This window comes from Bos indicus, chromosome 14 (assembly GCF_029378745.1).
Source record: "Bos indicus isolate NIAB-ARS_2022 breed Sahiwal x Tharparkar chromosome 14, NIAB-ARS_B.indTharparkar_mat_pri_1.0, whole genome shotgun sequence".
Taxonomy (NCBI): domain Eukaryota; kingdom Metazoa; phylum Chordata; class Mammalia; order Artiodactyla; family Bovidae; genus Bos; species Bos indicus.
Genome location: NC_091773.1, coordinates 5,463,248 through 5,535,336, shown reverse-complemented (window position 1 = coordinate 5,535,336; position 72,089 = coordinate 5,463,248).

The following is a 72,089-nucleotide window of genomic DNA, read 5'->3' as shown; positions in this document are numbered from 1 at the left end:
CAATATGTGAACCGTGAACTTCCTGATGTTCAAGCTGGTTTTAGAAAAGGCAGAGGAACCAGAGATCAAATTGCCAACATCCGCTGGATCATGGAAAAAGCAAGAGAGTTCCAGAAAAACATCTATTTCTGCTTTATTGACTATGCCAAAGCCTTTGACTGTGTGGATCACAATAAACTGTGGAAAATTCTGAAAGAGGTGGGAATACCAGACCACCTGACCTGCCTTTGAGAAACCTGTATGCAGGTCAGGAAGCAACACTTAGAACTGGACATGGAACAACAGACTGGTTCCAAATAGGAAAAGGAGTATGTCAAGGCTGTATATTGTCACCCTGCTTATTTAACTTCTATGCAGAGTACATCATGAGAAACGCTGGACTGGAAGAAACACAAGCTGGAATCAAGATTGCCGGGAGAAATATCAATAACCTCAGATATGCAGAAGACACCACCCTTATGGCAGAAAGTGAAGAGGAACTCAAAAGCCTCTTGATGAAAGTGAAAATGGAGAGTGAAAAAGTTGGCTTAAAGCTCAACATTCAGAAAATGAAGATCATGGCATCCGGTCCCATTACTTCATGGGAAATAGATGGGGAAACAGTGGAAATAATGTCAGACTTTATTTTTCTGGGCTCCAAAATCACTGCAGATGGTGACTGCAGCTATGAAATTAAAAGACGCTTACTCCTTGGAAGGAAAGTTATGACGAACCTAGATAGCATATTGAAAAGCAGAGACATTACTTTGCCAACAAAGGTCCGTCTAGTCAAGGCTATGGTTTTTCCTGTGGTCATGTATGGATGTGAGAGTTGGACTGTGAAGAAGGCTGAGCACCGGAGATTTGATGCTCTTGAACTGTGGTGTTGGAGAAGACTCTTGAGAGTCCCTTGGACTGCAAGGAGATCCAACCAGTCCATTCTGAAGGAGATCAGCCCTGGGATTTCTTTGGAAGGAATGATACTAAAGCTGAAACTCCAGTACTTTGGCCACCTCATGCGAAGAGTTGACTCATTGGAAAAGACTCTGATGCTGGGAGGGATTGGGAGCAGAAGGAGAAGGGGACGACAGAGGATGAGATGGCTGGATGGCATCACTGACTCGATGGACGTGAGTCTGGGTGAACTCCTGGAGTTGGTGATGGACAGGGAGGCCTAGCGTTTTGCGATTCATGGGGTCGCAAAGAGTCGGACACGACTGAGCCACTGAACTGAACTGAACTATGTAGAATGCCCCTAATTTTATTTTCTGTGGGTTTTTCATGGTTTCTCTGGGATTATAGGTTTGAGGGAAGAATATACCAGAAAGATGGGTGCTCTTCTCATCACTTCAAGACATGTACTTTTAATTGAATTTGGAAAACCTTAAGTTATAAAATGACATGATATAAAGAGATTCTGTATGGGAGGATCAAATAAGACTAACATAAGTCTGTCTCCACTTCAAGACCCCTGGGAGTAGATAAACTCACAGACCAGAACAAAATCTCATTGTCCAGAGAATTACCAATTACCAATTACCAAACCATTCTGAAAATTGAAGAATTCTCTGGAGAGAATCTCTGCAATGGAAAAATGAGTGCTCCTAACGCTTTCTCTTCTGAAACACAGATTGAACTTCTTGCTAAAACGATGTATATTCCATTTTTGTTAACAGGAAAGTACCAACTTGTAAGAGGAATTGCTTTTAAAAATTTTTGTTTGGTTAATATTTTTCTCTTTCCTTTTCCTTCGTCAATCTGTAACTATGGGTTAATACAGTATCTGTCAAATAATATATGCCAGGTAACTGCAGCAAATGAATGGAAAGTAGAAAAAAAAATTTTTTTAATTATTGAGCAAATGAATGAATTAAATCAGTGATTTTTATGTGCTTTTATGTTAGTATGACTGTTTTCAGCTTTTAAGTTAGTATGACTATTTTCAGACAAAATTTGGTTAATGGGCTAGCAGAGAATTATATATTATTTTGATTATTTTGAAAAATCTCCCATCATGTAATTATTGTGTGAAAATTATTTGATTTTTTGTCTGTTTGCTTATATTTTTAGATTCTTAAACTCAGACTTTATTCATTTTATAGCTGAAAGTTTGTATCCTTTTACCAACTGCTTGCTATTTCCCTACCCCTTATCATCTGGCAAACTTTTTCCTACTCCATTTCTATAACTTTTATTTTTTAAAGAGTCCAGAGACAAGTCACTGCACAGAACAATGCAATGAAAATTATTTGATATGAGACTGTATAACTTTGTGCATATTAAGATGAACAATCCTTATGTAGATAAGATACTATTGATAATATGACTACAGTTATGTCAATTATGTTAAAAAGATGTGCTATCTGGACAAAGATATGCAAATTAATCACAGGATAGAGCAGTGTCCTTGTTCTATATAGTACCTAGAGACTCTACCCTTTGGCTGGTCTGTCCTCGTACAAATCCATTATTTACACACTCTCATTGGATTTGCATTTTCTTTTCATTGTGATCCTAAGGAAAGGCTATGGGGTGAGAATTTCATTTTTGCTATATGTTAGCTGAGTGACTTTAGATAAGCCACATAAAGTGAAAAAGAAAAGGGAGATGATAATGTGTAAAGTTTGCTCTTCTCCTGAGGATTAATAACATACTTCCCATTCACAAATCCTAATCTCTATGGTTTAAATTTTGTTTTCATCATATAACAAAAGTAAATAAATCGACTTAAGTTTAAAGACTTACAGAGTTATAACCGTCACTCCTGACTTCTAAGGAAGACTCCAGCTATATTCTTTATTTTAAGTTACACAATCAATGTATGTTAAAATGAGTTATATATGACAACACCTTAGTTCCTGGCATGTATTGGGTACTTAGCCATGCTGACATTTGTCTTCCCTATGACTTTCCTTTCTCACCTCTCCACTCCAGTCTCCTCTCTTCCCTTAGTAGCCTTCTTTCTCTCTTTCTTTGCATTAACTGTGTATTTTGAATCATAGTGAATTTTAAAATGACCAGAAATGAATTCTACTCCCAAGGAGCTGATCATCTAATATAACCTTTTAGAATACACACTTATCAATTGACATTACTGAGAAGTGACTTAAGAGACACTTGGATCCAAGTGACTTCCCTGGTGGTCCGGTGGCTTAGGTTCTGCACTCCCAATACAGGGGATCCAGGTTCGATCCCTGATCAGGGAACTAGATCCCACACGTCACAACTCAACTAAAAAGATCCTGCATACTTCAAGTAAAAGATCCCACATACCATGACTAAAGATCCCACATACCATGACATACCACATACCACATACTTCAACTAAAAGATCCCACATACCATGACATACCAGCACAGCTAAATACATAAATCTTTAAAAAAAAGAGAGACATATGGATAGAAGACTGTGGTTATTTGGAGAAACTGGAATGCTACTTTCAGCCACAGAAATGAAAAGAGTTTCAGTGGAGAAGAAGAATTATAAAGGCCAGATGCGTTGAATGTTGACCAAAACCATTCTCTTCTCTGGTTTTAAAAGTGTGAAGCCAATGGTTCTGAGCAGCTCTGGAGCCCCAAAGCTAGAGAGTGTAAAAGACATCCATCCTCTTGGCTGAAGGAGTCTTTAGAGCATAGGTCTTGCTGAAAATACCTGCCAGGTCCATGATATCTTATGATGCTGTGGTTGAGCAGCAGAATAAAGCTTGTAGCATGGACTGGCTGATGTAAGAGTAGAATGGTTGGAGCTAAGAAATATCCAACAAACAAAACAGGTAACAAAGTAATTAGCACCGTGGCAGTAAGGCCAGCAGGGACACTGATGGTCACTCCAATTATACCACACAAACTTCAATCACCTTAAAGAAATGGTGGAAAGAGAGCTCTTGAAAACCTGCCGAGGTAATGGTGGTGCATTACTATGCTTCTTTGCAGTCCTCCCCTTCCGGCCTCTGAAATAGGAAGAGAATTGAGGCTATGTGCAGGCTAAAGCAATATTTTAAGTCAAATTGCTCTCAGAATTTTGAGGTAGAATCTGGAAAGATTAAATAGGACAACAAAAGCTAAATTGACAGTGGCTTTGAGATCTCAGAGCCCGAGTTGTATTTTGACTGGGTGTGACCTATGCCTCCAGCCACACTAAGCCGAGTAGCAAGCAACATGGGATAACACACGGCAGGGAGTCTTAATCTCCCAGTCACTCCTGTGACTGCCAGAAAGCCTCCCCTACTTAGAGAGGACTCTGGTACCAGTGGGCCCAACAGTTTAGAGCTTTCTGATCATTTTTTAATGTTTTACTTAATTTGAGACTTCTAAGAATCATTGACACAAAAAGAGACAATATTCTGATTTTTTTAATTTTTTTTGGTCCTGCCTAGAAAACTACCTTCCTTACCTCTGTAGTTTCTTCTGACTTCATGTCATTTAATTATTTTTCCTTTGGGATTCAACTTATACACATCCTCCCTGACCTCTCCAGATGAAATGAGATGGCTTGTCATGTGCTTTTATAACTTAACTGAACTCCCCACCCCTTCCCTGAGTTCTAATTTAAATGCATCTATAGCTTGCAATTTGTAATTATATTTTATTAAAAAAATATAGTTCTTACTAGAACATAAACCACACATAAGCAGGAGCTACATTTGTCTTTTCCTGTTGAACTTTAGCGTCTATCACATGATCTGCCATATAGTACGTACCCTAAAATACCAGTTTAGAATAAATACATGAATCATAAATCAATTAAATTTACAGGAAAGTAAAATTGGTATTCAGAGAGCAAACCACTTGTTCAAAGTCACAGTTGGAAAATATGACAAGGGTATGTTTGAACCCATAGCTTCTTACTCAGAGTCCAGTATGGTACCTGACATCCATTTTATTTTTCAATATAAAGTAACAGAGACAACTTGTGAAGAAAATATAATCACATAAATTAAGATTTCAGAGAAGTGAATGGAGTTTTTAAGTCATGTAGCTCTGAGAATACCCTCAATCCTTAAAATCCCAAGTTTAATTTCCTCTAATTCTTGAACCAAGCTTCACAAAAGCAATTATCACATAATTTGTTGATTTCTTTCCCAAGTGAATGTTTGCCAAACACTCCCCATCAAAGATTTCATATGCATTAAATATTTATGCCCAAGCTGTTACATAGAAGACTTGAGTATATACTTTGCTTTTAGAATTAATTTATTTCTAATTTTTTAATGCAATGTAATTAGCTGAATTGCTCTTAGAATATAATCACTTGTTATATATTTGAATAAGTTAATCATGGCTTTGTGGAAATGTGACTGGTTTATAATTATCTAGGAGCCTTAAATGTTCTTTTTGGCTAAAAGAGTATGATCAAAGCTAGTGGCCACTTAAATGGAATCACATTAAGCGTGACTTTATGCAAGGAGTCATTTCCTGAAAATGTGTCTTGTTTCTGTATTTAAGTCAATCTAAAACAAAAGTGAGAGGTTTTGAAAGAAATCCCTTAGACCACATCACATCTGTAGGCTAGGCAGTATGACTAATACATTAGCTTGAAGAATGGAAGACAAAGTGCATTATGTGAACTTGGTCAAGGTTATTGTGATCATGCATAGACTAAACAGTCTCGAAAGAACTTCCTTCGTTACTCTATACATTTTATGATTTTTATTTTCAGTAGAGTGTATACCACAGTTACATTAGTGATGGCCCCTTCATATTTGCAAGAAGATTTATAGACTCCAAATCAGATTCCCATGATGCTGTCTTTCTAGATTTTCACAACACGGCTAGGAGGTATGATATTATCATCCCTAATTTACAGTTTAGCGAAGGAATTGAGATCCGGAGATCAAGGCCTGATGCTTAACTGTTCCAATCATTCCTGGACAGGCTAGCCACCCAATAAACTCTCCTTTCATTTCTGAGCTCTTTGAAGAACAGAATTTATCTACAGTACACCAGATGACTGGTCATACCTTTTCACTTTCAGATTCCATCTATAGAGTATCCTTCAACACTTTCAAATTCAGACAGAAATTTTGGCCGTATCTGCCATCAGTGGCCCTGCCTTCCTGATTCTCAAAAGGTGCAGTAGGGAGAAGGGGCTGCCTGCCAACCAAGAACTGTGCTGGGTGTACTTTTTCCCTGGCGTCAGTCTTACTGCCATTGGCATTGAATCCCTTGATCAATCTGAGAACAAGTAAAGGAGCCCAGTGGGGAGAAATTCTGAGAGAAACACATTTCCTGGCATATTCATAGGGAAGCCAATACTACAGTAAGGTAATGAGATTTTTGATCTGATCCCAAATCTGGCCCTGATATGTTATGTCTTGGCAAATAACTTATCTATTCAATCATCAAATATTTATGACTCATAACAATAACAAGAATATTATGAATAATGATAATGTCTGTGTGAGTGCTAAGTCACTTCAGTCATGTCTGACTCTTTGCAACCCTATGGACTATAGCCCACTAGGCTCCTCCGTCCAGGGATTTCCCTGGAAAAACCACTGGAGTGGTTTGCTATGCCCTCCTCTAGGGGATCTTCCTGACCCAGGGATCAAACCTGTGTCTCTTATGTCTCCTGCACTGCCAGGTGAGTTCTTTACTGCTAACACCACCTAGGAAGCCACAAATAATGATAATATCCAATATTTATTTATTATGTGCTACATGCTGAACAATATGCTAAGCAATTTTGTATCCACTATTGCATTTAATTTTCCCTGTCACTAAGATTTTATAGATAGAGGGACTAAAAACAAGATTAAGTGTATGTAGCTGAGTGCTTTAGATGTCCTAGATCAGTCCTTCTAATCCTAGCTGTACATTAAGCTCATTCTGGAAATTTGAAAAAGAATGCTCCACTTAAAAAAAAAAAAGTGATTTAAATAGTTAGTCCTCTCATTGTACCCAATGGAATTTTATTTTTTGAAAATATTTGTTTATTTATTTGACTATTCCGAGTCTTAGTTGTGGGATCCTCATACAGAATCTTTAGTTGTGGCATACTAACGCTTAGTTGCCACACGTGGGTTCTAGTTCCTTGACCAGGGATCGAACCTGGGTCCCCTGCATTGGGACTGCGGAGTCTTAGCCACTGGACCCCCAGGGACGTCTCTAGAATTTTAAATGTTTACTATGTTTTGTAACTAGGTAGAGAACTAATACGCCTCTATGCTGGTTAAGCAAAAAGGAAGAGGAACTGACTTCAGAGTACTTTAACGTTATAGAAGCAAGTATGATATAACTTGCCAATAGAATATTATAAATCCAGCAATAGCGATGTGCAAATACTTCTCTGCGAGACAGCGTGATAATGTCATTTGAACAATTTATTTAATCTTGGTCTATTTTATTTTCACTTGTAAATGATGATACAAATAGCTTCCTCCCAGGGTTATTGACAGATTAAGCTGGAGACCTTATTTAAAGATGTACATAGGAAGTGACTAAAAGTGGATTATCTTTCCACGTTTACAAAGTGCTCTGGAGACCTCAGTTCTCAGTTTGTGAAACAGCAATATCTTAAGGACCCAGCAAGAATATATGTGACAAATCTTTTGTAAAATGCACCAAACAAATGAAAAAATATTTTTATGATTCTAAATATCTAGGCTGGCAGATATATAGGATTCTTCTGCATGAATCAAGTCTTCCAAACACCTCAGCAGCCTAGTGAGTGACGTGCTTTGAGGTGTATCATGGTGCTTTTGTCTGCCCAGGTGATGCTGGTGGTAAAGACCATGCAGGCCAGTGCGGGAGACATAAGAGACGCTGTTTCGATCCCTGGGTTGGGAAGATACCCCGGAAAAGGGCATGGCAACCCACTCCAGTATTCTTGCCTGGAGACTCCTATGGACAGAGGGGCCTGGTGGGCTATAGTCCATGGGATCGCAAAGAGTCGGACACCACTGAAGCCACTTAGCACACATAGTGTTTTTAAAAATGTCGTCTTTAAACTCTCCACAGCCGTGTCTGTGCATTTGGCTTCTTGTCCTGAATTCTCCATCATAGTTAAAATAAGGGACAGCAAGACTGGACCTGCTGATCATTTTTGGAGATGGAATAAATCAGGGCCTGAGATATCCTCACTCCTACTTGTTTCAGCTGTAATTTTTCCTTTTCCATCCCAGCATCCTGGTAACCGAAGACTATAGGTATGCTGACTTTCTTTTTTAACTCTGCAAAATACCAGATCTCTATTCTGGAGAATTTGGCTGACTAGAGGCAATGACCCACTTAGATTTCATTTCATCATTCTTTTTGAACTCCCCATGACTCTTAGGAGGAAGAAAAAAAAAAATCTACTATCCACTCACACACACACAAAAAAGACAGCACTGTTCTTTAAAATGACTTTTATAAGTTTGCAGATGAAATATAAATTACATGAAAAGGTAGAAAGAGCCATGCCTGGGTGTTCTGGTGTCCTGGCTTTTATTCCTATGTTTTGCTAAGTCCCTGGTCCTCATGAGGGCTGGATTTGGAGGAAGAAGGATGGTGAGTCATGGGGACTCCTGTGCAGGAGTACAGCAAATCCAGAAGGAGCTCTTCAGAGAGCAGTGTCTAGCCAAGTTAGAGCTAAAGGCTCCGTGTGTGGACCCCAGGAATACAGTCTCCTTACATGTTCTATGCACTCAACATGTCTTAATTACAGTGTGAATGCCAGCCTGCTTCGAAGAAGAGAACCAGAGCCTGAGGCTTCCACGGTTCCATTACTTTTGTCATTTTTGAGCCTTGCTCATTTCCATGGATGTGGAAAATGAATTATAATCAATATAATAATATGTATAATGTCTGCCATTTATTGATTAGGTGTTATGTACTTTTCAGGATGGGCTTCCCTGATTAAGATCGTAAAGAATCTGCCTGCAATGCAGGAGACCCAGGTTTGATCCCTGGATCAGGAAGATCCCCTGGAGAAGGGAATGACAACCCACTCCAGTATTCTTGCCCAGAGAATTCCATGGACAGAGGAGCCTGGCAGGCTACAGTCCATGGGGTCACAAAGAGTCGGACATGACTGAAGCAACCAAGCATGCACTCATGTACTTTTCAGGATAGTGTGCATTTGGTATAACTGTATAAGGTATTCATTAGGTTCCCATGTGTTATCTCATGTCCCTGCCAACATTAGTCTGTTGCTGTATACATTTTATTATCCCCCTTTGTCAATAGGGGGATACACAATGCTGTTATACAAACTATCAAAGGTCACCCCTCTCTAGGACAGAGGATTCAAATTCAGATTTATCTAATTCCAGAATGTGTGTAATCTCTATGATCAGAAGCAGTTAGTGAAAAATGCACAAAGTGTTGACTTTTTCCCCCCAGTTTCTTGTGACTGAAGCAGACTCTTTTGGTGTCTAGCTCCCATCCCTTTAACCTTCAGCTGGTAAAAGGAACTTGCTGTGAACACTTTTGTCTTTCTGCCTGAGTTTTTTATTTTGTTTTGTTTTGTGTTTTAATCCTGACTGGGGAGCATGGTGGATTTAGGCGCAAGGCAAGCTCTAATTGCCAGAGGACTAATGCCTTTAAGATACACAGCCTTTGTCCAAGCGCACGTGAGGAATAATTAATAGATACACCAGCAGGCTGATCCCTGAACTGAGATGAACCAAGGGTTGCTTTGCAGGGTCTCCTGCATTTCTCAGAGGGAACTTGCCTCAGTTGCCCTTAGGGACTCCCGGATAATTTTGCAGATTTTATTGACCATCTTTCTTTCCTTATCTCAGTTTCCCACTCATCTACTCCTCATTCTTGAGGTAAGCTCTCAAATAAACCACTGCTCATCAAATTACTATCTCTAAGTTAGGCTCTGGTTGAACCCAAACTGAGATAGGATCTCAGGTCTTTTAAAATGTACATATATTTGCATATATTTCACTTCTTGCAGGTGAATTAAGTTCCCAGGTGTTTCCCTACTTTCTTCTCAGTTCTTTCTAACGTGAGCATTTCTGTCCTTGAAGCAGTCCCCATCACTTACGTTGTACCTGTAAAATCCCAATCCAGTAATTAGTGTCTATTACTAGTACCAGGACATGTGGGGAGATATTGTCTGAGGCAGTATTTGCTTATTTATCTACTCTGTAGACTTAAAACCCTGCCCTTTTCTTAAATGGCCTTGGGGCGCATGTACAATAAAGGATTTGTTAATTAAAATGCAGCTGGAGCATGAATAAAGCATCAGAGTAAGACTGCAGACAACACAGCCACTTGACTGCCCCGCTGCTTTGTCAGGTCAGGCCTTTGCTGTTATTTGCTCCCCTCTCTTTCTTTAATAAGCAGTGATCTCTAATGGTTTGTGCTGAGCGTCATGCACACCTGACCCCTTCTGTGAGAGCTGTACCAGCTTGGGAGGGGCCCAACCAGAAGCAAAGCACACGGTTCAGAGCATCTGAGTGGAATTGAGGCAAAGTGAAAGGAAGGTGCCCAAGGACCATCGACTGGAGGGATTTTAGGATACATTTCCTCTCACGTTGCTGTATTACTTCTTTCTTCAACTTTTCTTTCCTCTCCTGACCATAAAAAGCAGTGCCTTTATGTTCTAGAGATGGCAGACATGACATCTTCTACTCTCTGCAGCTCTAGAATAAGGATGTTTACTCAATGCATTTGGCCAAATATGTCTGATTCTTTCATGCAGCTCAGAGAGATGTTTTTATACTTTGTCCACTCTGAGTTTTCTCTCCCAGGTACCTGTTGAAGTTGGTCTAGGACCCTGTTACAATGGGGGTAACCAAATCCAAAAATGACAGTTATTCAAATACTATTTTCCCAAATACTCTTGTGAGCTTGCCTGCTTCCACATTGTGAGACATGGCATTTACCTTCATGGAATAATAATGTTCCCAACTCCAGAAGTGTGACTATTACCATTTATGAAATAATTCCTCTTTGCCAAGCATTTCCTAAGTGACTGTGGTTTCATGCACTTTTCACTGACTCTTCATCAGAGATCAGTAATCTTGGTTTTGGCATTAGTCCCACCTTACAGGTGAGTGGACCCATCTTCCCAAGTTTCTTCTGCACCTAAATGGGCAAAAACGTCTTGCGTTCTTAGAAATGTTTTGCAGTTGTGCCACTCAGTAGTGTAGCTCACTGGACATGTTAAATACCATCCAGAAATGAAATCAAATGTAGAATCAGATCTAAATTCATCTAGTTAGCCACATTTGCTCTGCAGTAGCCGGGTGTGGTCAGTAGCTATTGTATTAGACAGCACAGCTTTTCCATCACGAGAAGTCTTATTGAATAGTGTGGCTTTCTAACTGTTGACATTTGAATGATTTATGTCTTCTATCAAGCATATTTTATTGTGTTACTTTTTTATAGTTGTGAACATCATATACATGTAATTTAGATTGCTTTTCACTTATTATAAAATAATCTTTTATCACAATATTAAATTTTACCCTATCTGTGTGATTTAATACAAATATGTCTTAATACACAGCAGCTATTCAGATTATAACTTTTTTATTATAAATTAGACGAAAAGAGCCTTTCTGAAAATAATGTATTTTTATTTTATTTATTTATTTTTTTAAATTTTTAATTATTATTATTAATTTTTTTTTTTTATTTTTTTACTTTACAATATTGTATTGGTTTTGCCATACATCAACCTGAATCCACCATGGGTGTACACATGATATATTACAGGTTCCTTGAAAGAAAAGCTATGACAGACATATACAGTGTATTAAAAAGCAGAGACATCACTTTGCTGACAAAGGGCCGTCTAGTCAAAGCTACGGTTTTTCCAGCAGTCATGTATGGATGTGACAGTTGGACTATAAAGTAGACTGAGAGATGAAGAACTGATGCTTTCAAATTGTGGTGCTGGAGAAGACTCTTGACACTCCCTTGGACAGCAAGGAGATTAAAGCAGTCAATCCTAAAGGAAATCAACCCTGAATATTCACTGGAAGGACTGATGCTGAAGTTGAAGTTCCAGTACTTGATGTGAAGAGCCGACTCACTGGAAAGTCCCTGATGGAGAAGAAGGGGGTGACAGAATGAGATGGTTGAATGGTATCATTGACTCAATGGACATGAGTTTGAGCAAACTCTGGGAGATGCTGAAGGACAGGGAAGCCTGGTATGCTGCCGTCCATGAGGTTTCAAAGAGTCAGACATGACTGAGCGACTGAAAGCAGCCACATTAGGGGTTATTTGAAAAGGTGGCTCAACAAGATGCCTGTCAGCAATGGATTTTCATTTCTGATCAAATATGTCTTGGATCATTCTTCTCTCTTCAGCCTAAGAGAAAGCTGGCTGTGGAAAGAATGGGGGAACAAGTGTGTTTACCTGGCTCTTTCTGTGGCATCACCTCCCTCTAGCAGACTGTCCACAATGCTCTTCTTTGCCTTTTCCGATTCATAGGATGCAGGGTCTGTATGTCCTTGTATCCCATTGAAAAAAGTGTTTGTAAAATATTTGGGGTGCATGATTTCATAGGACTCCTAATGCTATCTCACTCTGCATACTCAGGTTAAGTGCTTTACCTTTTGGGATCTCAGTCTCTAACATAATTCTCCAAATAGAGTAGGAGCTCAGTATTATAACTTAAAAAATTTTTTAAATGCAACTTGATTTTTCTTCAGCTTTGCTCTATACATTTAAAGCTGGCTCAGATGGTAAAGTGTCTGCCTACTATGCGGGAGACCCGAGTTCAGTCCCTGGGTCAGGAAGATCTCTTGGAGAAGGAAATGGCAACCCACTCCAGTATTCTTGTCTGGACGGAGGAGCCTGGTAGGCTACAGTTGCAAAGAGTCGGACACAACTGAGCAACTTCACTTTCACTTTAAAGCTGTCTTACATCGTCTCCCACCTGGAAACACCCGATGACCTAGAGCCAGCTCCTGGGAGCAGGATCCCTGATGGCCAAGCCCTGATGCAGGCTGTATCCTGGGCCATTTTGGTCCCCTCTATGTTCTCCAATTATGACATGATAATGCACATTGTAAACTCCTGTCTTCTGTAGTGTTTGCTTCTCAGAGCCCCTTGGGCCCGGTTGGTCTTGACTGGGCTCCCATATACAGTCTAAGTAAAACCTGCACCCAGCTATTCTAGGGGACAGTCTGAGCTGCCGTTCCCAACTGTCCCCATCTAAGCCATGAGCTGTACCCCATCAGGTTGACTCCACATGCATTCAAAGAGAATTTCTCGATGCATTCCCCACCATTCCTGTCTACTTATTGAGATTTTTATAAGCCATTAATTTTATTTTCATGGAAAATATAGCAGTAGGATTCCATCTACAGACAAGAAGTTTGTTCTGCACGGAAATTTTTTTTTAGAAAAAAGGAATATTACACTATAAATCTGTCACATAAAAGTGATTTCCTATTTCTGTCTTAACTTGGATGCATCTGAACAAGAAATATTATCTATCTTCTGTGTACAGTGCTCTCCAACTGTTCTGTTTGTATGTTTAATGAATATATTTAATGACAAAGCTAGGGAAGAGATGACAAATGGGGGCACAGAAAGCTGGATAAAGATGCTGATAGATACAGTGACCAAGAAACCCACATGAAAATGCAGGACAGAGCTTAGCTTCATGACCGTCCGTTACTAGTGAGATGAACCATTGGCTTCAGCACGCTGGAGCTAGTGATTCCACATAGACAAGGATGGCACCCCAGCCCAGTGGAGGGGAGGATGGGCCTGACGCCACCCTCACTCACAAGGAGCATGAGGTCTGGTGAGGGCAAAAGACGTGTGAGCACACTATGCCTGCATATTGAGTCACATGAAACCATTCATCAAAGCATGGATAAAGTAGGAAGAACATATTTGAAGAACTGAAAACAACTCAGTTATTAAATCATAGGCAGCAAGTGTAGAAGATAGATAGATAGATGAATAGATGGATGGATGGATGAGTAGATGGATGGGTAGATAGATATAGAGACATACTTCATATTGAAAATAGAATTTGCTCTAACCTTTTTTAAAGTTTTTATTTCTTATATATATATATATATATTAATTGTTCAGACCATCATCAGCATAATACTACTGTCTTCAGGCATTAATTGCCTCCTATATTTTTGCTTCTCTTCTTAAACTCCCCCTCTCTTCCTCCCTCAAATTTTTCACTTCTCCTTTTTCATTTTTCCTCTAAGTCTCCATTCTTCCCTTCACTTACAAAGATTATAGATTGAAAGTAAGTAAATTAAGGTCCTTGGCCTAATCTTGATTTAGTGAGAGATGCAGATCATCCATAAAATACACCCAGTGCAGTAAAATCTGCAGCAACAAAGTGTTAAAAATTATGCCCAGAGCACCTGTTCCTTGTTGTCATGTTTTTTTTTATTTTTTTTATTGTTCAAGATTGAGAGTACTTTATGCATTTTAGATATATGGTTTGAAAACTATAGTTCACATGCTGTAAGTACTGGGTTTACACTGACACCATCCATAATGCACTCAGTAGGCCCCTCAGACTTCCCTACTATAAATTATTTTACAGTGGGATACATGGACCTTCATTTTTTGACAACCAGCCTTTATTTATTTATTTATTGTTTGGCCAAGCCATGCAGCATACGGGATCCTAGTCCCCGAACCAGGGATCCCAACGCAGGGGGCACAGGTTTGATCCTGCCTTGGGGGTACAGAGTCTTAGCCACCGCACAACCAAGGGAGTCCCCACGTGCCAGTCGAGCCCCTTCCCTTTTCCTAAGGAGAACTCATGCTCTTCTCTCTTGACCACGTCTTTGTTGTTATTGTTTATTCCATCTGAAATTATATTTATCTTCATTCTATGCCCCTGGCACTTACTCATGTATCTAAATTTAGCTTCTTCCTCTGGGAGAGATTTCTCATTGGGCACCACTCCAACCCTCCCAATGATGTAATGCATTCTTCCTATAAACTCCTTAGATAATTTAAGCTACGTGTGCTTTAAAATGTACTTTTAATGCCTCCTAAAATATATGTTCCTCCAGGCAGAAGTCATTTCTTATTCAATTTCCTTTGCCATGTATTTTTACATAGTGAACCCTAAATAAATATAAGTTGAATCAAATAGAATTAAACTTAATTTATCTTGCAATTTACTCAGTGAGAGAACTTATCCAGGGTGAGTTGGTAATTCAGCAGTTAGATTAAATCAGGGAAACACTATTTATTCCAAGGTGGCCAGTAGTCTTTCAACTAGCATCCTCTTTCAGTTTATTAGTAAAATTGCTTTTTATGCACTGTCCTAACAAAAGCTGTACATCTTAGCCACATGCCCTCCAACTTTCTAAATGGGAGTGAAATTCTGCTATTGTGACTAAAATTGAAGGGATGTAAAACCTTCTAGCTACCCACATCTCAGTCTTTGAAGGAATTTGGAATGACAATTTCACTGTTAAGACCAGCCAGGCTAAGCACTGTTTCTGTCCATAACAACAGTCTAAGTTAGCAGGAGAGTCATGTTTTTCCTTTTTCCTTTTTTTCCATGATAATTCTAAAGGGCACAGAGGTGTCCTGTGGGAAACCATAGTGTAAAAAAAAAAGACGTGTGAGAGACTGCTGTACAAAGGATGGACAGAGAGGATCAGCAGAGATTCACCAAGGAGACCTGGGTTTGACTCTCAGCTCTGTGCTTGTAGGAGGTTAACCTTGGGCAAACACATGAGGTCTCGTGTCTCTTTCAAAGCCCATTCACTCAGCCAGTGGACTGTAGCCCTCCCTGGTCATGAGTGTACTAGTTAGTGTGGGCCATGTGGCGGTAACAAATAAACCCAAATTCAGCTGCTTGAAGAACAAGAAGTTGACTTATTTCTCATTTAACAGTCCAGGGAAGGACTCAGTCCCTCATGGGATCATTCACAAATCAGCCAACAGCCATTCTGTTGCTTTCTCTGAGGGATTTCCCACATCACTCTGTGCATCAACATGACAGTCAGCTGGAACCTGGAAATTCCCCCAGGAATTTCCTAGAGGATCTCCATGAAAGTGTTTTCATGGGCCAGGCCTGCACAGGGCACAGTTTCCCTTCACAGATCACTGGGGACAGCTTAGTCACATAGCTACCCATAATTGTGCATGGAGCTGAACATGCAAATATAGCTGTGTGCCCAAGAAAAAAGGAGATAAAAACAGATTTTAGTAGATAGCTAGTAGACTCTGCCACAAGAGTCACTGGTTTCTCTCCCTCCCCCATCTGCCTACTGGTTGGAAACAGGAAGACCCTAGAATGACCGAGTCACAGGATGGAAGGACCAGGACTCTGAGCCACAAGGGAGAGAAAAGTGACCTTCTGACCAGAAAAATATCAGCCTAGAATTGTGTACAAAAGTAATAAACTTCTTTATTTAATTGTTATTTCTTTACTTTTGGCTGTGCTGAGTCTTCATCCCTGTGTGGGCTTTCTCTCGTCGCAGTGCGGGGCTTCTCACTGTGGTGGCTCTGTTGTTGTGGAGCAAGGGCTCTAGGGTTCGTGGACTCAGCAGTTGTGGTTTCTGGACTCTGGAGCACAGGCTCAATAGTTGTGGTGCGCGGGCTTAGTTGCTCCAAGGCATGTGAGATCTTCCCAGGCCAGGGGTAGAACTGGTGTCTCCTGAATTGGCAGGTAGATTTTTAACCACTGAGCCACCTGAGAAGCCCAGGAATAAACTTGAAGATGTATGCCATAACATTGCGTAGTTACTTTCACTGGGCAGTATTACTGAGATTGATATGGTGTTTAATCGCAGTTGTAATATAATAAAAATAATACATCAGTGGTTTGTGTTTATTTTATGCATTATTGTTTGCATGTCAGGCATCCTGACAAGACAATGCTATGCTTAAAATTTACCTACAGCTCTTAAAGATAGTTATCATTTCTGTTCCCGTTGTCCCATATTCTGTTCCCCTTCCCTCCCTAACTCTACCCTTAACCTAAGAGGAGCATTTTGTTCTGAAAATTCCCACCCACTGCTGTTTTCATCCCCTCAAGAATAAAATATAATCTTGTTTTTTTTTCCTTTTATTTACTTTTTGACTTGGAAAATATTTTTACTCCAGATACCACACTAACTTTAGAGACATAATTATAAGCAAAGAAACAAATCTGACTTGTCTTCTCACCCATCTTACATTTCATTGACAGAGAAGGAGATTAACAAAAAAAGTTACATACATTATTCTAGATGCAAGGCCCACAGCAAACACTGTCATGGCTCACACATCTTTATTCTCATAAGGTCATAAATCATGCCTGCAGTTCAGGAAATCAGTCCTTTTCAAAGCTCGTGCTAAAAAAAAAACTTGAAATGATCCAGATTAGGTATGTTAATTGACACTAATTTTAGGAAAACCATCACAACTAATGACTTTCTGCAGATTAATAAGTAATAAAATTGAGGTGTTGGGTTTTAAAATGTGCTTGGCCGATATGTTTTGTCAAGGATAGCGGGGAAGTACTTATTTATTTTGGTTTCATTATTCATTCTAGTAGGAGTTTCCAACCATGGAGTGAATTCTAAATAATAGCAGCAATGATGAGTCATTCTCTGCGTGACGAATCAGGGACTTGTTGTAGCAGACTTTCTCCAGGACTGTGAACCTGGAGGAAAAGTCAACAGTGTAAGCTGAGCAGAATGGAAGAGGTCCTTCCTAATTTATTCCCACATGCTGCAATCCTCTCTCATCTAAGTTTACACCTCTGGTTTAAATGTTCACAGTTTCTTAGGGTGCTTCTTCGTTTTAGGCAATTTTGTTGATAGTTTAACCCTGGAAATATTCTCGGCTGTATAGAGTGACTCTCAAGCTTGTGTGTGTACTGTCATGACCAACAGGCAAAATTGCCAACCCAGAGTTATCTCTCTGCCCACTCTGCTCATCACTAGTCTTTCTCTGATGCGGGGCCAGTTTCCTCTTTCATGCCCACAGCTCAGTGCTATCAGGAAATTCAAATTCAGAGACACACATCACATGGAGGCATTCATTGTTCTACAGTGAAGAAGCAGAGCAATTCCACATAAAGAACCTGGGACGTTCAGTATGGTGAGTATGGCCTCGTTTCTTTGTTCCACGTATCTAATCCCGGCTCATCTTTCAGGGTCCTTTCACTGCCTCCTCTCCAACTACTGACCCTTATCAGAATCAATCTCATCTTTTCCTAAAGCCTCAAGGTTACTGATACACATATCTAATGGTCACAAACCTTAGTCTGCATTTTATTTCTACTTTTTTTCTAATAGAAAGCAAACTAGGTCTGATGTACAAACTTAAAAGAGCACAGGTATGCTAATTTTCATGGACATTTCTGTCTCGCTTGTGTATTTTCCAACACATGGTTTTATCCTGCTTTTTAATTGTCTTGCACTGCGGTGGGTATAAAGAAATCTTTCACTAAACTTTTGATTTTTATTTTTCAACCACAATGGAGTTAATACACCATTATGTACTTCTCAGCCATTTGATCTTATTCACTTGTGAATATCATTGCTCTATTCTATAAGCTTCTTTTTCTCTTTCTTAGGCCATCTTGCCAAAGCTAACAGTTTCAAAGCATATCTTTTTTTCAGGTGATTCCTAAATTTATATTGCTATCCCAAGCTGCTTTCTGAGTTATGATCCAACTCCATGCTTGGCCATTTTGCATATATGGTCTCAATACCTCCAAGACAACTGATGGGCCCTACCTGGTGGTTCCTTCTCTGGGCCCTACCTGGTGGTTCCCATCTCTACACGTCATCACTGTGTGACCCGGGGCTTCTCTGCACCATCTCTTCCTTCCTTCTTGTGGTCATTGCACACCAGGATCTGCCGCTTGTATCTGTCATCTCTCAGGTTCCTCTCATTATACATTCCTCAACTTCTTTTGCCCTGGATAAAGATAGCCATGATTCAAAAGGGATAAAGATAAAGATTTCTCCTCAAAAGTTGCAACGTGGCTACCCTTATCAATTCTTGACTGACTTCAAAATATTCTCCACATAGAAGGCACATAAAACTGAGTGTTTCTCCACTGATGGAAGAAAAACGAAACACTCAAACAACAGTTGCTCGCATTGTTTGGGGAACACAAACCAAGTGTCTTAACATCTCTGCAAGAGCCTGCATGTCTGATTCTGCTTACAGCTCTGACTGGATCTTCTACCCCTGCTCTAACTGCTTTTGTTGCCCCCACCCCTATTATAAGGTTAACTCTTTCTTCATCCAACTACTGGTTCAAAATATTACTTTCTGGAGAAGATTTCTTTACATCCTCAATCCTTGTTACACACTCTCAGAATAATATAGAGGATCCTTGCAGATTGCAGTGATGCCTCTATTTGGGCAATGATTTGATTAACATTTGTTTTCCATTCTTTTTCAAGAGACCATATGCCACAGATATTTGTCTCTGAATGTATGGTGTTAGATGCCCATGGGACACTCAATGTGTATAAGGTGTATTGATTAATACATTTTGGTTTTGGAAGTGTGTGTGTGTGCGTGTGCATGTGTGTGTCTGTGTGTGAATTTTAAAGCATAATGCATGGAATTATTAATTTTGGATATAAGTAGTAAGATTATGAGTATTTTTAGTTATATATATATATATTTATATATATTCCCCTATGTTGTGTAGTAAAAATATTAAAGCAAAACAAATTACTTCTAAAGAACCAGTATTTAGAAGATATTTTTCTGAACCTTATTTCCTGCATTTTCATTTTCTTTCAAAATATAAATTCCTTGGCTTTCTTCTGCTGTTACTTCTGTAATACATAGAAGACTATAAATCTGCTTTCTAATGACTCTCGAGGGAGCAGCATTGAGAAGCATTGGATAGTAAGCTAATTAACTAGTTACATGTTACTTGCACTGACTAATTGCTTAAAATCAATTAGCCAATTGGAAAAAAAAATCAATGATTTCTCTGAAAGAGTCATAAGGGGATAGTAGCATGTTCTTTTTTTTCCCTGCATAAATTATTAGCTTTTTTTTTTAAGAGAGAGTTATTTATTAAAAAATAAAATGATTTGGGGACAAAATAAATAGAAATTTAATGCTTTCAATACAAAATAATATTAATAATACTTATGTAAGCATGATTCAAAAGAGATAAAGTTTTTCTTTTATTGTATTTTACCCTCTTAAAAGTTGTTCAAAGACAAAAATTAGACTTTATTTTCTTTATATTTCTCAGTTATCTGATTAGCTTTGGATCATGTGATTAACACTAGGTACAACAAGAAATCATCACTGTCTTTAGTTCCTCAGTCATGTCTGACTCTTTGAGACCCCACGGACCACAGCCCACCAGGCTTCTCTGTCCAGGAGATTTCCCAGGGAAGAATACTGAAGTGAATTCCACTTCCTTTTCCAGGGGGGCTTCCTGTCCCAGGGATCAAACCCACATCTCCTGCATTGGCAGGTGGATTCTTACCACTGAGCCACCAGGGAAGCCCACAGCAGGGAATATCACAGGTCTTTTAACAACCTTTTTTTTTGGCATTTGTCATTTTATTATCTAGAACATTTTCCCCTAGAAATCTGAACTATCCATTATACACTGTTCTGGAGACATCCCACTGCTGTAGTAAAACAACTGGTGTTTACTAAACATGTCATACCTGAAGGACATGATTATGTATCCATTTGATCATTTCATGTAAGTGGTACTACATTTGCCGTACAGTTGAGAAAACTGGATCCAAGACAGTTTAACCATTCTAACCAAGTTTACACAGATAATAAATGGTAAAAAACAGCATTCAACAATTACATTCTACACTTATGGCAAAATTATTGAGAATGTATTAGCTCATGTAACATGGAAGAAAAGACGTGACGCTGGGGAAGATTGAGGGCAAGAGGAGAAAAGTGGTGACAGAGGATGAGATGGTTGGATGGCATCACTGACTCAGTGGACAGGAATTTGAGCAAACTCCAGGAGATGGTGAAGGACCGGGAAGCCTGGAGTGCTGCAGTCCATAGGGTTGCAAAAAATCAGACAGAACTTAGTGACTGAGCAACAAAAACAATGTGGAAGGGCAGGAAAGGAGCAGATACCAAATCTAGGACCTTTAGCTCCCAAAACATACCTCAATTCTGCAACTTCCTCTCAGCAAAAAGTTTTCAGCACACACTGTGTGAAGCAGGGCTAGATGTGCAAGAAGTTGAAGATAGACATGTCCTTAGAAGGGTGTCAGAATCCAGTTGTAAGGACACTGGGTCAGGAGTGTCTCCTGTATAATGAAATTAAAGCATACTAGACTTTCATGCATTGGAGAAGGAAATGGCAATCCACTCCTGTGTTCTTGCCTGGAGAACCCCAGGAACGGGGAAGCCTGGTGGGCTACCGTCTATGGGGTCACACAGAGTCGGACACGACTGAAGCGACTTAGCAGCAGCAGACATAAATAAAACGTTCTGTGAGACCAGGAATGTGATGGTGACTAATATAGCCCAGGAAGATGGGAAAGATTTAATAAAGGCAGAGGATGGTGTAGAGTCATGAAGAAAAGGAAGATTTTGGTATGAGAGGAGTAATTCCTAATTAATAAGAAAAAACATGCAACACAAAAAACTGTTGAAACTTTCTTTTTATAAATTGGAAGAAAAAAATATGTGTGTGCTCCGTTGCTCAGTCATATTCGACTCCCTATGACCCCATGGACTGTAGCCCGTTGGTTCCTATGTCCATGGAATTTTCCAGGCAAGGATACTGGAGTGGGTTGCTATTTCCTTCTCCAGAGAATCTTTCCAACCCAGGGATTGAACTTTCATCTCTTGTGTCTCCTGCAATGGCAGGCAGATTCTTTACCACTAGCCCCACCTGGGAAGCCCTGGTGGTGCTTTTATTTAAAAAAAATTAATAAACAAAAGCCTTAATCAATAGAGTTGAGAGACCAGGACAGGGAGCTCTCATGCTCTGTGAAGATAAAGCCCAATAGAAAGAAGAGAGATTCCTCTTCTTTCCTGCAAGTATCAGCCAGTGAAAAACTATGGACTCTGTTCACTGTAGCCACCCCAACTTCATTTTCCTATCTATAAAAGTGTTCTTCTCTCATTTTGAGGGGACTTGCATGCAGCTCACCATATTTGCAGAGCCTGAACTCCAGTTCTCCGCTGAGCACAAACTCATCTTTGCTGGAGAAATATCTGGGATCTCTCATATTTAAGGAGAAGCTAGGCTATAATTGTGAATATTGGATCTGTGTTTTAAAAATAAGCTTGATATTCAACAGGAAAGCAACATGACAAATTCTGCAAATGGCCACAGAAAGCTTCATGTAATTGGATTCTACTTGTAATGGCAAGTAGAATCTTAGTACTGGGATTAGGTGAGAAATCATTGAATCTGATGGCTGGAAAATCTGAGAATCCTGAGTCTGTGCATTACAAGCTGTATGACCTTGGGGAAGTCACTTCAAATCTTTAAGCCCTGTTTCCTTAATCAATAAAATGTGTCATGATAGTCAGATGTGTTGAAAAACTCCCTGGAGGTTTTGGGGTACAAAAGAATGACTCAACAATTGAGTGTCTATCCTTCTTGATTTTAACACATGATCTTGATTCTCCTAGATTTAATGCTTCCTGAGAAGGAATGTTTTGTTTCTGTATACTTTTTTACTTCAAATTGTTTATGAGCACCCAGAGGTTTGAGGTGGTATTTTGTTTATCATTGTGCTTCTAATAACAGAGTAACTGACCCAGAGTAAGAACTCATTATGAGACTGTTCATTCAGCGATGAATTAGAGATGACTTACTCAAAATGAGCAATACGAAATTTAGTCTTATCATTTGGGAATTTTTTTCTAGGTTAGAGACTGCTTGGGCTGCTTAATAATCTCATTATGTGTGGAGAGAAACATTACAAGAGGATTTAGCCATTTAAGTTTCCCCAGGGCAACCAAAGATATAGCAGCTTCTTACAAAATGCACTTCTGCTTGGATGTGAAAGAAGATCAATTTGGGGTGGACTCGTGATAATGGACTAGAAAAATTAGCCCCCATCTCTTTCTTCAGATGATGCCTTAATAGAGACAACCACAGTAATAATAATACCTAACATTTCAGAAGTGTATTAGGAGAAAACATTGTGAGTTTCCTGTATATTTTTTTACTCTGATGTATGCCATGTTCCCCTGAAGTCTGTAAAACCATTACAAGTTTAATTCTTATCCCAACAACAGAAAAATAGGTGCCACATAGACAAAAATATCAATAAGCAGGTTTGCATCCCAAATTGGCTTTCTTTAAACATTACTAAGAAAAATAAGGCTGAGAATGCAAGCTTTATAGAAAGGAAAACTATTACTTTCTGATATTTCTAACCATTCCTTTTATGTATCAAGTATCAGGGATATTAGATTCTTATACTACACAACAAAGTGTAACGAACATAATGTTTTAAATAATGCCCATTTTTATTTCACAGTTTTTCTGTGTCGGGCGTCTTGGCAAAGCTTAATTGGGGCCTGTGTTCAGGGTCTATTGGGCCACTAGGAAAGTTTTACAAAAATCGATTTCATTGGAGATTTGACAGAGCAAGACTGGAAGAATCTTCTTTCAAGTCCACGAGATGCATTTTCTTTCAGCTGTTGCTCAGGCTGCTCATGGGTTGTTGGCTGGAGGCTGTCTTAACATCCTTGCGGTAGCAGTCTCCTGCCGTGTGTTCCTCTCCATAGGAAGTTCACAGCATGCTAAGTTACCTCATCAAACCCATTTTTCTTCAGCCCATTTTTAAGATACCCAAATGCCTTGGACCCAACAAAAGCGGAAGTTATTAAGAAAAGGTGGCAAGAATACACAGAAGAACTATACAAAAAAGATCTTTACGACCCAGATAACCACGATGGTGTGATCACTCACCTAGAGCCAGACATCGTGGAGTGCAAAGTCAAGTGGGCCTTAGGAAGCATTACTACAAAAAAGGCAAGTGGAAGTGATGGAATTCCAGCTGAGCTATTCTAAATCCTAAAAGATGATGCTGTTAAAATGCTGCATTCAATATGCTAGCAAATTTGGAAAACTCAGCAGTGGCCACAGAACTGGAAAAGGTCAGTTTTCATTCCTATTCCAAAGAAAGTCAGTGCCAAAGAATGTTCTAATTACCACACAATTGCACTCATTTCAGGAGAAGGAAATGGCAACCCACTCCAGTGTTCTTGCCTGGAGAATCCCAGGGATGGGGGAGCCTGGTGGGCTGCCGTCTATGGGATCACACAGAGTCGGACATGACTGAAGCGACTTAGCAGCAGCAGCAGCAGGAAGTAAAGTAAAGTAATGCTTTACTCACGCTCTAGTAAGTAATGGTCAAAATTCTCCAAGCCAGGCTTCAATAGTATGTTAACCTAGAACTTCCAGTTGTTCAAGCTGGATTTAGAAAAGGCAGAGAAACCAGATATCAAATTGCCAACATCAGTTGGATCATCAAAAAAGCAGGAGAATTCCAGAAAAAACATCTATTTCTGCTTTATTGACTACACCAAAGCCCTTGACTGTGTGGATAACAACAAACTGGAAAATTCTGAAAAAGATGGGAATACCAGACCACCTGACCTGCCTCCTGAGAAATATGTATGCAGGTCAAGAAGCAACAGTTAGAACTGAACATGGAACAACAAACTGGTTCCAAATGGGAAAGGAGTACATCAAGGCTGTATATTGTCACCTTGCTTATTTAACTTATATGCAGAGTACATCCTGAAAAATGTTAGGCTGAATGAAGTACAAGCTGGAATCAAGATTGCCGGGAGAAATATCAATAATCTCAGATATGCAGATGACACCATCCTTATGGCAGAAAGTGAAGAAGAACTAAAGAGCCTCTTGATGAAAGTGAAAGAAGAGAGTGAAAAAGCTGGCTTAAAACTCAACATTCAAAAAACTAAGATCATGGCATCTGGTCCCATCACTTCATGGCAAATAGATGGGAAAACAATGGAAACAGTGACAGACTTCATTTTCTTGGGCTCCCAAATCACTGCAGATGGTGACTGCAGCCATGAAATTAAAAGATGCTTGCTCTTTGGAAGAAAAGCTATGACCAACATAGACAATGTATTACAAAGCAGAGACATTACTTTGCTGACAAAAGTCTGTATAGTCAAAGCTATGGTTTTTCCAGTAGTCATATTTGGATGTGAGAGTTGGACTATAAAAAAAGCTGAGCACCAAAGAACTGATGCTTTTGAACTGTAGTGTTGGAGAAGATGCTTGAGAGTCCCTTGGACTGCAAGGAGATCCAACCAGTCCATCCTAAAGGAAATCAGTCCTGAGTATTCTTTGGAAGTTCTGATGCTGAAGCTCCAATATTTTGACCACCTGATGTGAAAAACTGACCCACTGGAAAAGACCCTGACACTGGGCAAGATTGAAGGTGAGAGGTGAAGAGGGTGACAGAGGATGAGATGTTTAGATGGCATCTCCAGCTTGATGGACATGAGTTTGAGCAAGCTCTCGGTGTTGGTGATAGACAGGGAAGCCTGGTGTGCTGCAGTCCATAGAGTTGCAAAGAGTCAGACATGACTGAACGACTGAACTGAACACTAGTTTTTAGCAATTTGATTATGACTGACTAAGTTTTGTTTACTTTGCTTTTATTGCTCTTAAGTTTCATTGAGCTTCTTGAGTCTGTAGGTATAGAGTTTTCATCAGTCTTTTTGTCTCATTTCTTCAAAAATTTTACTCCTAACTCTCTTTTCTCTTTTTGGTATCCCCTTTGTGTATATCACGAAACATTTCATGTTTTGTTTTTTAATTTGGCTAATTTCTATTGTCATAACTTCACCTTCATTAATGTTTTCTTCTGCAGTGTCTTATCTGTTAATAATCCCTTTTAAATTACATTTTGAATCCAAATACTCAATTTTTCGAAACTAGACACTTCACTTTGCTTTTTTAATATCTTTTGATTTGTCTTCTATATATACGTATTCACTTATACGTAATCAAATCTAATCATTATAGCCATTCTAAAACCTTGTCTATTAAATCTATCACATCTTTCATCTTTGCGTCTATTTCTATTTACTGATTCTTTCCTAGCTATGGATCACTTTTTCCACTTCTTCTCCTGTCTGTCCAATAATTTATTTTGATGGCAATCACTTAGAATTCTACTTTTTTCAAATCATGCTTGTAATTTGATGTATGCCTTTGTACTTTGTTGTATTTTTTATACTGTGTTGGACCTGATAGGAAGGTAAATTAGTCATAGATCGGCTCAATCATTTTGAGATTGTTTTAAGTTTTGTTAGAGTGAGTTTAGTGTAGTTTTACTTTGGGTGGTCTTTATCTCTATTATTAAAGAATGATCCTTCCAGGGTCCCTACTGAAAGTATTGATGTTCAAGGAAGACTCTTATCTGGCTGGATGGAATTCATGCCTCCCAGCCCTTCAATATTTTGGAATCATTTGGCTTACAGATCCCTACCCTGCTGCTGCTGCTGCTAAGTGGCTTCAGTCGTGTCCAACTCTGTGCGACCCCGTAGACAGCAGCCCACCAGGCTCCCCCGTCCCTGGGATTCTCCAAGCGAGAACACTGGAGTGGGTTGCCATTTCCTTCTCCAATGCACGAAAGTGAAAAGTGAAAGTGAAGTCGCTCAGTCATGTCCAACTCTTAGCAATCCCATGGACTGTAGCCTACCAGGTTCCTCTGCCCATCGGATTTTCCAGGCAAGAGTACAGGAGTGGGTTGCCATTGCCTTCTCTGGATCCCTACCCATCTGTAGCTTAATGTTCATCAGGTGACTCAAGAGTATAACACTGTTCTGTTATTAGCAGTTCTTCCTCTGGGTAGCTCTCTCCTCTCTGGTGTTTTGCCATCACTTGTTACTCCTTGTATTTCAATCTCTGTATTTTCAATCCAGCGAGAACACCATCTTTTCCTTGGTATTCTGTCTGCACTGTGATCCAGAAGATATCTCCAGGCAGAAAACCACTTTCTTTGTTTCCCTTCTTTTAGAGCTTTTTTTTTTTTTTTTTTTTCTAACCCTTCTCATTCTTCATGTTCAAAACTTCTTGATTTCTGTTCATCCAGATTCAGAATTGAATATTGACTTGTTTATGGGAAATTGTGCTCTCTTCAGGTTCTTTCACCTCCATGTTATCTTAGGCTCATTTGATCAACCATGTAAGTTAATGACTGTTCCCAGCATTTTATAGAGGAACCTAACATAATGTAAAAGTATGTTTGAGTTAGAGGGCTGAATTTGAAATTTCAAGCCTGCAAAATATGTTTTCTTACTCCATCTGGCATTTCCCTGTTGTATCAAGTCTTCTTTAAATATCTGTTAAGTTTGTAAAAGATAAAAAAAAAAAAAAAAAAAAAGGCCAAGCTCCCCTGTCTCCAGCCTTTTTGTTCTTCCTGATGAGTATGCTTGCCAGTTTTGAGGAGAGCAAGTTAAACCTGTTTAAGCTATCCACTTAACATCCCTTCCGACTCCCCAAGGACCTTTACCGTTACCTCTTCACAGTTGGTCTAGCGCACACTGGCTGCTTTAATACTTCTTTCCCGCAGTGTTTTCATAAATGTTAAGGACCACTCCACAGACTCCAAGGAGGCCTGCTGCAGAGACCCTAGCAGAGCTGGAGCAAAATGTAACTGGAACCTACGTCTTCTGCAGTAACTCAGCCTGCCAGGGCAATAACCCTGTGTCAGATGTTTCCCCAGTGGAGTACAGAAGTTAATACCTGCTCTTTTCAGTGGGACCAAACTTCATAAGCAGAATAACTTAAAGTTAATTATTTCCCTTTAAGTAAATAGTAATCAGATATTTTGTATATGTTGCTTTAAAATTGATTGGGTTAATATTTTAACCACACAAGGCAGGCATGATTTTATCTTCATATTTTACATGTGGAAATCTGATACTCAGAGAGATATTTTTCCCTGTTACCCAATGAATCATCGTTGGAGGAGACCTCAACTCTTTAATTCTTGTTTGAAAAGCTACCTTGATTATTCTTTGCTCTCCTAGCTTTCCCCAAATGTCCCTGTATATATGTTAAGGATGTTAAAGTGTTAGTCACTCAGGCATGTCTGACTCTTTGCGACCCCATGGACTATAACCTGCCAGGCTTCTCTGTCCATGGGATTTCCCAGGCAAGAATATTGGAGTGGGTTGCCATTCCTTCTTCAGGTAATCTTCCAACCCAGGGATCGACCCTGGCTCCTGCATTGCAGGCAGATTCTTAACCTGCTCAGATTCTGAGCCACCTGCAAATACTGTAATTGTTGAGGATTTTGAGTTATATACAATGAAAACCAAATCTGGCCAAGTTATAAATAAGTTTTATATATATATATATATATATATATATATATAGCATTTTAAAATAATTAAAAGATAAAACTAAAAGACCAGGCTCAGAAAGAAGATGATGAGTGTTATTTATAGGAAAAGGCACCCTCCAGACTCAGTCTCTAATACCCTTCCTCCCAGCTTTGGACATGGAGCACCTCCTAACGAAGAGATAAATAGCCTATAATACCTATGTGGGGTATCTTTCTTTGTTACAGGATGATGAGTACTCTTTTCTCTGCTTAAAGTGTCTGTGCCACATGGTAAGATGTGGCAATTGTTCACTCCTCCAGGATCATAAAGCCATTAGCGAGCACCACTGAGACAGGAGACTTTAAGTGAACAGTTAGCATTCTCTGCCACAGACGGGTGCTCTATGATTGCTCAGTGTTGTAGATAAGGAAACAGGTTCAGGCAGGTTAAACAATCAGCCCAATTGCATATAGCTAATTAATAGTGGAGGAATTTTCCTCCAGCATCTACATTTATAAAACTGCATGAACCATACTGAATTGCTAGATATTATTTTAATGATGCAAATGGCTCAAAATACTAGATACTAAAGTAATTTTCATATTTAAAAACTCCTCTTATATCTAGTATTCCCCTAAACTACTACTCCATACTCTCAAACACTGTGGCCCTGTTTTTATCACAAATTGAATTGCTTAGAATGTTATCTGGTACACTTCATTTAACAGCAATTCCATTTTTCATAGGTTTGCATTAAATAATATATTAATGAACAGTGTTATAAATGTTCTGTCATTATGATCTGCAGTTAAAATGCTCCATAGAGTCTTGTGCTAATAATAATAACTAAATTACTGACACCTTAAGAATCAAGGTGTCTTTCAAGTACTGGGCCTGGTATGTAAATTCAGTCTGGTCAGTATTGACTTCAGCTGTCACAAGATCAAAATTCCTCATGAATAAGCATTGTTCAACTCATTTAAAAATAGATTCCAAACACCTGTTTCCAAATCAAAATAGAAATCTATTTTCAAAGACACTAGTATATGTGCAAGCTTATTAATACAGGCAAAACGTTATTTTCATCAGTTGATCTGCACCTGTACATTTATTACATTGGATCGGAACTGTAAAAACACCATGGCCACTTTGGAATCTGTAATAAATTTGTTAATTACTATCCTGAAATATCCCCTTGATATTTCTAACATGTCATTAAGATACATGTATCTTTAACAATAATAGTCATTTCTAAAATCTGTATAGTAGTTCTTTACCTTTGAAAGCACCTTCAAATAAATTCTCAAATGCATTTTAGCATAGATTAACTTAACACCACTTTAGGAACTGAGAAATAGAGGCTGAGAGATGATACATTCAGAAGGCACAGTAGGGGTGATACACAGAAGTTCTTTTGACTCTAAGTGCAGTCTTCTTGTCATTGCATGGTAGATGAAGGCACCTGCCAAACTTTCAAGGGAGGAATTACTCAGGCAAGGTTATATGGGGGAAAGGAAATACCCCAAATAATGCCAGCTAAAACCTGTGTGACCTTTTAAGATCTTTACCAGTATCCATACAGAGAAACCTCCATGGACCCGAATGCACATAACCCTGCAAGTGAAAATATTTAAGCTAGTTTGGGGATGGACTCTTAACTGGAGGTGGAGCTTGGATCCTGAAAGAGATTTGGATTATAGATCAAGGGAGGGGAAGGACACACAGAATGGTACCATGGCTGCTCTGATTGCCTTCTGTGCAACAAACCACCACGTAACACGAGGTCAAAGCCACAGTAGTGTTTCATTTGGCTCATCCATCCGCAGTTAGGACAGATGGCTCATTTCTGCTCTGTGACATCATCTGAGTGTCCGGAAGGATGGGCTTGAAATCCTCTGAAGGACTGTGGCTGCCCACCTGAACTTTGTCTGGGACCCTCAACAAGAGCACATCTCACAGCACAGGAGCTGGGTTTTGAGAAGCAACTGTCCCAAGGCGTGGCAGTGAAAGCCATGTGACCTTCTAAGATCTTGTAAGACTGCCAAGACCCAGCCTCAGAAGGGATGCTACAGCGCTTCTGCCATCTTCTATTTTCAGCCTGTGTGTTGAGTCTCTAAGCCTTTCCCATATTTCTGTGGAGAGAAGCTGGACTCACCTTTTCTACTTTTTTCATTTAATGTTTGATTTAATGCATATTTGCCATACATATTGTTCTGCACACTTCAATAAGCTAGAACCGAGGTAAATGTGCTCTGATACCCTGGTTGAGGAAGGGGCAGAACTAGCCAGTAATCCTCTGATCCACCATCTGGAGGTGAGAATGGATTCACCTCTTGATCATGGAAATATTGACAGATGTATTTTAAAACCATCACAAGCTTTTATTTATGTTTAATTAAAACAACTTATTGGCATATACTAAGTGACTGGAAAAGGTCAGTTTTCATTCCAATCCCAAAGAAAGGCAATGCCAAAGAATGCTCAAACTACTGCACAATTGCACTCATCTCACACGCTAGTAAAGTAATGCTCAAAATTCTCCAAGCCAGGCTTCAGCAATACGTGAACCGTGAACTTCCTGATGTTCAAGCTGGTTTTAGAAAAGGCAGAGGAACCAGAGACCAAATTGCCAACATCCGCTGGATCATGGAAAAAGCAAGAGAGTTCCAGAAAAACATCTATTTCTGCTTTATTGACTATGCCAAAGCCTTTGACTGTGTGGATCACAATAAAGTGTGGAAAATTCTGAAAGAGATGGGAATACCAGACCACCTGACCTGCCTCTTGAGAAACCTATATGCAGGTCAAGAAGCAACAGTTAGAACTGAACATGGAACAACAGACTGGTTCCAAATAGGAAAAGGAGTATGTCAAGGCTGTATATTGTCATCCTGCTTATTTAACTTCTATGCAGAGTACATCATGAGAAACACTGGGCTGGAAGAAGCACAAGCTGGAATCAAGATTGCTGGGAGAAATATCAATAACCTCAGATATGCAGATGATACCACCCTTATGGCAGAAAGTGAAGAGGAACTCAAAAGCCTCTTGATGAAAGTGAAAGAGGAGAGTGAAAAAGTTGGGTTAAAGCTCAACATTCAGAAAACTAAGATCATGGCATCTGGTCCCATCACTTAATGGGGAACAGATGGAGAAACAGTGGAAACAGTGTCAGATTTTATTTTTGGGGGCTCCAAATTCACTGCAGATGGTGATTGCAGCCATGAAACTAAAAGATGCTTACTCCTTGGAAGAAAGGCTATGACCAGCCTAGATAGCATATTGAAAAGCAGAGACATTACTTTGCCAACAAAAGTGCGTTTAGTCAAGACTTTGGTTTTTCCTGTGGTCATGTATGGATATGAGAGTTGGACCATGAAGAAACCTGAGTGTCGAAGAATTGATGCTTTTGAACTGTGGTGTTGGAGAAGACTCTTGAAAGTCCCTTGGACTGCAAGGAGATCCAACCAGTCCATTCTAAAGGAGATCAGTCCTGGGTATTCTTTGGAAGGAATGATGCTAAAGTTGAAACTCCAATACTTTGGCCACCTCATGCGAAGAGTTGACTCATTGGAAAAGACTCTGATGCTGGGAGGGATTGGGGGCAGGAGGAGAAGGGGATGACAGAGGATGAGATGGGTGGATGGCATCACTAACTTGATGGACATGAGTTTGAGTGAACTCCGGGGGATGGTGATGGACAGGGAGGCCTGGCGTGCTGGGATTCATTGGGTCCCAAAGAGAAGGACACGACTGAGTGAGTGATCTGAACTGAATTGACAATATTGTATTAGTTTCAGATGTACAACAAAGTAAGTCAGTTATCCATACACATATGTCCGCTCTTGTTTAGATTCTTTTCCCACGTAGGCCATTGCAGAGTATTGAGTAGAGTTCCCTGTGCTGTACAATAGGTCTTCATTAATTACCTATTTTATCCACCCCAATCTCCCAATTTATCTCTCCCTTTCTTCTCCTGTAACCATATATTTTTCTATATCTGCTACTTTAGTTTTGTAAATAAATAAATCCATTTGTACTTTTTTTTAGATTCCACACATAAGCTATATCACATGATATTTGTTTTTCTCTGTCTGACTTACTTCACTCAGTATGAAAATCTCTAGGTTCATCTATGTTGCTGCAAATGGTATTATTTCATTCTTTTCTGTGGCTGAGTAACATTCCATTGAATATTCAGTGTACCACATCTTCTTTATCCATTTCTCTGTCAAAAAAACATTATAAGCTTTTAAGGACTAATTTGAAAATATCAAGACAGAAAATAAAGAAATAAAATCATGTACAGAAACCACGTGCTTAAATTTTTCCCATTTATATAAAAATGGGAGAAAACAATACATATGTATATTTACCTATTTCCCCCAACTTCTTTCCTCAGTTCAGTTCAGTTCAGTCACTCAGAGGAGGCAGAATATATAGAAATGGGGATGTCTTTAGTTCCTCAGGTTTTTGACGTGGGGTCGGATTCTAAGGGAGGGAGAATGAAATGTGAGTTATAAGGAGAAAGTGAGTAATTATGGCAGAAAGCGAGGAACTAAAGAGCCTCTTGATGAAAGTGAAAGAGGAGAGTGAAAAAGTTGGCTAAAAACTCAACATTCAAAAAACTAAGATCATGACATCTTGTCCCATCACTTCATGGCAAATAGATGGGGATACAATGGAAACAGTGACAGACTTTCTTTTCTCAGGCTCTGAAATCACTGCAGATGGTGATTGAAGCCATGAAATTAAAAGATGCTTGCTCCTTGGAAGGAAAACTATGAGCAACCTAGACAACATATTAGAAAGCAGAGACATTACTTTGCCAACAAAGGTCTGTCTAATCAAAGCTATGGTTTTTTCAGTAGTTATGTATGGATGTGAAAGTTGGACCATAAAAAAGCTGGGCGCTAAAGAATTGATGCTTTCAAACTGTGTTGTTGGAGAATACTCTTAAGAGTCTCTTGGACTGCAAGGAGATCAAATCGTAAATCGTAAAGGAAATCAGTCCTGAATATACTCTGGAAGGACTGATGCTGAAGCTGAAGCTCTAATACTTTGGCCACCTGATACAAAGAACCCATTCATTAGAAAAGTCCAGGAGGAGAAGGGGTGGCAGAGGATGAGATGGTTGGATGGCATCCTTGACTCTATGGACATGAGTTTGAGCAAGCTCTGGGAGATGGTGAAGGACAGGGAAGCCTGACGTGCTGCAGTCCATGGGGTCACAAAGAGTTAGACACAACTGAGTGACTGACCAGCAACAAAATAAGGAGAGAGAGAAGAAGTAAAGGATGTTGGGAGGGACCCCTGCCTGTTCTGTGATATAGAAGAGGGGAGAGTCATGTGGCTGTTTTCTGAGAAATAAAAGGAGTCAGATAAGTCAATTCAAGAGAAGTTGTATCAGGCTGCATGGTGACATTGTTTACATTTAGTTCAGCATAAGGTCAAGGCTGGCAACCAGCAGCGCTGTGGGGACCTGAAGCTGGGAGAGGTGAATATCAATGCCTGAAGTGCTTTGAACTGCAACTCTGCCCAGTGACTTGCACAACAGTGCCCCAACTTAAAGTCCTGCTGCTTTCGTGGGCTTATGGAGCTTAGGCTTCTTTTTACCTAATAAGCGCTTATTTACAGTCATGTGTCAGACACAGTTCTGATGTCATTACATCCATTCATTTAAACCTCATGGCATTATGAGGACGGTATCAATATTTTCACTCCCATTTTACGGAAAAGGAAACTGAGGCACAGGGATTCCCACAGGCAGCACAAAGCATGGCAGGAATGCAGTGCCAGAATCTGCACTCCAGTTGCAGACAAGCTCGTTCATATCAGTTATTTCAGAGCACTCTGAAACTACCATTTGAGCCATATGGCACGCCCCACTCCTGCACAATGAACTCACTCAAAGCTTCACTGAAATTACTATGAACCCTAGGGCATCTCTGGTGGCTCAGATGGTAAAGAATCCACCTGCAATGCAGAAGACCTGGGTTTGATCCCTGGGTTGGGAAGATCCGCTGGAGGAAGGCATGCCAACCCATTCCAGTATTCTTGCTTGGAGAATTCCATGGACATGGTAGCCTGGTGGGCTACAGTCCATGGGGTTGCAAAGAGTTGGACACAACTGAGTGACTAAGCACATGAACCCTAAATTTCAAAAAGAATAATGTAAGGGGACCCCAGTAGTAATACCATCAGCCACTTCTGAGCTGGTAATCCCCTCTTGAAGAGAGAAGTCAATAGGCTCTACTTGACCATCTCATTGATTAAAGACAGATCCCAATTTATTTAATAGAGTCCATATTTTATTATAATTCCAACCATATTGACTTTATTTTCCCTTTCAACTTCCTATCGTTTTGGGGAAAAGAATATAATGAAAAATTTGAATACACCTGATTTTGAACATTCATCCTACTATGGGGATTTGAAATCTGGAATTAGTCTGCCTCATCCAGCCAGCGGGTTTTTCACAGCCTTATGTGGGAAGTGACTGTCAATTTGTCTCTCTTTTTGCCTTTAATGTAAGGAAGATTTTTTTTTTTAATTTTCTTTTCTTTCAAAGTGTTTCACAGGCTTTGTAATTAGGCATGCAGATTAGCATATCTCTAATAGCATGCAGAAGATTGCCTTCTGAACAAGCGATGAATGAAGGTGGCATCTCACGTGTTTTTCTAGGAAGATGCAGAGGCAGAAACCCCCCACAGGGCTATGTTAGGAAATGCCTCTCCTTGGAAATGGACCCCTACTCTCCTTTGAATCAGGTCCTTCCTCAAACCAGAACAGACCCACCTATTCACACAGCATGGCAGTCACTAGATATAAGGAAGAAAACAGCAGGAGTCACAAGAATCCATTCCAAGATAAATAATTCTAACGTGCTGGTAACTTACAATAAAGATTAACTGTGCTACCACATACCTAAGGAAATATCTGCCTATGGGGAAGCCGCTCCTTGCCAATATATTAGGGATTAATTGCATGCTTTACAGTTGTTATTAGCCAGGCTAAATATTCCACTTAGAATACAGAGGTCCCCACAAACATCAAAAATGTGGAATGGAATACAGATATATGGACTGATAACAAGTAAGCTATCATTCACTTGCTACCTGGTAAAATTCTAGGCCAAACACTCTGCTTTTAATTTTCCATGATCCTTGCCCCTCCTGTCTGCACCTTCCTGTGTATTGAATTCTTCCGGCTCTTCCTCTTCTGCTGCTGCTAAGTCACTTCATTCGTGTCCGACTCTGTGTGACCCCATAGATGGAAGCCCACCAGGCTCTCCCTTGCCTGGGACTCTCCAGGCAGGAACACTGGAGTGGGTTGCCATTTCCTTCTCCAATGCATGAAAATGAAAAGTGAAAGGGAAGTTGCTCAGTTGTATCCGACTCTTCACAACCCATTTACTGCAGCCCACCAGGCTCCTCTGTTCATGGGATTTTCCAGGCAAGAGTGCTGGAGTGGGGTGCCATCGCCTTCTCCACTTCCTCTTCTACTCCACCCTTATATGCTGTGTGATGTATGTATGATGCTAAATACGTCTCTCTTGCTTTAATCTCTGGATCTTTGAGTAACACACTCCCACACTTCATCTTATACAATCATTACTCCTAAATCCCTGTCTCCCATATAAATTCTTCACCTGGCACCACCCCTGCATGTGATGTCATATCCAGCTACTAGCATCCCAGATACCAGTAGCAGTAATATTAACCACATTCTCATATCTTGCCATTGCTTTTAAATGAGGCTTTTAAAGAAAAAGTAGCTTGGTAGCAAATAAATGACTAAGCATAAACTTGAATCCAGGTTCATCTGACGCAAAGTCTTTATGTTAACCACTCAACAAAACTATTTGTAATCCCGGATCATTATCAGAATGAGTCTGTTTATCCAGTTTGAGACCCTTGGGTTTTTCCTACTCAGTTATATTATTATCCTCTGATAAATGTCTCAGGATGTTGAGGCACTACGTTCAGATCTTAATAACCAAGCTAGCTCCCATTCCAGACCAAGTAGAGTCCTTGTTATGGGCTCACTCACAGCAAAGATACCAATCCTAAACATCTGCTTCTTAAACCAAGCAATTTTTTATTTTGTAAAGCACAATGTTAATCACTATGACAGGATATGCACACATTCATGGAGATGAAGCCCCGGCTTGCCACTATGACTCAAGTGTCACCTAGAACACAGTCAGGACACTGCATGCTTATGGCGCCTGACCCCAGAAAATCTAACAGGATTTTGAGGTTTGTTTTGTGATTTCTGCAGGACTTATGAACTGTCCTGCAAATAACACTTGCTCACTTAAGCATCAGAAAGGCAGAATATGGTATACAGATTCTTATCCATATTGGCAAGGATGGATTGTTAAAGTCAGCTGTTAATAGAACTTCGGTCAATAAGGAGTATCCCAAATTGGCTCTTTCAATTATGCTTGTTGAAGTGTTATATCTTAATTGTATCTTCCAAACAATTTATACATATGGGAGGAATTTATTTTCTTTTCTCTTTTGTTGAGACATTTCAGCAATGGCTGGTTCCTTGTTAAAAATGGTTATATCTACCAGCACGTAGTATAGAGTCTTGATGTCGTACAGTCCAAAATATCAAGTGTGGCATATGCCAAGACTTTAGATGTTCTTGCAGGTAGGCAATGAGCATCTGAAAGAGACCTCAATCACTAACAAAGCTATCTTTCTTTTATACCTCCTGGTTCTGTTATAACCATGAACATGTTTTCCTTTTGTGCTAACCTTATTTTACTAGTAGGCATTAGTGTGTCTAATTTATGAGACTATCTTATTGGGGAGGAAGAATTAGTATATTTTAACTTTGCAAATCCCATAATAGAATAGACTGTTTCTGTAACTGTTAATATATTTTCTCAAAATTACTAGCTTAAGACAATGACAATATATATTTTATTCCGAGATCTACAAATTAGGTCAAGCTTGATGAGAACAGCTCATCTCTTACTCTTCAGCACCATCTACGGTGACAAATCCTGGAATCAGGTGAAGGCTCCCTTGCTCACATGTCTGCCAGCTGATGCTGTTGACTGAGGCCTGAAGCGGGACTGTGTCTGCTTTTGGCCTCTCCATGTGGTTTGGGCTTTCTCACAATATGGTGACTGAGTTTTAAGGGCTATTGCCCTGAGAGACAACAGCTCAGGCACAAGCTGTGTTAACTTTTATGATCTGACCTCAAAAGTGACACAGAGTCCCTCCCATCACATCATATTTATGAGAACGTAGACGTCATGTTGTTCCAGGCTCAAATTCAGTGGGAGGAAGAGGGGCAGTTCACACGCATTATTTAATGGAGGAGTATCAACATCGCTTTGTTGGAAGGACATTTGGGATAAAATGTATTGACTAGATCATCTTCAGATGTTGCAATCTGCCACACATAGCATCTGGTATATAGGAATGTTTTGTAAATGGCTATTGGAAAGAAGAAAGATGTGGAAAGAATAATTTATGGTTTATATCTGGCATTCACCTCCCACTCTCTCTGTTCTTAAAAACTCGGTTATTGATTTATTTTTGGCCGCACTACTGGGTGTGCATCGTTGCACGCGGGCCTTCACTGGTTGTGGCGAGCAGGGACGGCTCTTCCTTGTGGTATAAGGGCTTCCCCTTGCGTGGCTTCTCTTGTTGAGAAGCAAGGCTATGAGTGTGTAGGCTCAGTTCTTGCAGCTCGCAGGCTCTGGTGCTCAGGCTCAGTAGTTGTGGTATATATATGGCCTTAGTTGCTCTATGACACATGGGGTCTTCCAGACCAGGGATCGAACCCATGTTCCCTGCATTGGCAGGCAGGTTTCTAACCACAGGACCACCAAGGAAGTCCCACATTCCACCCTCTTAATTTCCATACCAAATAGCTAAGTCCTGTACATTCTTGTGATGCCTAAACACTCGCCACATCTATACACCAAACACGGATATCATCTTAATAATTAAATCTAGTCTGGCCAGTCCCAACAGTATTCTCTTAGTATTCCTTGCCTCCAACTTTCACCTCTATGTTCCTCCTAAGCATAATTAAAATACCACTAGAGGCTTTGTCTAAAATATAAATTTGATTATGGCAAATATTTAAATTTTCTTTAGCCTTGCACTACTGCTTATTCGGTAAACTCAAATATATATGGACTATGTAAAACTCATTAATGCCAAGCTTATAGCACCCTTTCCTTCCCTTGTAGGATGCTGTTTACATCATAGCTATGCCAAATTTACTTCAATTAAATTCAGGGATCTGGTGAGGGGGGGTTGTCATTCCTTGCATCCATTCTTTCCTGTAGGTAAAAGGCCATTCTTAAAACATGACCTTAAACCCAAGCACTTCCATGTTGGTTTGCTTTCCTATTCTTTTCCCTTCAGTCTCACCAGTTCCATCAGATGAAGGTGCTAATTACTTGACAAAGCCTAGTGCTACAGCTTTTCCTCTTTAGGAAAAAAAATATTTATTTTTGGTGGCTGGCTCTTTGCTGCTTTGCACAGGCGTTCTCTAGTTGTAGTTAGCGGGCTCTACTCTTCACTGCAGTGTGTGGATTTCTCATTGAGGTGGCTTCTCCTGTTGCAGACCACAGGCTCTAGGGCACACAAATTTCAGTAGTCACGGCACATCAGCTCAGTAGTCGTGACTCACAGGCTCCAGAGCACGGGCTCAGTAGTTGGGGTATACAGGCTTAGTTGCTTCCTGGCACGTGAGGTTTTCCTGAAGCAAGGATCGAACCCCTCTCCCCTGCTTTGGAAGGCAGATTCTTAACCACTGAACCACCAGGGAAGTCCTGGCTCTTCCTCTTTGGAAAATAGGACATTGGTAGAGAAGGCATCTGTATCCCAGAGTGGAGTGGAGGATGTCGGTGTGAAGTCACTTACTGGACTCTCCACATGGCAAATTCTGGCCATTGATACAGGGGTCCCAATATGATCTTTGACTTTTCATCACACAGAATCACAGTTTCCAGCATTTCAACAGCACTTGGCCAGCTTGCCCAGCCTTGGCTGGGGAAGGCAATCCTTGCCAAAGGACCATTTCTCGGGTCTGAGGGAGGTCACTGCCAGCAGGTTCAGAGCAGTTTTTGTGGAGTTGTCTTATCCCATACTGTGTGCTTGTTCATTCTATTGTTGACCAAAGTGACAAAGCATTTATGCAAGTGGGAATATCTAAGAAATCGTTTTGGGGGAATAACTCTCCTTTCTCTTGCTCTCTCTTTTCCTATCAAAGTGCCCTGACAGAAGAACAAAACCAACACTCAGTATGAGTTTGCAGAATCACTTTCCTGGAAATATTGGTTTTACAGCATAATTTGTGCTCTGAGTATTTGGTCTAAATCCCAGGTCATTCTGTTGATAAAGACAAGTGCTTAGACCCTGTGTGCTCTTTAGAAACACTCAGTATGAATTCAAGCAAATACACCTCACACTCATCTCAGAATCCTTGAAGATCAAAGGTGGAAGATACCTAAGTTCATTTATATTATATGATGCCAACTCATTCTAAAAACTGAAGTAAGGAGGCTCTGTAGGGACAGCATGGGCGTACAATGATCTCCATTTTGAAATCCAGACATTTTTTTCCCCCAATCCTCTGCAGTACTCTGCCTTTATCATATATTTATTTGCTCATTCATTCATTTATTCTCTCAAACATTCAACATTCACTGACTACCTACCATTTGCTGAGCGTTTTGAGTTGACATCATAGCTATCTCCTGCTGAGTTGCTTGTCATGAGCCACACTAATTTCTAAGTGTATAAAATTCACTCAGTCTCTACAACTATCTCCTAAGTTCAATGCAGATATCTGCCTCTCTTCTTACAGAAAAAGAAAATGGAGTTCAGAGAGCTTCAATAGTTTCCTGAAGACCACATTGGGGAGGGGGGTGAATTGTGAGTCTGGGCGCAGTCCCAGCTGTGTGACTCCATGGCTAAAATATAGGGCATGACTGCTCTGACAAAATTGTTCATTTTCTGGTAGAGAAAACTTACAAATGATATAACAAGAAGTCCTATAATGGGCGGGAATGTCATGGAGAATAATAAATGCAATTCATTTTTCCTCATTTTAAGAGTGAATGGTTTAAAAGTTTAAAGAGGGAGCCAGTGTAGCTGCTTTCTACCTACCAATTTAATACTGGAAAGTGCGCACAGAAAGTCTTCTCATTTAGTCTGAGGTGTGGTCTATGCTTTCCCTGTGTATATACCTTGCTGCAATCATTTTAGTACCTTCTTTGTTATAACTAAAATATATGTTGTAAAGTACAAAAAAACTTATCCAAACCAAATTTCTCTCAGAAAACATAGATATATACTAAGTTAGATGTGGAGAAAGTTATATTGATAAGAATGTTCTTGTCACAGATTGCACACTTAGATCTTAGTAGCAGCCTAGTAGCTATGAACTGAGCAGTGACTGAGTATGAAACACTTCAGCGATATTTTCTGCTTTGGCACAATGTTATAAGATAGGTGATTTGACCCCATTTTAACTAAAAGAGCAGAAATATTGTTCAGTGAGCCTAATGGATGTAGAAAATCCAGAATTTTAACCCAGCTTTCTGACCCCTAATCCAGTTTTTTTCCCAACTATGCCATGCTGCCTCATTTTTCAAAAATGTCTCAGACATCTGCTATCTTTTCAAACTGTGTTTCCTCCCTTGACTTTATCCATTGACTTCAGAATAGCATCACACAGAGTAAATAATGAAATCAGCTTTAGGATCCCAACACATTTAGAAGAGATAAGTCCTCATGTAATCAGATCAAGGCATATGTATACAAAGTTCACATTTTAAAATCATATTTGGTTCTTTAAAAGTCAAAGTGAAAAGACAAATTAATCGGCTTATGTTCTCTGAGCTGTCAAAAAGCTTTCAGTATCATTATCTTCCTGAATAACAGATCTGTGCTGGAGAACTGACTTCATTGCAGTCCTAACACTCATCATGCACTCCACTTGATACTAATTTGAAGTGTCATCAAATATTTAAAATATATGGATTTTTACTCTAATTTTAAAAACGAGAGAGCTGGGATGGCTTCCTAGGTGACACTAGTAGTAAAGAACCTGCCTGCCAATGCAGGAGACATAAGAGACCCAGGTTCGATCCCTGGGTCTGGAAGATCCCCTGGAGAAAGAAATGACAATCCAGAGGAGACTGGTAGGCTACAGGCCACAGGGTCAGACATGACTGAATTGATTCAGCATGCACGTGGCATGCGTGAGCTGAAATACATCAAAAAACGGCAACATTTCCCAAGTTTACATGACTAGGATGTACAGATCCATCTGACCTCAAGATTTTTTTTTATTTGATGTATGATTGATTTACAATAATATTGTGTTAATTTCCAGTGTACAGCTATATGATTGAGTTAATCATGTACATATTTTTAAGTCTCTTTTCCACTGTAGGTTATACATTGAATATAGTTCCCTGTGCTGCACAGTAAATCCTTCTTGCTCTCTATTTTATGGTTTTTATCTGTTAATCCTATACTCATAATTTATCCCTCCCTCCATTGGATCCCAAGATTAAACTCTAGCAAACATCCCCTCATGGAAGAGACCAGATTATCATATTTTTTTCAGTTTTGGATGCTTCCAATAATTATGTGATTTTCTTCCAAAAAAAAAAATCCTTAATTCCTATTGTGTGTGCATCTGTGTACAATTCTTTATGGGTGTGGTGGAGTGGGTGGTTGAGTGTTTATACAACAGCCTTAGGAGACACATCAGAGAAGGCAATGGCATCCCACTCCAGTACTCTTGCCTGGAAAATTCCATGGACAGAGGAGCCTGGTAGGCTGCAGTCCATGGGGTTGCGAAGAGTCGGACATGACTGAGCGACTTCACTTTCATTTTTCACTTTCATGCATTGGAGAGGGAAATGGCAACCCACTCCAGTGCTCTTGCCTGGAGAATCCCAGGGATGGAGGAGCCTGGTGGGCTGCCGTCTATGGGGTCTCACAGAGTCGGACATGACTGAAGTGACTTAGCAGCAGCAGCAGTAGGAGACACATATGGATAAAGGGTGAACAATAATCCCTCTATGAAGTATTTGCTATTTTTTAAACTTTTATTTATTTGCTGAAAACTTTACCATGGCAAATATAGACAGCATTTAAATAGCTATAGTTTCAATGTGACCTATATTGTATAATCACAGCCATAAGCTTCAGAAAACTTGATAAGGGCATCTGAGAAGCTGTGAACATTTCACTAAGTGAGCTGATATTTCCACTTTGGATTTTAACAGACATCCCCTAGATTCAGTGTACACATTAGTTATTTAGTGAACATTTGCTCATTTTTTGCATCTCATAAAATGAGAGCACCCTTCTTTCCATCACCCAAGACTTCAGTAGAGTTTTAACACTGCTCTTTCTTTTACTTCCTTTCCAAGTAGAAGGAAAAAAACAGAAGTTTAAGGAACTGGAGAAGAACCCCAGCACTTGCTCAGCATCAAATCCGTGGTGACACAGCAGCAAAGAAGACTCCACGCCTGATCCCAGTGCTCTACTGGGACCTTTCTATTCACCCCGGTTGATAGCAGCATTGAAACAGGAAGGAGGTGAGTGGAAACTTGTGGGTGGCTGGAAGGGGAGCCTGGGACTTGAAACTGAGACCGCTCAGTCGTGTCTGACTCTGCGATCCCATGGACTGTAGCCTACCAGACTCTTCAGTCCATGGAATTTTCCAGGCAAGAGTACTGGAGTGGGTTGCCATTTCCTTCTCCAGGGGATCTTCCCAACCCAGGGATCAAACCCGGGTCTCCTGCACTTCAGGCAGACGCTTTACCGTCTGAGCCACCAGGGAAGCCCATGGACTTGAAAGAGTGATGTCTTTCCAGGAGACACAGGCCCTGACAAGTCTGCTCACTGAGGAAGTATTAACGAGCGTTTGTACTGTGAGCCACCGCACAGTGCACCACCTGAGGCTCACGTGTTCTGACTCTCTGACGTGTGTCTGCTTTTCCACCACACTGCAGGCTCTTTGAGTGGTCAGTTTATTTTTGCTCATACCATATCCTCAATGACCATCACATTGCCTGGTACATAAGTGCCCAGTATGGTTGTGATAAATTAATGCATGAATGGATGAATAGATGGATAGCAGGACAAACAAATGGATTCACGGACGACAGGTATCTTTCTCTGATGAAGGAGGCTGGGTGGTCACTTGTTGCATGTTTTGTGGACAGGATTTTCTTCTTGTGGTGACTTTGACTTTGAGGTAGGATGGGCTCTGTGCCTCAGTTTGCATATCTGGCAGTGTTAAGTCGTAAAACATCTTATGACCTTTTTATAAGTTGTTTTGTCAAATGATAAAATACCTATGCATTTAATATTATATAGGGAGGTGTACGGTAGAGATAATGTTCCCTGAGGGACCTCTATGATATGGGTGATAATTCAAATGTAAATGCAGATATTGCCACTGAATGCAAGGCTCTTACAGTCTAGCTGGTGGGTAGAGAAGCAGAAGTTCAAATAAATAATAGTGTAAAGCCGACAAAATAAGATGCATTCAGGGCTGTAGGGTTTGGAGTTAAGCTTCAGACATGCTGACATGTAGGCCGAATTGACGCTCTTATCACTGCTCCCTTTCTCTGGGGTGAAACCTCTGTGACTGATTTTCTTTGTTGTATGAACGTATTAGGTATTTCATGTAAACTGTGGTTCTTGGACAGTTAAAGTGGAGGTCAGACCTTTCCTCTCATGTTGAAAAAGACACTGATACTCCTACTAATGGTCATTTTCTTTGGATGGCACTTCTCCTCACTCCAACCCAATAGGTCTGGCCGCACCCCTTTATTTGCATGGTTTCTAGGAGAAGCACGGGAAAGAAAATGAATCTTGGCAAAGACAGTCAGCGTTAGAAAGCTCTGATTGACAACATAGGGTGGGAAAGACCAGTGAAAAGCAGAGTGACAGGAGACACAGCCAGCCCACCAGAGGAAAGAGCACTGGGGGTGAGTCAGAGTCCAGGCCCAGAGGCACAATAAGAGCGGGGAAGAATTCACGAGCAGGGAGTGTGGCCAGACCCTCATCCCCCCAACCCTAACCCCAGTCCATCTCGTTTGATCCTCTGTGTGCCATGGGCCATATCCCAAAGGGCCCTGGGGAGACTTGTTTAACATAGGTGCTAAATAGGTAACAGACCTTAATAAGCAACCCTGCTGTGCCACAGCACCTCCCATCTTGGCCCTTCTCCTCACTACATCTGCAAGAAAGGATGAAAAGCAAGTAGAGACACCCACTACTGAAGGGGAGAGAGGTGGGCCTGGCAGGACAGAGCAGGCTGTGGTATCTCACTCAAAGGATCAGTTGACTTACAGCAGCATTGGCATGGGAGTGGGCAGAGCGGGGACTGGTGAGCTGGACGCTGTGTGACTCTATATTGCAGATGATAGTATCGATAGATGTGGCAGCAAGCTGGCTCAGCGGGAGATGGAGGATGAACAGGCAGGTGGGAGCACTGCAGTCAAGCTGCAGCCAGCTGTGATGCGCAAGTTGTATGCGTAACAATTCATCATTTGAACTCAGGGACTTTGGGTAGAAAAAAATGTAAATGGTTCTCATCAGCACAAATTGGTGTGCTGTGGAGGCACGAGGGTTCAAGTCTAATACTCTGCTGTGATGGCACGTGTTCCGCCAGCCATTTGTTCTGCTCCCGGTAGTCAGGGAGATGAAAGTTGAATTGGTCTTGAAGGACACCCGCAGGATGTAACCTCTGATTCCACAGCCCTGGCTCATCCCAGAGACCTCTGAACTCATCAGCTTCGCACAGAACATTAGTGATGGTCAGCTAGTTTGAGCAATAGCAGTTTTCCCCACAAATCAAATTGACTCAAGTCTTCCTCATTTTGCCGGAGAGGGTTCAGGCCCTGCAGAGTAATTTGCCCATCCATCTGCATCAAATGTTGCCTTACCAAAGAAAATCATTTCTTCCGTTTGACACAGGAAGTTCAAGGCTGATTGCAGACACGATCCGTCTGTGAATACAGCTTTCCTTTGCGAGCTCTGGTGATTGAAGAGTTTTAAACATGGAATTTCACCATATGTGGAATCAAGGATGCATCTTTTATGCTGAAACCTCAAACAAATAAAGAGAAAAAAGTGATAACATGGCTTTTGTGGCATATCCCTTTCCATAAGTTTCTCTAGTAATATGTTACAGGAAATAGTATTTTTTGTGTGTGAATCCAGCCATAGCATCCACACAGAAATCAGAAATTCATCCAATAGCAGTATTATTCAAGTCATTTTCACCACTGCCCTTTGCAATGTAACAGAGGCAGGGTCACCTTGTCATAAAGCATGCTCATTCTGGATCCAGGGTCCTGGGGTTCAAATTCTTGCTTCTCTGCTTATCAACTGAATGCTCCTTCGTAATTTACTTAACCCCTCTACACCTCAGTGTCCACATCAATAAAAAGGGATCATAGTAGCATCGATCTAATATAATTGTTTGAAAATTAATTGCACAATATTTCTAAAGGTCAGCAAATGTTAGCTGTAGCAGATTCATGCCTGAACTACTAGGTGCTATGTAGAATTTCTGGTTGACTCAGCCTCACATCTCATCTTCTCTGAAATCTTCCCTTACCCTGAGTTCATGCTAAGTCACTTCAGTCAAGTCCAACTTTGTGTGACCCCCATGGACTGTAGCTCCCTCCCCGCCCCCCCACAGGCTTCTCTGTCCATGGGATTCTCCAGGCAAGAAAGCTGAAGTGAGTTGCAATCCCCTCCGCCAGGGGATCTTCCCCACCCAGGGATCGAATTCTTGTCTCTTATGTCTCCTGCATTGGCAGGTGAGTTCTTTACCACTAACACCACCTGGGAAGCCCTTATCCTGACCTATTCCTAAATCAGTCAAGAAAATGGGTCAAGTTAAGCCTTGACTCTACCAAAGAATATATCTACTAAAGTTCTTAAAACAACGATGATTAAGACGATTCTAACAATGACATTGCAACAACAACTGGGCTGGAAATTCTTTTTTTTTTTTAATTTAAATTTATTTATTTTAATTAGAGGCTAATTACTTTACAATATTGTATTGGTTTTGCCATACATCAACATGAATCTGCCACGGGTATACACGTGTTCCCAATCCTGAACCCCCCTTCCACCTCCCTCCCCATACCATCCCTCTGGGTCATCCCAGTGCACCAGCCCCAAGCTTCCTGTATCCTGCATCGAACCTGGACTGGCAATTAATTTCTTATATGATATTATACATGTTTCAATGCCATTCTCCCAAATCATCCCTCACCTCCCTCTCCCACAGAGTCCATAAGACTGTTCTATACGTCTGTGTCTCTTTTGCTATTTCGCATACAGGGTTATCATTACCATCTTTCTAAATTCCATATATATGCATTGGTATACTGTATTGGTGTTTTTCTTTCTGGCTTACTTCACTCTGTATAATCGGCTCCAGTTTCATCCACCTCATTAGAACTGATTCAAATGTATTCTTTTTAATGGCTGAGTAATACTCCATTGTGTATACGTACCACAGCTTTCTTATCCATTCATCTGCTGATGGACATCTAGGTTGCTTCCATGTCCTGGCTATTATAAACAGTGCTGCAATGAACATTGGGGTACACATGTCTCTTTCAGTTCTGGTTTCCTCGGTGTGTATGCCTTGCAGTGGGATTGCTGGGTCGTATGGCAGTTCTATTTTCAGTTTTTTTAAGGAATCTCCACACTGTTCTCCATAGTGGCTGTTCTAGTTTGCATTCCCACCAACAGTGTAAGAGGGTTCCCTTTTCTCCACATCCTCTCCAGCATTTATTGCTTGTAGACTTTTGGATCGCAGCCATTCTGACTGGCGTGAGATGGTACCTCATAGTGGTTTTGGTTTGCATTTCTCTGATAATGAGTGATGTTGAGCATCTTTTCATGTGTTTGTTTCTGTGAAAGCAACCACCTCTAACATTCTTGGGTGATTTTGTATTCTGTATTAATTGCTTGCCCTACATCATATATAATACTTCTCCAAACACTATACAATGGGAGTTAATAATTATTCACATTTTATGAAAATAAAAAATAAGGATCATAGACAGCAGTGACTAGCTGCACATCCCAACCCTGGTAAATGCCAGGACCTGAATGTGAACAAGGCCGGTGGACTCTGGTACCTGCGATCTTAATCTAGCTACTTTTGACTCTCATCTTTCACCCTGCACTGCACTTATTAATGTAAAACACACTGTAGCTCCCTATAGAGAATGATGTAGAAGCTGCATTCTTTCTCCTTTCTCCTGTACCCTTATGCAAAACCCAGGTCTTTTTTATTGTGTTTAGGATGTGAACAATGTCCTTAACACTGCACATGGCTAGCATTCCCTGACTTGCTCAACTTTGCCTGGTTGTGGACTGACTAAGCATCACGTGGCATTTCATTTCTTCTCATTGTCAGCATCCTAACCCTTTCCTTTAGCTCAAATCTGGTCAGATTCAGGCTCTGCTGAAAACTCACTGGCTCCTCATCTTTCTTGGGCTACAGACCCTGAGCCCTGCAGGATCCACCCTTGCTGACCTTCAGTAGCACATGACATGGTGTTCCCTCTTCTCCACACTCACCCACTCTTTGGTTGTTGGTTTTTTTTTTTTCCAAAATGAACCTTGATGTGTCAAATTATAAAGACTCTAATATAAGACTCCTCTGCTGAGTTTTCCTTCCTTTCCTATTTGTACAGTTTATCCTAAATATCTCAAGTCAGTCAACATTTCCTAGTGGGAGACTTTCTGAAACTCCCTGATCACGCTGATCACTACTCTGTAGTCAACTACTCTGTAGTCTGAGGGCAAGGACCAGGTCTTTTGACATCTAATTGCCATTATAGACATGAAAATGATTCATTTTGACTACAAATATTAAGATGTATAAAAGGCCTTCAGTTCACTATCATAAAAAACAGTTATGTTTTCAGTATGTCAGAGAAGTCAGGGCGTCATGATCTCACACACACATACATTCACATATGTACATGTAAACACACACCTACTAGGGTATTCCCAAAATAATAGAGATTTTTTTAAACTTATTTCTCTCTCTAGGCAGCTTTCAGTCAACTGGCTACAAAATCGAAGTCAGGAAGATCATGGGACCACTTGGGAATCAGCATCCCAGGGTGGCCTTGTGGGTGATGTCCTTTGTCATTTAGCATCCCCCACTGTATGGCCCCAGGCTTTGCTGGTGGCTCAGCAGTAAAGAATACGCCTCCTGCCAAGGCACGAGACACAGGTTCAATCACTGGGTCAGGAAGAGCTCCTGGAAGTGGCAACCATTCCAGTATTCTTGTCTAGGAAATCTCATGGGCAGAGGAGCCTGGCGGGCTAAGAGTTGGACTCAACTTAGCAACTGAACAACTGTGTGACCCCACTGTGTCTATTTAACCTCATCACAGCTGTGCTTTCAACGCATTACACAATGCCCCACTCCGCCCCACTTCTGACATACTTGGCTTGTGCCCTGTTCATCTTTACTCCCAGGTCTCATGTTTCTCTGGGCTTTTGATGGCTCCATTCTCTGCCTAATGCCCTCCCTTTCTTTCTAGTTATCCCAATAACAGTGCCATTTAAAGAGCATAGATCTGGAGTCAGACAGTGTTCAAATGGGAATGTCACTGCTGGCAGTAGAAGATCTCTGACAGTGCCTGGAGATGACAGCTGGTTGCAATGGGCACTGAGTGCACACCCCTGCTCCACTGTCTTCCAGTCCTCAGGAGCCAGAGCTGAGACCAGCTTCTCCAGGAAGCCTTTTCTGATTGCACCCGTCCAGATAACCGCTCCCCTTCCACATTCTACCACTACCGTCTGGCTACCCAGTGCATTCCTAGTCTCACTCCCTGGGATGGTTGACTATTTCACATGTGTCTGTCTGGTCGTTCAAGTAGATTGCTTACACCCAAAAGACAGAAAACTTGTTTCACACTAACCTCTTTATTCTCATCCAGAGAACCTGTTAATATATTATGTGAATACTATCGCAGCTTAACTTGTACAGAATGAAATTTATATCATCCAGCATATATCAGCTGTTGAGTATTGTATGTGGGGTATTAAGTATACCATTCCATTAATCTCTGTGATAAAGATATTAGCCTCTATGGATAACTGACTTCAGCTTACTAACTAAGCACACAGTCATTTCGGTAATAAACAGCTTTGGCTTAAAGGAAGTATCCATATGGGGGAAAAGATTTTGTTAATGTATTCACTTTAATTCTATCATGGCATGATTACATTAAAACACCTAAATCACTTTATTATTGTTTATGCAGGCATAAATATATTTCACACAATTTTTAATGATGGGAAAATATTCAAGATATAATATTAATTGAAAATAGAAGGATAAAATATGTAGTGTGGTCTCAGTTCTGTATAATGTAAAATTATAAATTATATACTAGAAGGAAAGTCATTAAATATTAACAGAGGCTGACTCTAAATGTGATTTTCAATTTGATTTTTAAATATTTTTACATTCATTAGCATTATTTTCAATCCATAAAACAAATGCCTATTAATTTTATAATCAGAAGATTTCAGAATTTGTATTACATAGATATGAGATCCAGACCTTACAAACTTATATTACCAATTGTTAATAAAATACAATAATCTATATGTAAATTAGAAATATACTTATTCAATATTAAATTTTTTTGAATTAAAAGTTTTCACTGAGTGTCTATTACATGCTAGTGGTGCATGTGTGCATGCTACGTCGCTTCAGTTGTGTCTGGCTCTTTATGATCCCATGGACTGTAGCCTGCCAGGCTCCTCTGTCCAAGGGATTTCCCAAGCAAGAATACTGGAGTGGGTAGCTGTTCCCTTCTCCAGGGGATCTTCCAGACCCAAGGGTCGAACCCACATCTCCTGCGGCTCCTGCCTTGCATACAGAATCTTTACTGCTGAGGCACTGGGGAAATCTACTAGTGGTGTATGCTGCTGCTGCTGCTGCTGCTACTAAGTCGCTTCAGTCGTGTCCGACTCTGTGCGACCCCATAGATGGCAGCCCACCAGGCTCTGCCGTCCCTGGGATTCTCCAGGCAAGAACACTGGAGTGGGTTGCCACTGCCTTCTGCCTAGTGGTATATGCTATGCTATGCCATGCTAAGTCACTTCAGTTGTGTCCGACTCTGTGTGACCCCAGAGATGGCAGCACACCAGGCTCCCCCGTCCCTGGGATTCTCCAGGCAAGAACACTGGAGTGGGTTGCCATTTCCTTCTCCAATGCATCAAAGTGAAAAGAGAAAGTGAAGTTGCTCAGTCGTGTCCGACTCCTAGCGACCCCATGGACTGCAGCCTACCAGGCTCCTCTGTCCATGGGGTTTTCCAGGCAAGAGTACTGGAGTGGGGTGCCATTGCCTTCTCCCTAGTGGTGTATAGTGCAGTTTAATTGGTATGAAGGAAATGATAGCAAAAATTTACCTTGTTGATGCCTCAAGGGTCTTCCCTTAAACCAGTGGCTAAAAAGACAAATTCAAGCATGAAAACATGTGACAGTGAATCAATGCAGGATATTAGTCAGAAGTCTCCAGGGAAACAGGACCAACAGCATGTATCTATAAAGAGCTCTAATACAGGTACTGACGCACATAGTCATGGAGGCTGAGAAGTTACACCATCTGCTTGTTGCAAACTGGAGACCCAGGAAAGTCGGAAGTGTAGTTTGTAGTCTTGAGAACTAGAAAGCCAATGGTGTAGATTCCAACCTTAGTCTGCAGGTCTGAGACCCCAGGACAGCTTTGAACAGAGAAGTCTGATGCCAAGTCAAATAAAGAGAGAATCCTTCTTCCCTCCACCTTTTTGCTCTGTTCATACCCTCAGCAAATTGGGAGATGCCCGCCAGCACCCAGGAGGGCCATCTGCTCTACTCTTTCCACCAATTCAAATGAACACCACATCCAAAAACACCTTCATTTATGCACTCAGAGTTAATGTCTTACCAAAGATCTGGGCATAGCCCACTCATAAAAAATTAACCATTACATGTAGTAAACACAAGCTGATAATGAGAGCCACAGAATTTTTCCAAGAATATGATAAACGAAATGAGAGGTAAAGGATGATACACATTACGTGAGTAAATAAGAGAAAGTGTGTGTGTGTGTGTGGCTGTGTGCGTGTCTGTGTGTGCTGGTGTGTGCTCTAGTGTGGCTGGTGGTATACACGTTGGGGTCTGTGTTCACATTCTGTGTCGGCGTGTGCTTCTGTTGGCATGTGTACACAGGTTTATAGAATTTCAACTATACCTATAGTAATAGACAGGACACTTGAGGGAGGTAGATCCTGAGGGGAACTGCACATGAAAACTTTTGAAGTTAACTTGCCCCTGAGAGTTAAACCACATGTTTAATTTTTCTCTGATCATAGCAGAGAGTTAATGTCACCAACATACACGCATACACAGACATGTATGCACACAGTGATTCTGAGATGAGCAAGATTTGACTAGTTCCTCCTTTTTATTAAGAAGCCCAAAAATAAAGGAGTCATGCAAACATCATCCACGGGAGAAGTTTATCCGACTCAAGGATGTGTCATTTGATCTGTCAGATTTGACACTGCAATAAAATAACAGTAAAATCTATCATTGTTTTAGCATTACAAAGACACTTTTTTGGTACTTATTTCTTTATACATACATTACCTCATTTATTGTCACACAAACCTCCAGGGTATATGCTATTCTTATCCTGCTCCTAAGTAACAGAATGGAAGCTTAACCTAGAGGTTTGTCACCTTCTCCTTAGACACACGTTAGCTTCCCTTAATTCAGCTTGTCCTGCTCGCACCTCATTGAACATCTTGTTTCATTCTTGGTGCTTCATCATCATCCCAGCAAGACTCTAAGAAATACAGTTGTTCATTCCCCATTCACATAATGTTCTTCTGTTGCACCTATGTTACCAGCCAGGATTCTAAGGGAGGAAAAAAGTTATCCAATAAAAAGAAATCGAAGGCTTGACTTAAGAAGTCTTTGTTTCAAGACTCTCTTCTGTCACCTGCTGACTGCGAGTTCTCAAGCAGGTGGCAATGTTCTCTAAAATTTACTTCCACCAGGCTGAAAATTGGTTTGGAATATAAACTGTGTACCAATGGTAAAATGGATTATCATCAAACAAATATTCCCCCCATCCACTCCCACGTTCATGAGAGTAGGCTGTGACCCTCTGCATTAAACTTCCAGTGCTGCCGCAAGGAAAGACCAGAGACTGGGTGACTGAACATAAATTTATCTTCTCACATGTTTGGGGGCTGGAGGACCATGATCAGGTCCTGGCAGGAGTGGCTTCCAGTGGGATGACCCTCCTTGTCCAGCAGACACCCGCCTTCTTGCAGCATCCTCATGTGACTTCTTCCCCTGTAAGGGCACGCTCCGGTGTCTCTTCTGTGTTTCCTAAGGACATCAATCTTATTGGATTAGCGCTCACCCTTATGACCTTATTCAACCTTAGTTACGCCCTTAATGGCCCTGTCTCCAAACACAGTCTCATTGAGGGGTAGAGCTTCACCATATGGATTTGAGGGGAGCACAGTTCAGCTCACTCATACCTGCCTCCCAGCTGAGGTCAGATATGGCACATACAGTGACCTCGTGGCAGGTGGAGCATACTTCCTCATCTCTCGACTGGGGCTCAGCTATGTGACCTGCTTTAAATGGGACATTAACAAGGTGATACAAACAGAGACTGAAGAGTTGCTCATGTATTACATTAGAGCTTCTGCATTAGCACGAGAAGGACCTACTCTAGCTATCTTTCTTGATCCAGAAGACTGAATAACCACAGGACAGAGGAATCCCCACCTGGCCCACCGCAGCCAGGTGTAGGGTACTCTGACTGGCCTGCAGAACTGTGAGCATGGTGATCTGTGCTTTATGCCAAGCTTGGGGATGGTTGGAAAACAGCACTGTTGTGGTGTGGCTAAGCTACATGGCATCCATTCCTTACTCCCTCATCCATTAATTCAGCAACAACCTAAAATGCTGCCATGTTCTACTTAGACCAACAGCATCAGATGGGTTCAGAAAACTGGCCAAGTTCAGCCAGCTGGTAGATTATGGAAACATATTTGGGAGACTAACCCTTGCCAGAGTTAATCACCAACCTGGAACAGCTGCTGTCAACTCACTCAGAAAGAAAGAGATGTACTCCTGGTTGAACAGGTAAAAGTGACAATTTACTCACTAAATAAAACCACGTACTAAAGTTAAAGGAAATTAAAAGACGCTCCTTGGAAGGAAAACTATGCTGAACTTAGACAGCATATTAAAAACCAGAGACATTACTTTCCAACAAATGTCCATCTAGTCAAAGCTATGGCTTTCCCGGTAATCATGTATGGATGTGAGAGTTGGACCATAAAGAAGGCTGAGCACCCAAGAATTGATGCTTTTAAACTGTGGTGTTGGAGAAGACTCTTGAAAGTCCCTTGCACTGCAAGGAGATCAAAACAGTCAATCCTCAAGGAAATCAGTCCTGAATATTCATTAGAAGGATTGATGCTGAAGCTGAAGCTCCAATACTTTGGCCACCTGATGCAAAGAACTGACTTATTGGAAAAGACCCTAATGCTGGGAAAGATTGAAGGCAGGAAGATAAGGGGATGGCAGAGGATGAGATGGTTGGATGGCATCACCAACTTGATGGACATGAGTTTGAGCAAGACCCAGGAGTTGGTGTTGGGCAGGGAAGACTGGCATGCTGCAGTCCATGGAGTCAAAAAGAATCAGACGCGACTGAGCCGCTGAACTGAATTTAATTCGGGTAATGCAAAGAGCTTCTGAAAGCAACCAGGCATTTTAATCTTTAGATGGAATGGCATTCCTGCTCCTAAGGATCTGAAAAGGTCCTGAATTTATTCACCTATAATAAGGTAAATGGCATCACCAATCCAATGGACACGAACTTGGGCAAACTCTGGGAGATACTGAGGGACAGATGCAGAGTAGCCTGTTGTGCTGCAGTCCGTGGGATTGCAAAGAATAAGAGATGACTTAGCTACTGAACAACAACAAATAAGGAAGGGTAAGACAAACAGGGACCACTTTTTATTGAGAGTTCTGTGTCTCATAGGCAAGATGACTTTAAGTCAGTCTCAATATAAAAAATAAGGGGTCAGAATAAATGATCTCTGAAGGCTCTCTAGCTCTAAATTTCTAAACTTTGATGGCTCTGGCTGGTCCCTACTGCTGAGCTAATAACCCTAGGCTATATCCTTCAGGTATCTGTTTTTCATCAACATCTTGATAATCACAGGGGAAATTTTTCACTACCTGTGAGGTTTTACATTGCCTAGAAGTCCACTCTATATCTGTGTGCTGTCTCGTGGTTTCCTAAGGACTTTACCCACAAAATGCCCTGTGAAGTAGAACAAGCAGAATGTTAATCTCTATTCAGTGGTTGAGCAGACAGTGTTTCTGAGTAGTTTGAAAATGGCCTGGCATTAGATAAAACATCAAGGGCACTGTTGGAGCTTGAAATCAGATTTTTTAATACAGTGGTATGCTTCTATGACCCTGCTTTGAAGGGAACATATGTATGTTTGGGGAATCCAGTAACAGTGTCACTCTGTTTATTGTTCATTCACTGACTGACCCTTCATGAATATATTCACACCTTCAAGGAAGAATTTAAAGAATGCAAAACCCACAGGATCTGTAGCCAGTTGTCAGTATGTGCTGTACGTGGTGCCACTCCTCTCATCTGTGTAATGGAATTAATTACAGCAGGAAGAGAAGGAAAAAATTATATTCTTAATTGCATCTTTTTGGTCTGCTAAATTAATCTCAAGGCTTCGCAGGTAGTACAGTAGTAAAGAATCCACCTGCCAATGCAAGAGACACAAGAGATGTGGGTACCACCCCTGGATTGGGAAAATCCCCTGAAGGAGGAAGTGGTAACTCATTCCAGTATTCTAGCCTAGGAAATCCCAGGACAGAGGAGCCTGGTGGGCTATAATCCTTGGGGTCTCAAAGAGTTGGACACAACTGAGAGACTTCGCACACACACAAATTAATCTCCAAAAATGGTCAACTCTAATTCTGGCCTTTACAGTAAAGAGGTCAATGAATTTAGTTACCAACATCTATGGTTTCAGCTGCTTGGAGGTGGGCTATGTCCTCCCAAGCAAATTTGCACCCAAATTTGCTCTACCTAAAATAGAGTGTAACTTGGACGCGTAAATTGGCAAGGTGGGCTTAGTGGGGTAAAGTGCAGAGCCTCGTCCAGAGGTCACACCCCATTACTTCTGCCACCGTCACCTTCCCCAGTCCACACTCCAGTCAGAGCCAAGGCGGGCAATCCGTTCTACCTCACCCATCCTTCGTCTTCGGTTTTGGATTTATCTCTGAAATAGACGAGGACTGGCAGCTCTAATTTCTGGGTGTTCATGACTTCAGCTCCGTTTATCCCCATTCCCACCCTCTAGGTTACATTATAAAAAGTCGTATCTATTTCACAATCCATTGTGTGCTCTTTCTACCCGTTACTAGCACACCAAGCTCATGTGCACGTGTGTGTGTGTGCATGCGTGTGTGTGCATGTGTGTGTGTTTGTGCTTCTCTCCTCAGTCGTGTCTCACTCTTTGAGACCCAATGGACTGTAGCACACCAGGTTCCTCTGTCCACAGGATTTCCCAGTCAAGAATACTGGCGCAGGTTGCCATTTCCTTCTCCAGGGTCTCTTTTCACTCCAGGGATGGAACCCATGTCTCCTGCACTGCAGGCAGATCCTTTACCATTGAGCCACCAGGGAAGCCCCTTCAATTAATGTAATAATATGTACATAGTTAATTAGAACCTAATTTCCTTAAAAGAAGAAATGCAAAGTTAATGTTTCAACAACTATGACTAATCAGAGAGTCAAATTCCGAAAAGGGCTTCTGACCATCTAATTTCTAAATTTTTTTTCTCCTTCGCTCTGAGTCTTCTGAGAATCTTAGGGATTTCCATGTTCAAGCCTTAATTTATTTGCTTCCTGTCCATTAAAATGTGTAAATAAATAATAACAAAAATCATAGCAACTGGCTTGTCTTATAAAGATATCCAACCCTTTCTAACTTAAGCAGAAAAATTTGTATGCATTCTGCATGAAGTTCTCATCTTTAAAATTGTTCTCACATTTATTATTCTGTGAATTAAAATGTCTATTTTTAAAAATCTCATATTTATTCCTCTGGATCTTATCACTATCTGTTCCTGCCCGCCTGATTTTCCATGGTGACTTCAACTAATTTATTTCTATCTCCTCACAGCAAATGAAATTTCCTTAACCTTTCGCTGAGACATTACAAAGGATATTACTCACGGTGCTTAATTCCTTTCCACCTTTCTGGCAATTATATGCTCAGTGAGGTATTGTCCAAGGCTACAGAAAATTCTCCAGCTGATACATAAACCCAGCTTCATCCAGGAGAAATAGAGCTCCCTGTGGTTTGCCTTATTTTCAAAATTACATCCACTGCAATATTTATTTTATTGACTGTATATTTTACACTTGTGGGTTTTACTCTTTTTAAAATCTTCTCCACTTTGATCTATGTCCCTGACTATTAATAGTAGGGGATTTCTGAGTACAGACTATTTTGGTCTTTCTTGGAATACCATAGAGATAAGAATTCCCTGTTTATTGAATTATTATTATCAACTAAGCACAATATTGGTGATTTGACATTAATCATTATTTATTAATAATGCTAACTGTGAATTATGTCTCCAGGCAGACCTTGCTCTGAGCTCTAAATTTCTCTATCTTGCTGCCTGCTTGGTCGCTCCACTTTGATGGCCAGTGCTAGCCCAAAATTATCATGTCTAAATTAAAATTGTTCTCTCAGCCTGGCTTTTACCACTTATTTCCCTACATTCATCTTTTCTTATGTGCACGTCTACTCCATTTCCAAGTCTTGTTATAACTTTCATAAAAGTGTGTCCAGAGTCTCATGAATTCTCACCACTTCCACCCCTGGTTCAAGCCAGGGGTCTGTCCTCAACCAAAGATTTGACCCCCAAACAGAATTTCATCTTTCTCTACGTCTGGAAATAATTGTGTAATTATGACATTATTTGCGTCACAGGTTTTCAGAGCCCCATCTTGCCTGTAAGGAGATTGTGCATTCAACAAATATGTAGACAGGTCTCCATCTTTGGTATTAACCACTTTATCAAGCAGCATTCTAGCAGGACACAAGCTACTCCATGTAGCTCGAGTGAAATTGTTCAGATGGAATTCTCAGTACCTTTTGTAGAAGAATGAAGTCTTTCTTCCTGATCTAAGTAAACTAGACATCCCTTTTATTAAAAACTTTGTAGAGACTCCATCTGAAAGCTGTTTCATAAAGGAACACCTACCCTCCTTAAGATTCTCTCTTGACACAGTCTATTTTTTTTTCTTGCAAACCCAAAATGAAAGTAAAATTTCAGTGTCTCCAAGGAAACAATTGCAGATTTATACTAGGTGGAGACAAAATATACATAAAAAGAACTATAAAATCTTCTGAACTTTTATCCTCACAAATTGGGAAGCATGCATAAGAATAGATCCTAATTATAAAATATCAAAAGGGGCAAAATCTAAGATTACATGAGATAACATTTTTATTGATATGAGTCTGCTCAACCAAAATTTAGAATCCAACATGTTAGCCTAGATTAAGTGGTGGTCTATAATCGAAAAGGTTCTCATGCCAGAATTTTCCTGGCACGCGGTAGAGGAAGAAATTTTCTGAAGTGAATGTTGAAATGAACGCTGAATGGGATTCTAGTCTGTGATCGACTCAGTCACATCCTGAACATAGCCCTGGAAAGACCCACAGGAAATTCACTTCTCTGAGCTATTTAAAGGTTTTACTACAGAGGAAAGCATCAGCATCTCGAAACCTGAAAATGATAGAGGGAATTTCTGCAAAGGGGTGGGGCCCTTTGATTTCAGAGAGACTTTCAGGGTCTCATAGAAGCAGGGTACAGATGCTGGTGCTGGTGGCACATAAGCACCCAACAGAAGGTCTTCCTGTTACTGTACAAGACTTCAGGGATGCAGTGTCACTCTTGAAATTCCCAAGAGTCAGTGTTTTGACACAGGAATCTGTGATGGTGGCTGACTGGTCCTGAATCCAAAGGCGTGGCATAGACTCCCAGCCCACTACTTGTGCCATAGAAACCACGTGTCTGATAAGCAGAAACCTGATTTGAGAAACTAGAGTGAGAATGTGTGGCCTGACATGTAATTCCCACATATAACTGTCACTGGACCAGGGCCCCTTGACTTAAGAATATATTACATTGGAATCAGTAGATACATTTGAAGATGTGTGTTCATGGCAGCTGTATGTAATCCTACCTGAAATGTGTACCGTGAGACTTCCTCTGTGCTTTTCCTGAAAGTACCCAAATCCATTTAACAAGATTATTGTATCATAGAGAAACGGGTTGATCCAGATCTTCTAGGGCTCTTAGCATGAGTCAATCAGAACCCAAAGTGTCTGTATGTTAAGAAGAAGAGAAGTTGCTCAGTCGTGTCCAACTCTTTGCAACCCCATGAACCCCACCAGGCTCCTTGGTCCATGGGATTTTCCAGGCAAGAATACTGGAGTGGGTTGCCATTTCCTTCTCCAGGGGATCTTCCCGACCCAGGGATCAAACCTGGGTCTCCCGCATTGTAGGCAGATGCTTTACCATCCAAGCTACCAGGGAAGCCTGGTATGTTAAGAGTGAGAGCTTATGCTGGTCAGGCAATCCATGGAACGTGGCCTGAGTTAGTCATGCAGTGGGTCAGAGAACCCAGGAACCCATTCTGTGATCATATCCCTGGCTCCTCAACATGCGGTGGGAATGAAAGTCCTTCACCACTGGCCGCATCTCTCTCTTGATTCCTTAACATGTTGAGTTAAAAGCCAACACTGATTCTGAAGATGACGGAGGCTCACACAAACCCTATCAGGTGTTAGCATGAATTGCAGGATGTGTTCCAGATTGGGCCTTTTTGTGGAAACAAATCAAACAGCTCTGGCAGCTGATATGCAGCCACTAATTGACTGATCAAATAATTGGGTTCTCATTCCCAATTAATATATGCAGTTGGGAGTAGTCCAGTCTCAACTGGCAAAGACAGCAATTCCCCTGCACTGTTTTAGAATTATGTCAACTTAACGTGCTCTTTTTAGCATAATATGCAATTTTTTCTCATATTAATTTCTCCTAGTATATCATACTGTTATATAACATAAAGGACATTTTTCATTGGATAGGACATAGGAAAACTCTAGATGCTTTAATAGGAGACATTATGCCAGAAATATTTCAGTGATATTTATACATTAATGAAGTTTCTAGGGACCTAGCGGTCTGGATCAGATTCAGAAATACCCGCTGAAGTATGTTCCCTAGTGCCATCCACCATGGGAGAAAATAAACTATAATCTTCACTGGGAATCTTTGGATTTTAGAGACAACATGTACATGCTGTTCTGATACATTTAGAGAATAATTCTTAAATCTGACAGTTTTAAAAAGTTAGTTTATTTAAGTTTGTGTTAGAAAAATTGAGAATAAAGTGCAGAAAGTTCCCATATACTTCCCATCTCCCTCATATAGTTGCCTCTGTTACTGACTTCAGGATTCCCTGGTGGCTCAGTGGTAAAACTCACCTGCCAGTGCAGGAGACACAGGCTTGATCCCTGGGTCAGGAAGATCCCCTGGAGAAGTAAATGGCAGCCCACTCCAGGACTCTTACCTAGAAAGTCCCATGGACAGAGGAACCCGGTGGGCTACAGTCTATGAGGTCACAAAAGAGTCACACATGCCTGAATGACTGAGTACATTATTAATATCTTGCGTTAATGTGGTACACTTCTTAAAACTGATTGATATGATATATTATTTTTTCCTAAAATCCACAGTTTACATTAGGATTTATTCTTTCTATTGTAATGTTCTGTACGTTTCGACAAATGCAGGTATCCACAATTGCATCATTCGGAGAGTTTCATTGCCCTAAAAATCTCCCATGTTCATCCCTGTTCATCCCTCTCTCCATCCAACAAGCCCTTGGCAGTCACTGATCATTTAAAAATTTTTAATTTAATTGAGGTAAAATGCACATACAACTTTCTCTCTCAACCACTTTTAGGTATAAAGTAGCATTAAGTACATTTATATTATTATGTAGTCAATCTCCAGATTTCTTTTCCTTTTCATCTTGCAAAACTGAAAGTCTATACTCATTTAAAAAAAAGAAAAAAAACGTGTTCCTCCTTTCTCCCAGTGTCTTACAACCACCATTCTGCTTTCTGTTTCTATGAATCTGACTACTCTAAGCAACTCATGTAAGTGAAATAGTACAATATCTGTGTTTCTGTGACTGGCTTATTTCACAAAGCATAATATCCTCATGTTCATCCATACTGGAGCATATGTCAAAATGTCCTTCTGTATTAAGACTGAATAATATATTATTGCATGTGTATATAATTTCTTTAATTCAATCATCCATCAATGGGCACTTGGGTTGCTTCCCTTTTTTTTGGCTATTGTGAATAGTGTGACTGTGGACATAGGTATACAACTATCTCTTTAAGATTCTGCTGTCAACTCTTCTGTGTTTATACCTAGAAGGGGATTTGCTGGTTTCATGGAGATCCTAGTTGTAACTTTTTGAAGAAACATCATACTGTTTTCCATAGGATCACCCACAAGTCCGACAGTTTAGAGGGCTGTCATACAGGCTCCTTGTTTGATGCTTCTGCCCTGATACATGGGCCTCATGATCCAGCAGCCTCAATGGTACTGTTAAATGGTTTATCAGATATGGGTGTTCCTTGGAAGAAATGACGCTAAAGCTGAAACTCCAGTACTTTGGCCACCTCATGTGAAGAGTTGACTCATTGGAAAAGACTCTGATGCTGGGAGGGATTGGGGGCAGGAGGAGAAGGGGACGACAGAGGATGAGATGGCTGGATAGCATCACCAACTTGATGGACGTGAGTCTGAGTGAACTCCGGGAGTTGGTGATGGACAGGGAGGCCTGGCGTGCTGCGATTCATGGGGTCGCAAAGAGTCGGACACGACTGAGTGACTAAACTGAACTGAACTGATCAGATATGGATGCCCCATGAAGCCTCCAGTTCTTCTAAGGTAGTCATCACAGCCTAGATGCCTATCGCTCGGGAGTAGAAACTGTTCCACTAGACAGACAGTTGCCTTCCTTTGAGAATGAGCTCCTGAGGCTCTGGTGGAAATGGAGTGCCTGACCACGGGGCACCAAGAGAGTATGCTTGCTGAACTTCCCAGCATGAACTGGGTGTTCATCTCAATTTAAAAATCATAAAGGTGGATACACAGACGAGCATTCCATCCATAAGCAGAAAGGATTTGTTTGAGGTCAGGCCCGAGAAGATCTGGAAATCATGGAGTAAATCGCATGAGCGGAAGACCCACATTCCTACGGTCCTTAGTCTTGCTGTTGCTCTGCTATTCTCCAGCCCACACCTGTGGCATCCTCAGGAGTTCTTCCTTTAGAGATAGGCATTTATATTCATTTGAACTGCAACTACATTGAGTCTGCTCTAAGGATGAAGTCTTTAGCAAAGTACCTCAAGTCAGAGAAACTTAAAACAACTTTTGTTGTTACTGTTATCTCTCATAGTGCTGGCAGGTTAGAGACTTCAGCTAGGCTGTTGTCCATCAGTTTCTATATTGTTTCAGTCTGGGGTTGGGCTCGTTGGGTGACTGGGTCATTCAACATCTAGTAGTTGATGCTGGGTGTTGCCTCAAACTCTGGGGCTGAAACACAAGCATTTCTCACTCTCTCCTGTGTCCTCCTGCATGGACTTCTCATATGACAAGACACTACAGGCATATTTCCAAAGAAAGACAGAAGTTATATCCTTTGGATGACATAACCCCAGACAATAAAGATCATCATTTCCACCACTGTCTCCTGATCAGACAAATTACAAGCCCCCATACAGTCTTAAAGGAAACAGGGACCTAACCTCTTGATTATAATAGTGTCAGTTACATTCTAAGAAGAACTGAAGAAGATGAAGAAATATGTGTAACACACACAGACACAGAGTCAGTTGTCATTTTTTACAATAGCTATGTCCTATATAGCTGCCCCAGACATTGAATCATCTAATAATCAACCAGTGCTTCTAGGAAAAATACTGTTAGTTTCCTGTGAGACTCTGGTCACATGTTTTGATCAAAAGACTAACACATAATAACACTGTTCTATAATATACACATTTCTGTTTAAAGACACTTTTTAATAGCTACTGTTGATTTACTGAAATTGGACTCAGGGCCAGCAGCACCATAGCTCATGTCTGAATGAAGCTTATTAAAAAGTGTTTTTTTGTTTGTTTGTTTGTTTTTCTCCTGTAAGGTACGTAACAGTCTACTTTTTGCTTAGGAAGAGTAGACAGTACTTTATCACTACACTTGGGGCCCATTTAAAACAGCAAAATTACCAAGAAAAAGCACAATCATGTGAAAACCACAAGAGAACTATATAGATCACAAAAGGTATCCTTGTTTATGCCTGGGAGCTGAAATAAAATTTTAACAAGTAGACAAATTAACAAAAATGGAATCTGAGAATACTGAGGAGGAATTCTATACGAATGTATATTTCCATATATGTAAAATATAATCTGCTGCACTTCACATGCAGAGGTGGCCCAGAAAATGTGATAAATGAAGTCTTCTTGGTGAGTGGCAGGACTTCTAGCAGCATCAAGCTACCCACTCTGCTTGTAGTGAAGGACATTCTGCGTGATCGGAAACTTGTAAAGAGTCTGATTAGATCATTGGTGGGGAGGTGGTGTGCTGCACATCTATGCTTACACATCTGTCATAATAGAGACACAGATAGGGGAACACAACATTCCCCGAAGCTCAGCTCCACCGCAGAGATCTGAACACCAGTATTTCCCCAGGTTCCCCGGCACCCGCTGTAGGGTCTGTGTGCAAAGTGACCACAGAGACACGAGAATGCTGTACATGGACTCTACAATCTAGCTGCTAATGCGTGCCCAAACCACCAATAACAGGGGCTAGAGTTGAGCCCGTGATATAGTATTACGAGCGGATTAACCAACCCAGGGCCTGGAGACAGGTTGATGACACCGGTCCCCCTTCCGTCTTGGAGTGATCCATCCCAGGAACAGATATGCTGGATATCTGTATTCTGGATGTGGATGTGCTTTTCCTGCACTCAGATCTTTTGCCGTCATCACTACTGAAGGAAAGCCTTGTGTGTGCATGTGTTAGGACTGAAGCGATCAGTCCTGTCTGACTCTCTGTGACCCCATGGACAGTAGACCTCCATGTTCCTCTGTCCATAGGATTCTCCAGGCAAGAATACTGGAGTGGGTTGCCATGCCCTCCTCCAGGAGATCTTCCCAACTCAGGGATCAAACCCAGGTCTCCTGCATTTCAGGCAGATTCTGAGCCACCAGGAAAGGCCAAGGAAAGCCTTACTCACATTCATGTTCTTCCACTTAACATGGCTTCTTACCAAGGCAGACAAAGTTAGAAAATGAACTTATGCAATTATGGGTTTTTTTACTTCCTGTGTATGATTACTTACAAGAATTATTTTGTTTACATTTTGACTCCTGTGTAGAGATAAAGTAACAGTCTATTGAAATCTATTTAGATTTATCTAGAATGGATGGAATTTAAACATTCTGTGAATTTTAACCTTAAAAGTAGGCAAGTCCTTTTTTTGTCAAGTTTCTCTCCAGGCAAGACTAGCAAACTAGTAGTAATTATTATCAAAAAGTTTTATATTTCTATACTTAGCCCTATATTGTCGAACTCCAAACTAACAAACCCAACACCATGCTAGACAATTTCATTGTATACTGCAGACATTATAAACTCATTATATAGCGCACCAGATTCATTATATCTCTTTTTTTTAGTCAATCCTATCCTACACCCCGTAAAAATCTTCAATTTGCTATGTTCTTAGAATCAAAATCTATCCAGGTTAGAAAAGAAGTTCCTCAACTTAATAAAGTATTCTACAGATTCAATGTAATTTTTACAAAACTGCCAAACAGTTTGAAGGCTCCTCAAAAATTTAAAAACAGAACTGCCATATGATCCAGCAATCCTACTTCTGGGTATATATCCAAAGTAACTTAAAATATGCATCTTGAAGATATATTTGCACCTCATGTTAACTGTGGCATTATTTACAATGGCCAAAATATGGGAAAAAGTTTGATTGTCCATCAACAGATCCATCAACAGATGAGTGGATAGAAAATTTGTATATATATATGATATGTGTATATATGATATATGCATATGCATATATGCATATACACGTGTATATTTATGTATATATGTTGAATATGTATGACAGTCATCCTTAAAAAGGAAGGCCATGCTGTCATTTACAAAACATAGATGAAACCGGAGGACATTAAGTGAGACAGACCACGCAAAGAAAGACAAATACTGCATGATCTCACTAAAATGTGAAATCTAAAATAGTCAAACTCATGGTAGCCAAGAGTAGAAAGATGGTTTCCAGGGAGAGTGATGGGGAGAAGGAACAGAGGTGATGTTGGTCAAAAGTTACAAAGTTTCAGTTAAATAATATGAGATGAATGAGTTCTGGACAGCTAACAGTGTGATCACAAAACTTGACATCCCTGTATTGTATCCTGGAGCTGTGTTTAAGAGGACAGATCTTGAATTTGCTCACCACACACACACATGCACACACACAAAACTGGCAACAATGTAGAGTTGTTGAATATGTTTCATTTAGCTAGGCTGTGGTGCTCCTTTTACAATGTATGCATATATCAAAACATGAAGTTGTACATTTGAATATATACAATTTTTATATGCCAAACTTATCTCAAAAAAGTTGTTAAAATGTAATTACTACCTAAGTATAAAAATGTCTCTCGGTATCTATAGTCCTCTCATGCACAGTTAAACAAGCACTGTTGGATACTTAACTCTGCAGTGTTGCTTTGATCTTTCAGCAGGCCTGTTTACTGCCTTGATAGTGCTCCCTTTTATAACACAAATCATTCTCTGGCTCTGCGTAGACATTACATTAAACCTCTTACCTCTAACAGCAAGCTGTCACCATCTCCACTACATAGCATTTAAAAACAAGGTAAGCTCTACAAGTCATCTGATCTTACTTTGCACAACATTAAAATTGCCTACCTTTAGACACAAAGAAGATTAAGTTTACACATTTGTCAAGTTTTGTGATATAGCTGAGAAAAATTACATTTAATGTTTCTCTTAGCACATAGGTAGAAAGCACTGCTTTAAGAAATATATTTAACAACTTATTAGTTATTTTTCTGAGTCTTTTTTTTTTCATTTATCTTCCTTGAGCATGTAAATAAGCTTAGAAGATAGAGTATATCTTTTTTGTGAAAAGTGAAGTGAACGTATTAGTCGCTCAGTCGTGTCTGACTCTTTGAGACCCCATAGTCTGTAGCAAGCCAGGCTCCTCTGTCCATGGAATTCTCCAAGCAAGAGTACTGGAGTGGATAGCCATTCCCTTCTCCAGAGGACCTTCCTGATACTGGGATTTGAACACAGGTCTCCTGCACTGCAGGCAGATTCTTTCCTATCCGAGCCACCATGGAAACCCTTTTTTGTAACCAAGTCTAATAAAAACAAGTGGCAAATCTGTACTATATAAGTGTCCTGAATTACAAAGAAAGACAGCTGGAATCAAGTCCCACATTAGCTGTTTGGTCTCCATGCACTCCATTCATAAGATCATCCCTATTTCTTTAGTGACAAAATGAATTAAACAGCCTGAATTAAAAAGATCCTCCCAGCAGATCTAGAGGAAGTTGAGAAAGCCATCTAAAATGTAGGCTTATTAGCTTCAGTCAGGACTAGCTTGGGAGAGAGATGGCAGGCAAGTAACTTCATCAGTTTGGAAAACTAGTCATAGGGTAAAGGATGAAGAGGAACAGTTATAGTCAAAGAAGCCCATAGCACTATGATTTGACGTATTAGGAATGGGGAGGACAAATATTCAATACTCAATTATGAACAGTAACCAGAACACCATATTTTAGGATGCTTAGCCACCTAGAGTGGAGAAGGCAATGGCAACCCACTCCAGTACTCTTGCCTGGAAAATCCCATGGACGGAGGAGCCTGGTAGGCTTCAGTCCATGGGGTCGAGAAGAGTCAGACACGACTGAGCGACTTCACTTTCACTTTTCACTTTCATGCATTGAAGAAGGAAATGGCAACCCACTCCAGTGTTCTTGCCTGGAGAATCCCAGGGATGGCAGAGCCTGGTGGGCTGCCATCTATGGGTCGCACAGAGTCGGACACGACTGAAGTGACTTAGCAGCAGCCACCTAATGTACAAAGGGCAAAATTGGGCATTTTCCAAATTTCCATGTAAGATTTATAATTCTATACATAAATTTCCCTTGAAAGCTGATATACATAGTTGACAAAAGTGAATAACAACCCCAGGTTTGAGACCCTTGTTAATAGTTTGCATGAATCACATCCATCTCATAAAGTCATAACACAGTTGTTATGATATTAATATAGAAATTCTTTAATTTCTGCTCCACTTAATTTGCATATGTAATTGACAGCTCATTAGAAATGATAAAAGCATAATTATGAAAACAAATCTAGAAGAAAGGGCAAATCTTGATTGGTAAAGTATTACTAAAAGTATATTTTGTTCCATACTGTGGACTTGTTATTATGGACATTAACTACTTATTTTCCTCCAAGATCCCCATTCTTAGACATCAGAAAATGAGATGCAAACACCTATAAGAAAAATGCTAAAAAAAAAAAAAAAAGAAAGAAAAGAAAAATGCTAAGCAGTGTATCCATAGCCAAGCTCAAAGTCAAACCTTCAATTTAAATTTACCACCATTTCATCAATTCTAGGATATGGTAATTCTGGTATATTTGACTAGAAAACCACAACTTCAGTTCAACAGTAAATCGTGTTGAATTTTCTTGTAAGGATTAAAGGTGTCTACTAACTCCAAAGGTTCAGTAGCTGTTCTATGAAACTAAGGTATCTCTGTTGACTCTAAAATGTATATTATACTTTAGATCAACTTATGTACTGATGCATTCATTCATTTAATTTATATTTGTGAAATGCCTGACACTCAAAATCCTGAAACAACTCAAAAGAAAAAATAAGTTTGATACATTTAGGGCTGCCTCACTAATAAATAAGTAGCTCCTAAAACAAAAAAGAAGACCAACCACCAGATAGAAAAGTGAACAATATAGAAACAGATAGTTCATGGAAGAATAAGTAAATTCCCCGTTGTATGTAGAAAAATGTTTTTTTTTTTTTCCTAATATTAAGAAAATGTAAATTAAAAAGCACACTGAGAGGCAGAGGTTTTCCAACAGTTATGTATGGGTGTGAGAGTTGGACGGTAAAGAAGACTGAACACCAGAGAATTGATGCTTTTGAATTGTGGTGCTGGAGAAGACTCTTGAGAGTCGCTTGGAATGAAAGGAGATCAAACCAGTCAATCCTAAAGCAAATCAACCCTGAATATTCATTGGAAGGACTGATGTTAAAGCTGAAGCCCCAATACTTTGGTCACCTAATGCAAAGAGCTGACTTATTGGAAAAGACCCTGATGCTGGGAAAGATTGAAGGCAGGAGGAGAAGCAGGCAACAGAGGATGAGATGGCATCACGGACTTGATGGACATGAGTTTAAGCAAACTCCAGGAAATAGTGACAGACCAGGAATCTGGTGAGCACAGTCCATGGGGTTGCAAAAAGTCAGACACGACTTAGTGATTGAACAACAACAAATGGTGAAGTATCTTCTAGTAGATTAATTATAACAGCTAATAACTAAAATAACAAATAATAGCAGAAACTAGAGGTGGCTTTTAACTTGGAAAGAGGGACAGGTGTTTTTTATAACTTTGGATTGACAGTAGTCTATATTGAGGGCATGAGGGCTATCTAGAAGTTGGAAAGAAATCTGAAGTCTTTCTTTTTATAAACCCCAGAGGGCAGGGTTCTAGACAGCTAGATGGCCAGAAATGTGTGAAAATATGGCAGAAAGGAGAGTTAGAGGGATAATGCTTTAAATTCTGTACACAGCCTCTGCCCAAATCTTCTGCTGACTTTTTCACTACTAATGTGTTTGACAGACTCCAAGCATCCCAGCTAAAGTTACATATTTCCAGCCACGGTTCACTGTAGTAGCAGAGAAATTGGAATTTGAGTTTAGTCTAATTAGCTGACTGCTAAAGAAAGAAACAAATCAAATCAAAACCAAAAAGTAATACTGTTGAAATGAAACTAAAGGAAATCTCTAAAATAGATGTATCATTCACAAAGTCCAGGATACAATTTAAATTATCTAAATTATTAGCAATATTTAAAAAACAAACAACAACAAAATATACTTGACACTGACATAAGTGACAAGATAAGCAATAAAGACCAACCCTGAAATGACTTGGAGGAGGAATTAGCAAATGATGATTTTAAAACAACCATTGCAACTATGCTCAAGAATAATAAAAATATGATCATAGTGAATAAATATTAGCATAAAAATGAAAACTATAAAACTAACTAAATGGGATTTTAAAATAAAAATGCAATATCTGAAATTCTAAAGATAGAAGAAGAAAAACATACATAATTTCATGTGGTCACCAACAGATTGAACATGTAAGAAGAAACAGCAAATTTGAAGATAGATCAGTTATTCAATTTGAAGAATTAAGAACAAATATAAAATTTTTTAAAGCCCCAGTTATATGTAGAATAATATGAAAAGTCTAACAGCCATGCAACTGGAGGCCTAGAAAGGAGTTAAAGAGAAATGGGTAAGAGAAACTATCTTTGAAGAACTAGTGCTCTCAAATTTCCTCAAATTAGCAAAATGTATAAATCGAAAAAGTCAGTTTAGTGTACCCTAAGGAAGCTACATTCAAAGCTAGAATAACATAGTCATATTGTTAGAAACCAGAGTTAAATTTTAAAAAATTCAAGAGAAAAGTGGATCTTCTTATAAGGAAGAACAGTTATATGACAGTGTGCCAACTTCTCAACCCAAGGAGACTTGAAGAGATTGAAAGAACCAGTCTAAATGTCAAATGAAAAAAATTCTCTCAATGAAAAAATGTTATGTCAATATTCTTTAATAGTAAAGGTGAGATAAAGACATTACTGATAAGTGAAAAACCAGGATGTTTGCTAATAACATACCTACCTAAACTATTTGAAATACTAAAAGTTTTTCTGGCTGATGAGAGATGATACCAGAGAGATCTCAGAGTGTCAGAAGGGATCCAGAGTCTTAGAAAGAGTATACAGGTGTACAGGTGAATATATATGTTCTTTTTTTTTATTATTTTAAAACTTTACATAATTGTATTATTTTTGCCAAATATCAAAATGAATCTGCCACAGGTATACATGTGTTCCCCATCCTGATTTTGTCTTTAAAAATACATAAAAAGTTGAAAACAGAAGAATGACATTGTCTTGTGAATTTCTATTGTATATCAGTGTAATTTAGGCACATGGGATTTTCCAGGCAAGAGTACTGGAGTGAGGTGCCATTGCCTTCTCCGATAAAGGAGAAAGAGGGTGGTAAATCAACCTTTTAATTGCCTGGTTCTCATATTTTATGTGTAGTGCTTAAATACTAGCTCTGATAATTGTGTTTCCTTGGAAAACCACTGAAAGTGCAGAGTCAAAGCTAAAAGGATGCTACGTGCTAAGTCGCTTCAGTCATGTCCAACTCCGTGCGACCCCATAGACAGCAGCCCACCAGGCTCCACCATCCCTGGGATGCTCCAGGCAAGAACACTGGAGTGGGTTGCCATTTTCTTCTCCAATGCAGGAAAGTGAAAAGTGAAAGTGAAGTCGCTCAGCTGTGTCCAACTCTTCACAACCCCATGGACTGTAGCCTACCAGGCTCCTCTGTCCATGGGATTTTCCAGGCAAGAGTACTGGAGTGGGGTGCCATTGCCTTCTCCCAACTAAAAGGATAACTAGTAATTTTTTTTACATTGTAAAGCAATATTAAAACAATCACAAAATTTTAAAAGGGAAATACAGAAATCTCCCTCCCACCCCAAATATTTGGCAATTTAACATGCTTTTTTAAAAAAAATTAAATAAACCATGGATCAAAGAGAAAATAGCAATGACAAATTTAAAGTGTTTAAAATGTAGTGATAATAAAACTAAAACATTAACATTTGTAGAACATGGATAAATCACTACTCAGTGGGAAATATGATTTTTAATGGCAATATTATGAGAAACAAAGTGTATAAAAACAATGACATAAGATTCCTCTTTAAGAGTCTAGATAAAAATGAACAAAGTAAAAAAAAATGGAAGAAAGGATGTAATAAAGATAGGATCAGAAATAAATGACAAAGAGCTTCAGTAACAAAGAAATTTAAGAATGCTAAATTTTGAAAATTGATTTTTTAAATTAAAAACCATCTCAAACAAAAACCTCCAGGTCCATGGTTCCTCTAGTGGCTACTTTCAAAGGAAATTAAAAGAAAGTGTCCACAAATTCTCTTAAAAAATAATAGAGAAGATGACATTTAATATCTTGTTTTGCATTTTGTTTTGCATTTAAGTCTTTTACCAAAACTCAGCAAATAACATGCACACACACACACAGACATTTATAGACCAGTATCCTTCATGAATATATGCACAAGAATTCTTAACAACATATTAGCAACATATTAGTCAAGTCTTGGTCTATATACTTGCCACTGAAGATATAAAAGCCTCTCCATATTCAGAAAATTGGGAATTAAATGGAGAACATTAAACATTGATCCTACTTTCCTTTGATTAATGCATTTCAGTGAAAGAGCTCCAGTTGATGAGGGTTAGTTCTTTATACAATGATTACAGGTAATACAAAAGAGAGAGAATTATAGACTTAGAAAAATCACCTTATTGCCATTTTGCCTTCCAGGCAACACGTATCAGTGAATGAAACCACTAGATGAAATATTAATTTTTAAAAAAGTATATCTACTCAATTCATTTATCTGTCAGTCACTCTCTGAGATTCTGAGACCCCCTAATGAATAATAAAGTGGGATGGCAAAATATTTTATGACTTCTTTTCGAATATGGCATACAATACAATGTATTCTTGCCGAAAAAGGCAAATTCAAATCAACAATTAGTGCAAATTTTCTTTAAAAAAAAAAAAAAAAAAAACCAGCACAGAGGTTAAGTTAAACATCAGTTTGAAATAGTACACATACCAATATAGACTATGGCACAGTCCAGTAGTCAAAATGTAGTTTTTTCTAAAAGCAATTCAGTGATTAAAATAAATATATGGAAACTTGTGAGAGAGGCTGGTAATAAAAGAGGCAATATTTATTTTTTAAAATGTAGTAAATAGAACTTTTTGAATCCTAATTGTGTAAAAAACACATTTTACACTATTGGGAAAATTTGAATATAGCCCGGGCATTAGATACTCAATGTTAGAAATCTTAGAGATTTGTGATAAAACACAAATGAGTAAAATCACATAATATCTGTTCCTTTCTTTATAATAAATGCATGCATGTGTGCTCAGTCATGTTGGACTCTTCACGATCCCAAGGACTGTAACCTGCCAGGTTCCTCTGTCCATGAGATTTCCCAGGCAAGAGTACTGGAGTGGGTAGCCATTCCCTTCTCCAGAGTATCTTCACAACCTAGGAATCGAACCCCTGTCTGCTGCCTTACAGGCGGATTCTTTACTCTCTAAGCCACCAGGGAAGCCCTTCTTTATAATACAACAGCATGTAAAAAAATAAAGTAAGATAAGAAATTTAATA